We start from the raw sequence: 72,089 nt of genomic DNA, 5'->3' as shown, positions 1-72,089 counted from the left end.
TGGAATACAAATAGTCTGAAAATATGCAATAAACTGTAAGCTCGGTAGACAGAGCGTTATTGATTTTGTTAGAGAATGCTGCATAATGATGCAGCTAACGATGTTACTCATATGCTGCAAATGACTTGAAAACCCTTTAGCTCTTTGATTCTCTGTGTCCAGCAGATTCCCATAATGTATGCTATTGATACTCTCTGTCTGATCTGAAAGGGTATGTTCGACTTTACATTTATTTTAATGTTTTCTGTTAGATAACAGCCTGGGAGGGTTTTGCAAGTCAGATGTTCCGCTATGATTAAGGTCAGAATCCGTGGTAATAAAATTCTTGTTAAAGCTTGTTACCTCCAATGCAGGTGGCCTGTTTTGCAAAACATGTTTCAGTCTATGTGTTGCTCCATACAAACTATCCACCAGCTCATACGAAAGAAAATATTGTAGAAAGTATACTCTCACTTGCACTCTAAAATTACCTGAGATAAATTATAACAGCGAATCTGTCAATGTTGATGGCCTCAACGAGCTGCCATAGATACGAACATTTACAATTCAGAGAGCAGGTCATACAATTCGAATTCGGAACCTTTTACATCAGGTGTCTTTAATTAAACTGCAAGAGCACTGTAGTGTGTGTTAATTACACTGTGAATACATCTGTTGGGTAAATAAAGTATAGCTACAAAAGTTAGCACACAAGCATGCAAGTGTGTAGTTGCATTGTATAACTCTGCAAGCGTCTGTGCAATTCCTGCACTGTATAGTTACTTAATGTAAAGTGTAAACCAAATCATAAATGTATATCACATCATGCCCTACAAATACAAAAAAAAATGAATTATTACTTTACTCTACCCCAACTGATTTTCAATTTACAGCTTACTGATTTTGTATAGTTATCTAGCTTCAAAGTACTCATTTTAGCCACACAAGCTACCTAAAGGCACTGGTGCTAAACCATTTATTATTAGACTGACATTTCATTAGAAACCGCTAAAAAAGTATTCACTATCTAGAAAAAAAAAAACATGTATACATTGTTTGTAACCTGCCTGCCCTTGACTCCTGCGGTGTGAACTTCCTGCTAATGTGTACTGCATGCATTTACTTGTTTTTTTTTTAATCACAGTGCTTATGATAAGGCTATATATCTGAGGGAAAATTAAATGTATTGTTCGTTTTGTGTATCATATTTCACCATACCACTTAATCAGGACAGGAGGCAACGCCGAAGAAATTATATAAAATAGATTAACCATGGCCCGCTGTAATTTAAACCTGTAGAAATCCAGACACAACAAGTGTATTGGTGTGTAATTTCATAGCCACTAAATTAGAATTTACTGCTTGTGTCGCTTGTATGTTTGAATTCCAGCACCTGTTAACTTCCAGAGCTTACAAGAGTTATTGTCATAACAACAGAACTCTTGTTTGACAAGCAGCACAATTAGTTCAAGTTTATTTCTAATTATTACTGACTAAAAGTGGGTTGCTTAGGCAAAACATGTGTTGTTTATCTCTGACCAAAAAAACAAAAAAAAAGACATTTGTGAAGGGGTTTGGACCATGCACCAAACACTAAATATCATTGTGTTATTAATTCATAACTCAACCAGTCTTAATAATGTTGTATAATGACTAGTAAAAATCTATAAAGTGTTAATAAAGCCTTTATAAATTACACTCTTTTGGGGGTGGAGGTGAAATTGTTAGGGGCTCAGACTCTCTAGGCCTTACCTGTATGCAAATACAAATGAATGCTTTGAATCCCCAGTGAATGCTTGAGCAGGATATACAGGTGTTGGATAGAGTCAGACAAGCCCCTGGGGCCCCTGCTGTCTTTGTTTTGTTACTCTCCCTTTCAGAGCTTCACTGAACCCACAGGTTCGCACTCCTGCTTTTGTTCATCGATGTGTTCTGATCATGTACACTTCAGAGCTTATTGTATACTAAAGGGCTTTAGAGGGTACTTATTCATTTCTCTAGAGCACACATGTAAAGCTAATGATAATATTCAATAGGATCAATGTCAGTGATCTATAGAGTCGGTAATAGACTGCTTTGAGTATCATATGAAACACAGCAATTATTGATTAGCCAAGAGGTCATCATCCTTGAGATCACTTGTTAATGGAACTGCCTCTGTTTATGCTTTGCACCATTTCTCACTTTTATATTACAGCTTGTTGCAGCCAGCCTGAATTACCGGTACTGTCTCCACTGGTAAGATAATCTGGAAAGCGTGATAATAGCCATACAGTCAGCATTTGTAGTGACCTTGATTACAGGTCAGAAAAGGTATCATGCGTATACAGACAAGTGTAGATCATTTGTAGTTCCTCTAATATAGGGTAACCATATGTCTCCATGCACACTAGGACAGTTTGGGACCGTTCAGGCATTCTGTTAAGTGTAGTGCTGTGAAAGGTACGTGAGACAGGTCAAATGCATTAGAATGCATTGTGATGCGACACAGATAAAATATACCAGAATGTAATGTGAGTTGAAAAGCCTGAACTGTAGCAAATACATGAGAGTATTGTATGTCTGGCAGTATGTGGCAGGGGTGCCTTCATGGTGATGTCAGACCAGGAAATGGACACACACAGGACTGCCAGGTGAAGCGCTGATGCGCCTATTTATTGTAAAATAAGTTTATACAAAACAAAACACTCAAAACAAAAGGCACGATAAACAGACAATAACACCAAATACAGCGAACATTAAACAAACAAGTATCGTCCTGGATTTAAAGCTAGTATGAGTAGCAATTGTTTATATCCTACTGTCTCGTTCTCTCGTTCCTCCTCTGAACACTCAACCCAGATTTTCACCTCTTTTATGCAGCTGTGCGTGGGCTCCATTGCCTGTTAATCATTCAACCGGGCCCAGGCACAGTCTGCACATGAACTACTTTGGCAGGAAAGGCAATCAATCATTCCCTGCCAACCTTAAATACCCATGCACAAATACATCCATTTTAAACACTAATAACACCACACTTGTGCACCAATAAATATATACATAAATCTGAACTAATAATAACACAAATACAAAATACATAGAGAGGCAGGGTATACCCCGCCACACAGTACTATAGTATAGCGTATAACGCTTTGGAATTACCCTATCATTATCATTTATTTCTACAATTGCTACCAGATTAATATAAATAGTTTTATATAGCCTTGGAATAAAATTATATTTGTCCTGTAGAATGCTCCAAACATATAACATTTATTATCAGCCATTATTGGCCTTGCAGAGCTCAATGCTAACTTTCCATTTTAAAGACTTCATTTAGGATTTATTGTGCTTTGGAAGAAAAGAGTATAGTCCAATTATGTTCCTTTGCACAGAATCAATAGAGCGAGGAACAAACTTTATAATCAAAAGTCTCTGTCAAATAAATTCTTATATTAGGTGTCTTCTTAAGCTTATTTTTTTTTTTTTTTGTGTGTGTGTGTGTGTGTGGGAAACAAGCACGAAGGTTGACACATTTATGTCCTTCTCTTTGTCTTAACTATCAAGACACACAAACATTGTTTAGCTGGCTTGAAGATGTGATAATATGAAACAGCGTCTCAGAAAAAACAACAGCTATCCCCACGGCTTTCACACCACATGCCACATCACAAGCAGGATTACGTTATCAGGACCTGACTGTGAGGTGCCACAGAGTCTTTATGATTATATTATCATGATAGATATTGGAAGATATTTACACAGGATAGATGCAGTGCCTTGTTATCAGAGGCACCCTGTTTTCGTTTATGGGGACTGCTACACTCGGTCGCACCAGTTTAAGTGTACAAAGTTAAAAGCATAAAGTGTCTATTTAGGTTACAACTGAAAGCCTCAGGTATCATGTAAAAGTGACCATGCTGGGAAATGAGCTTACACTGTAATATAGATGGTAGCGAAAATTAAATGTCTGTTTTAGTGCTGAGGTTTTTTTCCCCCATTCTGACAAAAATGTGCTAACCATTTGGAGTAAAAAAAAAAAAAACTATTCAGAATCAAGCCCAAAATATAGAAATGCATGATGCTATAGAACTCCTGAATGTGACAGGAAGAAGTGGCAACATTGAGACTCCAGTTGGTTTATATTATATTGCAATATGAAAGTCTTTAAGTATGTTACAAGCACAGTAGACATTCAGCAGATTGAGCGTGTGGAAATTAAATGCCCTGGTTTAAATTAAATAATAATAAAAATGATGTTAGAGAAAGGAAAACTTTATGTCATTGATTAATCCTCACACTAAGAGGAATTTTGGGAAGTTTCAAAATGAATAGACTACACATGTAAAAACATGATGGCAGCACTGACAATAGCCATCTGGTGAAAGGGAAGACATTAATGTATTTCTTTCAATAGGAGTTGACAGTCTTTAAGAATATCAACCTTGATAAAAAATAAAATTATTGCAACTAGATCTATTGTGCATAAACCATGTACCTTCAACCTTAGGAATGCATTTGAACCGCGATGGTACATTTTTCAATATTATTTCTGCACCCTATCCTTTATACCCCAAGCAGAGGGCCATGATTCCTTTTCTTGCTACTCAAAGTACACATTTCTATGCACAGATGCCTTGACTGCCACTCTTTGTTCTTTGGCAAGCTCCAGTTTTCCTGCATTCCTCAACAGCCGACAGTTCTATTTTCCCTGGCACTGAAAGCCCCCTGCAATGTCCTTCAATCAGTGGAAGACACAATAGTCTCTAGGAGAGAAAGAGTTTCATTTGTTTCTTTGGAATCCAATACTGTAGGAACAGAGTCTCGTCTGGCCCTCACTTCGCTCAGCGCAGGGTGCTGAGGACGTGAAATCCTAATCAGAAACAGATGCTCTTCCCAGTGATATATAATCATCACCTCCTGCATAGACAAAGGGAAAAGAAAGCATACTAAGACTGGTGTTACTAGTTGGATCTCCACATTTCCTTTGGTCTCCGCTGTTTTTTTTTTTCATTTTTTTTTTCTCTAAACTCAAAGTCCTTGATATTTGCTCAAAGAAACAAGGCGAATAAGAACATTATTTCTTGGCAGACTTCAGTTCACACTGCATTACTCTCAGTACAGTGAAATTAAATGTATATGGCATATAAAATGGAATGGCAGATAGATTAATAGCTGAGAGTTAAAAATAAATGTATGCTTCCTGTTTACCTTTTTTGTCTTTCATCTGGAACATGTCAGATGTTGGTATACCTGCTCAAAATAAAAATAAAAACCTCACAAACCCTGTACTGAAATACATGAATACCTGAATTACTAAGCAACATTTTGAATTGGCAAAATGTGGCAGTGGGAACACTTTGCGTTCACTGAAACTAGAAACCCCGCCCAGCTGGCTGATAAGAAAACATAGGCCATAAATAATGAACCTTCAAGGCAGGCTATTCAGTGTTTGTCGCTGTCTCGCTGTTCCTTCATAAGCCAGGGCTGTTTAACTGGTTTCTTTCTCCACTTCTAACCATTTAACTTGACCCAGACCTGAAGATCTTTCTTGGATTTCTTTCCATTGTGCTGCTTTAAATAATAAAAGTTATTCTTGGACTGCACTGCTTTAAATAATTAAGTTTCAGATCAGGCATGTAAACTTTCACCTACCAGCTTTATCCATAAGAATGCTTTTTAAATTCTGCATGAACATAGAAGTTATGCAGAAGTTATACAGTACATAGTGGGTTGCATCAATGTTGAATGCATCTCAATCCAACCCCTTACACTTAGCTGTATATGAACTCCTGACTTGTTGAGACCCCTGACCTATGAATTACCAGCCAAAGGAAATGGGTCCTTCCCCTTTCAAAATACATCCCATTTGAATTTTGAATAATCTTTACATCTGTAGACTGATATGCTCTGGTTAGGGTTCCTTAAGAAGTTAAAGGAGCCAAACAACACAGCCTGTAATCATATAGCCATAATTACATGTGGCATAAATGTCAAAACCATCTCATTATGTTCTTGCTGATTGACATGGTGTCCCTTAAAACATGTCAACATGCTTTGAGGGTTGATGAAAACAAGAACCTTCCCAGGAGAGCATGAGATTTAAGCCACATGCATAGAAGGCAAACAAAACCCAATTCAGGTTGGAAATTCCAGTCAGCTAAAATGCAGAATGTTTGTGTTAGGCTCAGCAGTGTTTTGCAAAATGATTTAATTTAGGCTGCAGAGTGTCTTCATGGCATTAACATTTTTGGATTTGCTACTCCTATTCTGTGATTTAAACACGAATTTCCGACCGACCATAACAAAAAAAAAAATATGTTAGAATTCTTAATTGCTAATGTGTTCATCTAGCTGGCTTTGAATTGTTTTCCTTTTTTCTTATTGCACAGAAGTGTATTCCACGTTTTTATACACATTCCAAAACGTAATTAATTTTCTGTATTTAACAGCTTTTCTGGCTTGGATTGCTGAGACAGAGGAATATCATTTCCAACGGGGAAAACACATTAAACATTTAACTTTTATGTTAGTCCATTTTGCAGTAGCACAAGGCCAGCTAAAGACAGTGCTTCCAACATCCTAATCCTATGTGTTATGTTCCACTTAAAAAAGAATTTATGAACGGAAGGAGGTCCATTTGTGCTTACCTGATTCCTAGTAGCTGATTGATCTCAAAACTTTTGTCAAATAGAGATTAAAAGGATCCCAATGATTTAGCATCAACAACGTGATTCTCTGTGTAAAAAAGCTTCTCCTACTCTGTCCTATAAGTCTGTCTCCACTTATTGCTTTAATGAAGGATGGGAATGGATTCTGATTATAAACCCATAAAATAACATGCACTGTTTATACCGTGAATCTGCATTCACTAAGCAGATTTAAAATAATGACATCATTTTAAAGCACCACCAGCAGAGTACTTAACCTGTCATTAATTAATCCCATGCATGCTTAATCTATACATTGCAACCGATAATCTAATCAACAATGATTTAATGATTTTAAGAAGCTTTGCAGTGCTTGATCTGTTTGTTGCGTGCAAACTGGGCTGGCTGTTAAGGGAATCGCGAAACTATTACTTGCGTGTGTTAAAGGGGATTTTTGTTTATTTCAGTGAAACTGAAAATCTCTCACTTCTGCAGATAGGCCACTATGGATCTACGGTGATGCCAATGATTGTGCAAAGAAACTTGTATTGTTACTTTTAGATTAAAAATGGATCACTCTTGCCGTTTGTTGTCGATGGTGCTGTTTAGTCTCTTCTGGCTCAGAAACGGTTGAAGGTCAACATTTAATTCCACATAAATAAAATATTCAAAATAATAAATTCCACACAACAATAAAACGTTATATTTAGAGTGTTGTGAAGGTAAACACAGTTGCTCCACAGACACTAGAACACTGTACTTAAAAATAGGATTGAAATCAGTTAAGACTCACACCTCTAACGGAGCGACAACGAATAAAAACAAATAATAACCCTACGTGTTCCACTAGATGGTACTAAAGTGTCGTTTTCATGGGTCAATGTTGAGTTGCAGGGTGTTTGCAGTCCCCAGAAACAGTCTTCTTGAAATGCCGTTCACTCTGAACGTCCACCTCTTCCTCTGCAATCTAGATTGTTCAGGTGCTGAGGTAAGAACATAACTGACATTGTTTTTATTTTTATTTTTATTACATGAGAGTAGCTGTTATTTATGGGCTTGGCTTTCACCAAGATAAAAGGAGATAATACTGGTGGGATACCACTGTAATATATGAGCCTTCAGGGCTTTTCATCCTGGTAATGTGGATTTCACCCCCACCAAAACAGAGGACCCCTGGTAGAGACTTCTTCAACCAGCTGGAGCTCACCAGACAGTGAGGACAGGAATGGATGATATTTTACACCCCAGGCTCTATGCTTTTAACATGTGTTATTGGGCTGGACTGGTGTTAGTCTGATCTGATCAGTTTAACTGTCATGTGAAAACACACATTTTTCATAGACTGGGTTTAGTTTTTTTTTATTTTTATAAAGTGGTATTTTACCGGGTGTTAACAGCTTAGTCCTAGGGAAAAACTGGTGGTGGCATTTTAAAAAAAAAAAATATATATATATGTTAATTATCTATGCTGTACAGTAAATTGCTCCTATTATAGAGAAATAGGAGAATAGATTGCTCCATATTACAGAAAGAGCTTATGATGATTTGGAGTAAAGCGCTTTGAGAATCCAGCTCTAAGTGTAAATACTAATGTAGTAAATACAATAGTTTTTTTTTTTATTATTTATTATATGTATGAAAGGGCCTTAAAATTGAAATTTCTACAGCAATAAATGGGAGCTTTACAAGACTGAACCCAAATTGTTGCTGCAAAAAATAAAATCTTGAAGAAAAAAAAAAAACGTATGTAGTGTTATTTCTTACTAGTTTTTTTTAATAACATTGTTCTTTCAGAATAAACTGCCTATATTCACTGGAGACAGAGCACTTGTAAAACCATATATGCTGCTGAATGGATGCAACATCCAACAGCCCAGATGAAGATGAATGTTATTAAGAATACAAGTACGAATCACATGACTGCACAATAAAGGCAACCTTGTGCTGTTGAATTTACCCCAGATGATTCTAATTGCTATCTACAGTACACTATGGCTTTGCTTTTCAGCCTAAGGTTCTTTTCAACATTTTCATCTCTGCTGACCAGGGGCGAGTATTACTGAGCGTATATTTTCAAAGATGTAATCATTTAGTAAATGCCGTACATGAACGCTTCCTTTGTTTCTGGATAGTAGATCTGTGAGTACCATTTAAATTGTGCACAGCCAATAATGACAGCTTCTCTTTTTCTTGTTCCTCAGCAGCATGGTGTTATCAAGCCACTAACGCTCTCAATACTTGAGAAGTCTGTTGAGCAGAGTGGAAATGAAGCTTGCTCACTCAACCCCAACAAGCATTATTATCTCTGCGTGCTTTCTGTTCACACATTTTCCACCATTAAGAATTCAAACGGGATGTAAGAACATTAAAGGTTCCATCAGTACGAATGCATTTTGCATGAGGCCTGTCCAGCAATGCTGAAATAATTCGTAACCAAAATCAGATTCCAAATATAAATGTCTGACATGAATATATCTGATACGAAGCTCCCTTTCACAAAATGTATTTTAAAAATGCAGTCCAAGGCATGAAATGCAGCTAACTACACCTCATTCCACCCAATTAAAGTTACAAATATAGCCTCAGGCAACTGCATTACCTTATTTCATCTTTTTGAACCAAGCTCCAACTAAACACTTGGTTTCCAGGCTGCTGATATAATATGCACATAATCACTTCTACATTTAAATGAGATCTAATACATTTCAAATTGTGCCCAGATCGTATCTGGTCTTGATTTCATTGCATTGTGCTAAAAGTAATAGTGTGTATTTTCAATTCTGAACTGTAGCCCATTTTTACATTTTCACACACCCCCCCCCAAGCTATTTATCTGTCTGAAAATGAAAATGAAGAAGATGATGATGAGGAGGAGGCTGGGCAGATTTTGACATATTAAATGTCCACTATGTATTGTAAACCAAGCCAATTACAACCAAGGCCAATTGCAGTTAGTTTGGAATCTAAATCGCTGAAGTAGACTAGCAGTGCCTCTATACTGGAGGTCTTTAATGCACGTTTAACTTTATTTATTTATCTATTTATTAGGAATATTTACACAGGGAAAACTTGGACCCTGTGGCACTTGTAGATCATGTGGATATATAGCTGCAGTGCATAAACATGTGGAAATGTACACAGTACACCTGAACTAGGACTGACATTTAATTGTGACATTGCTATCTTAATAGTGATTGTTCAGTGACATCATTAGAATGTCATTTTAGCCATGTTCTCTTTGACAATAATCAGCACCATAAACAATAAGCACATCATACCCATGCAAATGTTTTATGAATGCTCAGTTTGCCTGGTATTTTTCATGTTTACCATGCTTTACCCATGCTTATATTCTCTGCAGCACACCCTGAAACAGCTGCCATTCTTCTTGCAAACCCTGGCACACATGCAGTCTGTAAGTGGAAAGCATGGGTATCAGTGAAGGGTATGAAAAATATGCATGCCATCCAAAATAAATACAGTAAAGTGTTTTGAATTTCTGACTGCATGCTGCTGGTACAGGACATTCCTATGAATTTCCTTCTTGGAGTGCCTTAAAAATGGCACAATATATACAGTATGTGTAGCAGAAACTTTAAAAAGATGTTAAAAAAAAAAAAAAAAAGTTTTCACCACTAGCTGCTTTGCAGAGCAATCAGAGATAATAGCCGCTTGCTGATCGATATGTTGTCAAAAGAGAAATGCTGGATTAGTGCCTAGCAATGTCTAAAAATGTCAACAAAGAGAAAGGTTAAATGCCATTAAGTCTGTGTATGATTGGCAACATTTTTGCCTCCAAGGTTAATAATAATAACCTTCATGTACACTTCCAGAATTAAAAAAGGCGCAGGAATTGTATGCAGTAGCGTTTCTGATATACTGAGTTTGCAATCCAGTGTACTGTACTATAGGTGTGGAAGGGTTCTTAGAGGCACTCATCGTGGATTGCATGAAATGTAACTGACTGTAAAACACACATCTGTGAAGATAACGAGCCACACTTAGCAGCCACAACTTGAAGGTTTTATTTGATGAAATGGATATAAATACCTTCTTGGAGGGGGTGGGAGGGGGTGAGAAGGCTGGGAACATCAGAAATCATTTCCCATTCAATCCAGGTCTTAAATTTGAGGGGCAAGTAAAGAAGAGCTCTCTAACCACCACTAGCTACGATGAAACGGACAAACTTTTTCTTTTTGTTGGCAAAAGAACAAAAGCTCCAGGCTTGTTTTTCTCTTGGAAAGCTGGGTTCAGTTTCAGTAAGAAAGCCAGCTGGGATTGTCTGTGAGCTTGACTTGCCTGGGTGTAATCAAACTTTTCACAGCTAGGTGCCACAGTGCTTATAGATGCTGCTAATCTTTCAACTTCCCACATTAAAAAATCACCTTCCTGAATTTTATGAGGTTTTTACATTTAGGATGACCGTGGGAATGTATGTCCAACAAGACATTTTTGTACTGCTTTCATTTCCATTACAATGAATTCTGGTACCTGTCTCTTTTCTTTAAGATATGCAGGACTATAAATACCAGAATGCAGTGCAATATGAGTTAAAAACTGTCCAAACTGGAGTCATCTCTGGAGTTAAATCCTAGTGTTTCTTCTGTTCTGTTTCTGCAAAATACATTGCAGAAAAGGCTGTACAGATTCACCATAAGAAAAGACAGGGGAGTTTTGTTCTTCTGTGTTCTGAAGATTAAAGAATGGACTGTAATTGCTGAAAGCTAATTTAGAAACATGCTTCCTTTGAAATGGCAATCATGGATTTAAAACGTGACCTGAATATAGCTTGTTTTGTTTTTCATTTTGAAGAATCAAGAAAGAATTAGCTGCACAGCAGTTACCAGATAATACCAGTCAGCTACAAGTTCACACAGTGTGAAGTTAAGTGTCTGGCCAGGGTATATAACTGACAAACAGCTGAATGGCAGGCTTCTGGGACATGTGTTTTTTTTTTTAACGTGATAATTTCCAACCTTTTTGCTGTGCTTGAAAAAAAATGAGAGGAACTTTCAAATGGAAGGTCAATCTGTAGGCCACAGGGTCAGGGAAGGTGAAGTTCACTTTTCACTTCACAGGGTCCTGTTACAAAGACGGAATACAGAGAGGCCCAGATTGCATGTCAAAGCTGTAGATTGAAAGGTTGTATGTCAATGATGAGCAACACAAGATCCACATTTGCAATATAAGACAAAACTAGAGCAGAAAGAAAGAATTAAAGAAAGTGCTCGTTTAATGAAAACATTGAAAACAGATGCAAGGACAACTTTCACCCATGACACAATCGAAAGTATATTGAGGACTAGTTATCACAGCTGTAGGCCCGTCCTCCATTTTTGTTGTGAATAGAAAATACTGTTAGTGCTACACAACTAGTAAGAAACATGCTTGGCTGAAATGTAACTTTGTTCATTAATTGTTCCTTTGCAATGATATACTGTACATGCCATGAGTTTATCTTCAGTTTTAAAAGATGAGGGATCTTGAAGACACTGAGATCTATATGTATAAGAATTAAGATTGGGTCACACTTTAGACTCCAACATAAGTTGAGGGTCTCCGACTCTTTGCGACACTCCTGTGACGTGTGTCTTTTTTGGAAAGTCATACAGCCTTTTCTCATGAGTCTGTGACCTGAAATCGCATAGGGTTGGATAATGTTGAAAAATGTTAACATTTTTTGCATGGTCAGAGTGAAGCTGCACAGCTTTCCTAGCTGTCTGCACTGGACGTATCTGCGACAGAAGTATGAACCAGCCCTTAGGGTTATTTCTGCAGGGTTATTTTGTTTTCAGGGATGCTTGCCAATTGTCCAATACATTTGTCGAGTAAGCTGGTCTGTTGAGGTCAGCACCAGCTTTTAACTTTGATCACTACATTATTTAAACAGGTCATTTTATCGTGCATCTACAGTATTTGGGGAAGCAGACCTGTAAATAAGCCCTCTGGGGTACACACCTGTTGGAGTTTCTGTTGCAGCTGCTGGAACTCACTTGCTGATATATTTCAGAAGATTTTGTCTTTCTTACAGCTGCTGCTAGCAAAAGAGTATTTTTTTCTGCTTTGGGCATTATGTCCACCCTGTCTATTTTGAATATCTAAACAGCGGTGGAGCTAAATACCACTGCCCTATAACTTGGATACCAGATCTACAACACATTGTTTTCCACTGTATCTTTATTGCATTGGGTGAATAATCTGTACCAGAGAAAAAATCTCACCCTTCAAGGAAATATGCAACATACTTAATAACAAAATTAATAATTTCCAAGGAGAAAAATGATATGATTACTGACTGTTTATCACCAGTATCATATTTTATTTGGGAGCCTTGTTGGTTAATATAGTCTTTTTAAAGAATGAACTTCTCTGGCTGTACAAATAGATGTGGTTCTCAGAACTGCCTTTAAGCTTGTAATGTTTAAACAGTAGGCTTTGGCAACTGGCACAGTCTTGGAGCACTTAATCCCTAATAAAGTCCTCTCAAATTCCCATGGTATCTTGGTTCTTTCCTCTGCCATATGATCTAATTTCTCAGAATCATTCACACATTTTAGAGGAAGAGACAAACTTTAATTTGCTGACAGTGTTGTTTTTTTTTTTCTACCAGTGAGAAAACCACCCAGATGGGAAAGCCCTTGGATTATTTACAGACCAAAGAAGACACGTATTGACAGATGTGGGTGCATTGAAAGGCATATTGTATATGACTCTACTATTAACTGAAAATTCAGCTGAGGTTTAGTTTTCATAGTTCTTTAAACCGGTTCCTAATGAAGTATTAAGGTTTGTTTATACAGAAACAAAAGCATAGTGTATGTATATTAAAAGAAATATATAGAGTCCGCAGAAAAAATACTGATGTGCTTATCACATCCTGCTAAATAAGTCCATAGTAGGCGTTTAGACTACATTTACCATCATTACAGGTATAGTAAATGAGTATGTTTGCGCAGTTTGCCATATGCTACTTTATTTTTGTCTGCCAAAAGAGCAAAAATAAAAGTTTAATGAAATATTGAGCAGAGACAAAATATAAATATTCATAGCACTTACAAATAAGGCTATGCCTATACTGTGCTATACTACTATACTGCTATGTATCTCTCAAACAGCCAATAATAACACACGCATATTTCTTTTACTTTCTTTTTTCTTTAAGCCATTTCAATTGAACCACTTTTTGACTGGTTTCAGCTTTTCAAAGGCAGGATTCCCCCATAGAGCAAACACAGCCCCTACTGTTTTGTGTTTTTTTTCTCCCAACACTTAATACATTTGTATGGTTTTATGCATGTCTGTATATATAGTTTTCCCTTTATATGTCAGTGTAAGCTTTTTTTTTTTTTTTTAAACCAACATTCTTACAATAATATGCTACTTTTTAAATGTGCACAGCATCTACAAGAATGTGTATCCCATCAGCAAAGCAAGGAATGACTGAATAACTACTGAGAGTGAAACACAGCAGGTCATGTGTGTTCACTTTTCCTGCTTTCATGAATTAATCTATTTTTTTTTTTTATTTTCAGGGTAAAAGCACCTGAATGATACCTGTAATGCTCTTAACAGAGACACACCACAGGGCCCAATTATGACAACTTGAGAAGAAGAAGGATACGAAAAAGAAAACGAATCTAGGTTTCGTTTTCTTCCAGGGAATGAAAAGACCGCAGTTCAAACGTTATTGCAGGTGTCACTATTGATATCAAAGGTGCATATCAAAGCATTCCAGCAATCTGACTGGCATGCGTTCTCTCCTGTGAAAACGTGACAAATGCAGCCCCCTGCTGTGTGTGTGTGACATGCCACTGGCATCCTGAAAAAAATGAACTTGTCTTACATGACCCTGCAAGTGCCATCTCTTGTCTTTGGGCTTTTCAGACATACTGTAGCTCTTGTGTAACTCTTCTGTTAGAAAAAAAAGATGCAGGAGCTCATCAAAGCCCACATCAGACTCTTGGTTCTGTATTTTATTAACAGGACCCACACTGAAACACAGTGTGATTTGCCTTGACTGATCCCGATTTCATGTATGCATTATGGATATGGATATGTGCTTTCCAAGAGCAGAATATATTTATACCTGTGGCATCGATTTACCATTCCACCAGTCTGCTGCCCTAACAAACTCTTTTCAGAAACTATTAAGCTTTGTCATACTTATCAAGCTCTCTGCTGCCACCTTGTGCACACAGTGTATTCTATCCAAATATCCCTTAAAATGCATTATCATGAGAATAGCACTTACACATCACAAGGAAGCTGGATTATATTTGCATATAATACATACATCTTAGGAGGATACCTTCGTTTTACCTCCTGTCATGCCCGCTTAAATCTGTAATGTCATCAGCTAAATAAATTAACTATAAATCAGGAGATGTAATGATTAACAACTGGGTTATATGTGCATGGCCAAGAAATCCATCCTAAACTTATCTGCAAGCCATGCAGAGTTATACCTGTATCATTAATGATTCTATTGCATGACCAGTATTAGATTCTATTGCATTTCCAGTATTAACTTTACTTTACACATTTTTGAATAGGTTTTGTTAATGAAAACATCAGTTTGTATCTGAAAACCCATGAAATGTTGTCATGATAATGGACAATGATGCCTGTAAGTGGACTGGAACTATAGAAGAAGGAGCAAGATAGTTTACTAGCCTCTCCTGTCTTTCACATATGAATCCGGCACAGGTCACAAGTGAAGGGAGTTTGGAGGGTCACAAACAAGCTCACCTGGGTATTTGAGAGAGGCCCAGGACTAAAAAACAGAACGTTGCAACTTGTTTTATTTAGAATTTGGGTGGATGGGTAATGCCTTCCAGCCCCACTTCCTGTATCAGATCTAATGTTAGAAACCAGAAGCAGATGCCACGGTTTCCCCTTTTAATAGAACCCTGTGAGTCACAGAATTTCTGAGGGGTAGCAGCAGCATTAGCATGTCAGGAGAGTGGTGTTTATTGAAACTGTCTAACGTCATGCATAATATAATCACGGGGGACTAAAAGGTGTTGCACGTGATCGATGTAAAACAGCTTTTGAAAACATGAGAAGATTTAAAGGAAATGAAAAGGAATACTTTTATTGCGTTGAAGAAGTGCGTTAAAAGCTGTATTAATACTCGCTTGAATAAAAGTGTTTTAACTGCTCTTGCAACCCAGTGCGAGTGAATTACAACAGTAGTGGTACCATCTTTTTTCAAGGTTTCACTAAACTAAAAAAAACATTTCAATAATCTTAATAGAATATAGTACACTGTGACTTACTCATTTAACAACATGCAGGATCAAAGCAGGTTGGAGAAAGGTGAAGTTCCTGAGCTGCCAGATGCATTCGTTCCAGTACATTTGAACGGCATGATCCTTAGCCTTTAGGGGGGACACATTTCTGCCACATGGCTTTAAGAGCCATTCGGCCCAGTATTCATAGAGTATAGAATAGGGTTTCAAAGGGTTTCCACAGAGGCAACTCTTTTTCTTTGATGCTCCATTTAATAGAGTGTCAATATTTGTTATTTATTGCCTAAACATTACATGCACCCAGGAGTCGTCACTCAGGGACGGGCGGGGTATTTGCTGCACGCTGAGTAGTATTTAACAGTGTAAATCTGACACTTCATTTAGGCAAATGAAATGAGTGGATCACCTGCTAACATAGCAGACTTCACAGTAGAACTCAATTGTGGTTTTCCCATTGATATAAATCCACCTTGTTTCAATTATACTGGTTTATTCAACAATATTTTCTAAACACCCTATGTATAAGCATTTATGAGACAGCTTAGTGGAAATAAGGTCTGTGTGTGTAATTTTTTGCTTACTGGTTAGAGTCTCTGTTTACAGACCAGAGGTACAGTACAGAACATGTACATTGCTTAAAATAAACTACTGCCAAATCAATATTTCCTGTAAATATAATGTTCGATAAAGGGCTTGGTGCCCCAATACTGTCCCAAAACTAGTTGGAGGAAAGTGTAAGTCTCAAAATAGAGAATACTAGATACAGTACAGTTACTGATAGTACTAAAATAATCAAATTGTCTTCTCTTTTTTTAACCAATTGCCAGTTCAAGCTGTGCAGTTTTTTTTTTTTTTTTTTTGTTTGTTTTTCTTTCTTCAGAACTGGTAAGGTTTGATTTCATATCCATTTCATTAGAAATCAGATATTTCACTTTTTTTTTTTTTTTTTTTTTTTTTTTTTTTTTTTTTTTAGACAAACAAACTGCATCCACATTCACAGTCATTTTCCGATCAGTTTCGGATTACTTTTTCAGTTTGCTGATTGTACGCACTGCTAGGGAGCAATACTGATTCCATATTTTATTCTCACATTAAAAGTAATAAACAATAGATATTGTTATATAAAAGGACATGTTTTTCTTGTAACAGAAAACAAGTCTCTGACATGTTGTAGCATGCATGGATCATCTAGCACTGATCTTTGTGGATAATACATTCATGAGACCTTTTAGTAAGTCTCTATAGTGGCTTTGGAAATTGAGCTCTGGAGTCCCATAAGACCTTGCAACCTCACATCAGGTCATAATTATATCTATTTAAATCCAATTAACAGCAAAAAATAAAAATTAATTAATTTTAAAAAACCATCTTTGTTGCCCCATAAAGAGAAAAGGTTTACAGACTGAACTGCCTGCAACCCGAATACAACTTATTGACACATGTTTTGTCATTCTGAACATTGCAATAAATTCATATATTAGGAGTTCAAAAGTCCCTTGCCAGTTTACAGATCACAATGGAGAATGTTTACATAGCTGCTCAATTCCTCATAGGAGCTCGGTGACTATAATGTGTTTCCAAATGCTTTCACTGAATTTCTAAAACTACTTTTCCAGCTGCCACCGTGATTGGCTTAAAAGCGACTTGAAATCAGACTTGGTCATTCCTATCAATTACAATTGTGGGCTGCCGGAGCATGTTCTCTACCATCTCGTTGATGGTGAAAGTTACTGAATGAGCATTTACGGTAATATGAAGGACAAGAAGCGGCTTTTAAATCTCTGAATGTAGAAAAAAATATATATAGGCTGAACTCAAAGGCTGGGAATATATTCTACTGTCAGGAAAATATTGGACGTTTTATTTACATGTTTATTTACACAAATAAAACAAACAAAAAAAAAACATTCAAACCAAAAATAACAAATTCAGAACAAAAATGATGAGGGTGATGGTAAATATTACAATCCTATATAAAGTTTATTATATTTATTTATTATTTTTAATTATTTTATTATATTGGGGGGGGGGGACTGCTGGTAAATTATGTGGACACTAAAAAACACCAATAAACTTTGCTAGGAAATACCATCTATGTATTGTCCATTAACATTCTATATATTTCTACATACTGTAGAAAAGCGTCCCTGAAATTTGAAGCAACAATGTAGAACACATTTTATTCTACATTTTCTAGAAACGTGTAGACTAGCGTCCTCTCCGCTTTACGAACTAATCTAGTATTGTTGCACCATAAACACAAACATACAGTTTTAGTGAGCTTGCATTATATTGTAATGCACAGCTACCTGGAAAAAAAAAAAAAAAAAAAAAAAAAAAAAAAAACTGCAGGCACTACTTTAATCCATAAGATGGCAGCGTAATCCTTTTCTTCCTTTTAAAAGGCCACGGTCTGTAGGTTGTGTGTTTTGGTGCTGGATCTTCATTTACTGGACAAGGAGTCACTCTTTTACTAATTGATTCTTTTGAATCAGAAAAACAAACGTGCTAAAGTCAATCAGGTTTTTCGAGATACCAATGCTTCTGAACCTATGCACGAATGTGATTTAAACCCTAGCCCAACGTAGAGGATTTTGGAATCGATTCCTTGCATAGCTTGAACCTGATCAGATTGTGCGTAAAGATGGAAGTCTGTTTTTTATACTCTTTGTTCCTTGACCAAATTGCATGTGTTCTGACTGCCGCACGATATTCGTTGACCCCTTTATTAACATCATTAAATGCAATGGTAGGAAGATGTTTGCAATACAGCAGGGTTATGAATGGTAGTAATAGTCTGCCTCTGTTATGCCAATACTTACTGAAATACATGCATGCGGTATCCTAGAAGTAAACATGCTTTTTGTCTAAATATACTATATTACTGATATGGCCAGGAACTGTCAGTGTGTGCTCATAATGCATATCTGAGTGTGTTTGCTGCTAACAGTTTTATTTGATCTGTTGGGGTTTTAACATATTATACTCAGCTGGATATGTGCACTTAGGAGCTCATTATTTTGTCGTTATGACCATGTAGGATTTCATTATATCATTATATGCACTTAGCCTGTCATTATTCAGGCTTATATAGCCATCTCACTAAGAACAAAATACACTGGCCATTTCTGCGAAGAATGTGCTTGTAAAACTAGATAATACACTTTTGTTTTAGGGATCTCTTATTAGTGGTTATATAAAATCCGTGTTATTAATTATGCTATTAAAAACTTTCGATAATGGTTAGGTATAATTCTTTAAACTCTGAAACAAACCACTTAAAATTGCTCCCTCAATTAAACTGTCCAGTATTTGTAACTAGATATGATATTTATTTTAGCTGACCATTTCCAGTTGTTTTTATTAGTGCTGTTTACTCAAGTGAAAAGTTTATTATTAATGTTTTTAATTATGATTTTAGTGAGACAGATACGCATGCAAAATGTTTCCCCTCAAAAATAATGCTCGTAGATTCTTATATAAGCTATTAACTGATAAAGGTGAGCATAGTATGTGCTCAATTTCTTATGTACAGTATTAATATTCCTACAATTAGCGAGTGAAATTGTATTTTCAGGAAGGTTATAATGCAGCCACTGGTGTTACTATAAAAATCTCTTTGTTTAAAGATCATTTACGAGCTATTATATTTTAGTACCGTATCAGTACTGTTAGGTTTTTATTGAAGCCTCCTTGACACTGTGACCCCTGACATGTGAACTCTGAATATCCCCTTGTGTAGTTTTCATCGCACAGCGTTACATGTTCTGGTCTTTCTTTTTCATCTGTGACATTATTGAACTGCTGCATTGCTCTTTCATGACCTATTTACTTAGGTGGCTGCTGGAAATGGTAATCACTTTTTGCTTCATTTCAGATGTAATTTATGTGAAAATCTCTTCACTGATGGGAAAGCACGTCTCATTCCAGTAACAATGATGTAACCCAGGCAGCCTGAGATCTGTGGCTGAGGACTGATGCTGCAGGATAGAAAGGAGTCATGACTCAGGAGTTTTCAGGGTCATGTAGCTGAGGATACTGCAGAGAAATAAAGATCATATGTGTGTGTGTGTGTGTGTGTGTGTGTGTGTGTGTGTGTGTGTGTGTGTGTGTGTGTGTGTGTGTGTGTGTGTGTGTGTGTTTGTATTCACTAAAAGAGGGGAGTCTGAATTGAAGCTGCATCCTTCATCCTTATCTGTAATACTGTTATAATGACAATGATTAGGTTTGTAAGGTAATGTTGTATTTTACTAGAATCTTTCATTTATATCCAATCATTCAGCGATTTTAGACATATCTTGCCCTGCTAGATGTAATCGGGTTTTACTCTATAGCAAATAGAAAACCTTAAGGCTATATAACAAAAGAAAATGAATTAATAGTAAATAATGTTTAATAGGAAATGCCACAGTCATGCTATAAAACTGGATTCCATTACTGATATACTGAAGCCCTAATAGCATCTGTTGTACTTTTTATAGAAGTGACCTTGCTTACTGACATACAGTACAGTACAGCAGAAACCCACCCCCTTTCCCTTGTTCACAATGAAGAACCCTATAAAAAAAAATCTGTTCACATTTCAGTGCAATACAGGTCTCACACCTTCTTTCTGTTTTATTACATCACAGCTGTCTTAGTCATAAGACATTGCTGGTATTTCATGTTTTATGGTATCGCTGATGCTTGGGTGTGAAGAATTTCAAGGTCTAACACCGATTGTACCGAAAGAAATGCTTAAACGACAAACAAGAGGGAATGTGGAGCGGATAAAATATCAGAGGTCCAGGTTTTTATACTGGAGAGGTGGAGGGCTGTCTGTTACTCCAGATGCACCTCTTAGTTCTTTCTTATGTGACTATTCTACTACGATCACCAGTGTATCTAGTAATAGGTAAACAGAAAGAAAATAAATCTGCCAAAATCATATTTACTGCATATTAAAATTCTTGATGCACTTTCCTTGAAGGATATTAATATTTGTTGGCACTGTGTTCTCATTGACCTTTAAAATGTATTAATATGCATGGGTTCTCGCTTTGCTTCAGTGTAGAAGTTATTTCAGCGTAAAGTCATCATCTCCTGCCTCAGCTTCTTCTTTATTGCTAGATAACACCCTCTATTGAATTTACTGAGGTGATTGTCATCATTCAGCAGCCCCGCGCTGGTTTTTATCACAACTTACCACTTCATTTCTCCTCTGCTTGATTGTGTGGAAGAGTTATTCCGCTCACTAAACTTCTGCCCCAGGAATCTGTTTTCTCTATTTAGGGGTCAGATAGTGTGATAAAAAAACTAAAATCATACAAGTGCATTGAGTTAGGAGGGCACCTAGTTTTACCCCTCGAGCTGCCTGCTATTAGTGAATAGTTTTGCAAATACTTCATACAGTATCATCTGGTATCAGAACATGAACGCTGCTTTTCAATTAACCAAGGAGGTTCCCACTCGTCTGATTGAATAGACTGTGTCTTGAGAGGAAAAACCTGTTCTTTGTGATGTACAACAGAGAATGAATGAAACCGAGACCTGTCCTGCTTTTAGGGAGTGTGCACAGCGCTTACATTTAGGTAGGTAGGCGTGTGTGTGCATAAGTGTGTGCGTGCGTGCGTGTGTATGTGTGTGTGTGTGGCTGAGTAAAATAATTGAATTCATACATAAACAGGTAGTTAGACAGACTACCCACAGATTTCTGAGCTGGAATGCATCATGAATAGAGACAGCCTTTTACACGGTGCTTGTAACAAGGTTATTTTAAAGCCTTCTGTGGCATTGAAATGATTCAGTTGTTCCCTGACACAGCCTCACACCTCCTTGGTATAGCAGTAGAACTCTGGCTGTTATCCAGACTTTAGGAAAGTACCTGCGATCAAGCAGCGATGAAAAGGTGCAGCATTTGGTGATAAATGCATCTGGACTGTCGTTTTGAGCAGCCCCATAGCACAAGACCATCTGGGGTCACAATATACATAACAGCATTAAAAATGAAGTGCCATTTGAGTATTATTTACATGTGTACTTGCCTGTACTCGTTAAAGTTATTTGTTATAGCCATCTGCATTTTAGGACTATGGTTTACGGTTTATTTTTCCTTACATTTGTTTTATGTTCTTTTTTTCTATGTTTCTGTAGATGCTTTCTGCAGCCATTTCCTCTGATCTGAGCTCAGAACCAGGAGTGAGGCTCACCAGTGCCTGGGTGAGAGACCTCATAGAACAGGTCAGGTGAGATGATAGCAGGCCCTCCCCACTATGGGCTAAAACTTTCCTTTTTTACCCTGGTCATCTCTCTACAGGCAAGCAACAAATAACACAAATCAGTTACTGTGCCTCAAACAGAAATAGTTAAGACAGATGGCAGGACAAAACTTATACTGTCATATGGACAGAAAATCTGTTTTTGGACATTGTTTAAACATATAGTAAATACATACTGTAACACTTTATATATATATATATATATATATATATATATATATATATATATATATATATATATATATATATATATATATATATATATTTAATAATGTACATATTTTTTAATTGTCTTATTATTGTTGTTTTTATTGAAAAATTGAAGCTGGAAATCATCTCTTTTTAAAGCGCTTGTGACGCTTGAGACAGACAGTCTGACTGCAATCAGTCAGGCGACGCACAATTATGTCAATGGGGCAGGTAAACTCATTTCAACTCAGACTGATTGACATTTGTAATGGGCTGTTATAACATTACAGCTATACATTGTCAGTTTAGGTAAAATAAATGATTTTGCAAATAGTTATTTAAAACTCGGTGGTTTTCTAGCTTAGCTCTACAGCCAAGACAATGGTGCAGTATTATCCATGCACATGTTTGTTTCCCTGCAATGATAAACATCCTTGGAATCATGTTACTGTTTACACAGAAAACATATCAATACAGGAAAAACAATACTTTCACTAAAAACAAAAACTATCATCAACTTGTTTATACCAAAATACGATATCATAAAAGCAGCACCATAAACTCCAAATCAATTTATCGCAATGTGTAGCCAGCCTGTTAAGCTTGTGCAATAGAATACAAAAAAACAGATTATAATCCATTAAACGAACAAAGAGCAGGAAACCTTAAAAGACAGCTATAGAACTGTCCACGATACATTATATTATATTATAGATAAATGTATTTGGAAATAGAGATTCAAAAGAAATTGACAGGAGTGTTACGTTTCTATGTTTACTAGAACGCGCATTGAAGAGATTGGTTAGTAGTAACAGTATTAAAATGCTCTTCTTGGCACCTAAGTGTGAAAGTATGAAATTAGCAATCTGATTAATAAACAATGATTTAAAAAAAAAAAAACTAAAGAGGTATTATCAGAACTCTGTTGTGGGTTCTGGACAATACTGTGGTAACTGTAAATCTGTTCCAAGCTGCTAACTCTGTAATTAAGCAATAAAAACCATGAAACTAGTCTCCTATGAATCTGTAATTGCTTTTCTCTAAATGAATTACTCACGCAATATTGAAATTCTCATGAACAATGCCCATAAGACTAGCTAATAGCTTATTGTGTTAGTCACTGATATAATCTGGTTTTAATGTCTATGGATTGAGACCGCTAGGTAATGTTTTGTGATCCACAGCAAACACAATTATTCTGCGCATCACTGCAAAATGGAACAGTATAACGTAATTGGATTTTTTTTTCTTATCATACCTTGATATGAATTGCACTTTATGGTTCTGTCTGCATCACCTCCTTCTCCTCATTTGCCATCCTTTTCACCTCTTCTCTTTGGTGTTTGTATTGCATTAGATTAGAGGCACTTCTATAACCTGTGGGTCTGATTCTCAGACTGACCTTTGTAAAAAAGGCTGCTTTTAGTTAAATTACTCTCAAGAGTGCTTCAAACTACAACTGTGATTAACCTGTGACCTATTGTACCATAGCAGCTACTGCAGTACAATCGCTCTTATCTTAAAGCACTCGGTTTTTAACAGGTTAACAAGTTTCCAGCAGCAAACTGAATGGTGTGTATTGACATTTTGCAAGACATAGCATCATTAGCTATGTTAAGGAGTTTGAACAGTTGCCCTGGCTTTCTTTTGGCTGTTCTCAGGGGGTGAGGGAGCAGTCCAGTCTTCGTACTAATTGATCCATGGTTTTGTGATGTGACCAAATTTGAGAAATTATTTCACTTTTGATTCGGATTCAAAACCCTGGGTGAAAGGCTACAGCAAACCCTTTCCTCCAGCTGCTTTTAAGAGGTTTCTGCAAACTATCAGTCAATCTGGCAAATTCAGAGCTATCTCTTGTACTGATAATTTGTGTTTGCACAAAAATGTGTGTTTATTCTTCCAGCTGTTTTTCACTTGTATTCCCCATAGTGTATGATATTATAGGTAATGCATTATATACTATAGCACCCCCAGGGATCGTTTTAGTTTAATGTTTTGTGCCTATAAAATTCTATAAAGCCCAGTTTAAGACTGATGTGCCTTCTGTCGTACTCTAAACTATTGCAATGTAAAGCCAGAAGGCAGATGAACATCTGGCACATTATCATACATTGTTAACAAGCCTCAGCCGTAACTTCCGGGGGGGGGGGGGGGGGGGGGGGGGGGTACTAACTGTGCTGGTGTTATCTCTGCCATGTACAGTAATTAAAAGTCTGTCTAAATGTGTTCTGTGCATACAGCCAATGGCAATAATGTTGCAGGTTCTCTTTTTTCAAAAACCCCACCAATATGCTGAAATCTTAAGATATTTGTACCATTAACATGTCATTACGAGATGACTCAATAGTTTCTGGATTCATGTCTGTATTAGTTAAGGGCAAGGCGCTTATTATTCTGTAACCCCCCCCCCATTTCATTTAGAGTTTAGCAAGCTCAGTTCACCCTAAAGATCATAAAATCCATGACAGGGACATGATACTATAACAGATCAGAAGCGATGGGGTTATTGCATGGGTCACTGAGACTGCTATGGGCTTATTGCACTAGTTCAATATCCTAAAAGCTTACTGAGAGATTCCATTTGGAATGAACAGTGTAAAACAGGCCTGTTTCACATTTCTTCTGCCTTTACTCAGAAATCATTTTCAGTCCAAGTGCTCAGTGCTGTTTGCAAAGTGTACTGCCTAGTGCTCAACTTTCCAAATATGGTTGTATTACTTTTATAAAGCATCGTGGCAATGTAAAAAGAGAGAGAGAGAGAGAGAGAGAGAGAGAGAGAGAGAGAGAGAGAGAGAGAATATACGCTTTTGTTATCCAGTGTTGACTGAGAATGCAGTATAGTGTATCGCTCAGATATTAATAAAGCTGACAAGACAGAATAACCCCAGAGTATTTGTCCTTTTTCCTGTACATTTTTATTCTAGTGTACACTGCTTTTGCAGCAGTGGTCACATCACAAGCACAGTGTCTGCATTGTAGCTGTTCCCCTTTAAGAGGTGGTCAATAGGACTCTGACTGGAGTAATTGTGTTAGTTAAATTCATCCCACTGGGGGTCTCTGTCACACTCTGATGAGGGTTCATGTCAGCAGGTAGCACAGCCTGTCATTGGGGGATTGGTGGATTACAGGAAGGGTTTTCTCATCTGGAGAGCTGAAAGTTTGAACACACACACGCACACAGACACACACACACACACACACACACACACACACACACACACACACACACACACAAATACAAACACACAAAAGAAAACATTTGAAATGTCAACTGTGAGTGAGCCTGTGGCGATTACCAGATCAGCCCGATCTTCCAAAAGAAGCAAAAGTGTGAGGAAGAACTCGAGAAGAATCTATTCACATTACCAAGACCAACAAGCCAGGTAAGAACACCTTTATATATATATATATTACTGTTGCTACCTTCCTGTAATGTTGTTTTTTGTGTCAGGATTAAATCTGCACAGAACATTTAAATTCGGTAGCTGTACCACTTCTTTTCCAAACAGGTAACATTATTTTAACATAACCTGTTTATCCTTTTTCCTCCAATTATTGGAAAATATTTTGAAAAATATGATATTAAACATTTTGCCTTTGTTATATAGCTATGCATGCATTGCCTGGTCAGGGCTCCTTTGAAATTTATACTGCAAGATAGATTTTTTGTTTTGTTTTTAGGTTAATAAATGTTGTACTGTGAAAATATATATACTGTCCGTATGGTAATCTAAAAGCATTTTGTTTTTCTAATTCATTATTGTATCTTGGTGTAATTATTTTACTCTAAGCATATTTTATTCGATGCTCATACAGCAGAGAGGCAGATCATATGAGAACGCATTATATTGAAAGATATTAATAAAAAGTAGTTCAATATAATTATAATCATAATATGATTTTACAATGACAGTTAATCTCCTCTATAGACAACAGGCTATTTGAATTGGACACAACCTAAAACACGAATACTATGCTTTTAACCATCCATTATTAGCAAAAAAAAAAATACTGGCCATTATGAATTGAAATTCACCACATTGCTATTAAAATGCAAGGAATACATTTACAAAAACAATTAGTGTTACACAATTTGCAATGCTAAAATGAAAAGTAGAACATATTGTACAAGTGTGAAATCAGATAATGATATGTCTAAAAAACTACTTTGTGGGTCTAGATTTTGCATAACATGTGTTAAAGCCACTGTTACGCTGAACACATATATACTGCTTCTGTGCATGTGTACTGAAACTTTGCTTTTGATTTTTAATCTCAGCAATTCAGATGAAGATGATAAAGGTGATGAAAGAACAGACAGCAATGACCCCGAAGAAATCTTTCAGAATATTCAGATTCAGAAGGAGATCATCGCCAACATTCGAACCCGATCGTGGCCAATGAGACAGAAACTCAAAGTGCTCAAGTAATACATTTATGAAACACTGTGGCTACTCTGAATAATTCTGCTTAGAATTGAACAACATAACACACAGCCATACTGCACCATGCATCGGCTTACACCAGTTCATAAGGAAGGTGCTTTATTGTTAGCATGTGTACTGTGGATGTTAGCATGCTCTCTATGCAAGTGGACCATTTGCCTTGATGAAATGCCATTCCACTGATCATATTAGACTGAACACCTTTGACAGCGGTATCTGATGAATTGTAACCATGTTCCGTACACATACTGTATTACTGCTTTATATTCTGCAGTATTAAAACATAGGGTTCATACCATTACATACTGTTGATATAAAAATATGAATGCATAGTTTTCAGGCAATTTTCAAAAAGGATAAACTGGAGTTGAACTCCAAGATCTGCAAATAGTCTTTGATGACCACCCCAGGAAATTTATAGTGATGTTTTTTTTAAATATATTTTTGTAAAACAAGGTGCACATCTACACAGGGGAATGCATTAGATACATGCATTTATGTAGCAAAAGAAAAAGCATTTTGGAAATGGCAAGTTTAGTGAGCTGTGGAGCAGTAAAATGTTTTTATTAACAGCCTCATCAGCACCCTTCACTGCAGTAAATTTTTACTTTGTACCAGTCAACATTTCTATATAATTTTTATTTCTTACAAGCCTGAGGTCTTCGGTCTAAAATATTTTGATGACAGATTTAATGGTTTAATTTCTTTTCAGACAAGCTAAAGAAATTGTCCTGAAGTTCGAAGGCAGGCTGACCAGGACCAGAGGGTATCAAGCTGCAGGAGCAGAAGTAGGTTATTTTTCAATACAGCAAACTGTCTCTTATATGAATACCACAGAGTACATTTCTTTAATGTGTTTGCTATAAAATGAAGGGACAAAATTGATGATTTAATGTATCCCACACAAAGTAATGTAAATCTTTAATATTAAAACACTTCAAAAGTTCATGAAATGTAAGTAGAGAACACTGGAGTGCTGGGATTTAAGATGAGAGCAGCTAAGTGAATAAGATTACTGGAGTGATAAGAAATAGCCCCTAGGAGAATAGGTATTGTAAAACTAAACTGATATCTAATAATTTCATCTGGGTTTTAATAGTCCCCATGAACTATGAATGCTTTATATTTGAATTAATTGTGACACCCTAATGAAACAGAAAAGGTGAGTCTAAATGCATTCATTGCCATAGCCTGCTCCAGTTAACAACTTTAAATGTTATTCAATAAGAATAGTTTGAAATTCCTAGTATGCTATCATTTGCATAATCCAGTATTTGTGTGTATTTTTCATTAAAAAACAATAAGAACTTTTATTTCTAATTTCGTCAGAAGGATTTTATCTTGACTAGCCAATCTCTTTCTGTACTTTTCTATTTCTCTTGTGTCTATTTATAAACGTTGCAGGTTATAGTTCCAACTTTTAAGGCTGCATACATACTGAAGTTAACAGACAGCCTGGCAGTCATTTGTAATTGCTGAGTTTAATTAAAATGCTCCAAAGGCATGCAATAAAATCTTGGTAGCGTCATTAAAATGAATTGACATTTACCGTGCAGATTGATGACGGTTTATTAATTAGAAAGGTTGCTTTTTTTGCTCCAGCCTTTAGAAGATTAGGACACCTTCTCCAGTTATTTAGTTTCAGCTCAAGCTTAAAATGCACAGTAATAATTTTCCAAAAGCAACTTCTCAATAGTTAATATCTAGGTTTATCAAGGTTACATGCTGGGTATTAGGGGATAAAAGCTGGTTTTCATTGCATATCTTACTGCTATTGGGTTTGTCTGGTTAACCAGTGAGAAATGTGATGTAGGAATTTCAAAGTATCTAAATCAAAGTGGTGTGTTCCACATAGAAAATACTGTGCTGCACCGAATTCTGTTTGCAGTAATAGTACATAATATTGCGGTCACAGTGTATTGTCGGCGCTCTAAGAACAAGGAATATGTCATGTTAATAATTGCTTCAAACTTTAATAAAATGTTTGTTTATTCTGGAATCCATATTATCACACTCCAAATACAAACAGCAAAACGCAGCACATAGCTGATATGTGGTACTGAGTGAGCAAAAAATTGGAAGATTAATATAATCAACTGTATTGCTTACAAAATCTATAGTCTGTCCATTGCTTTATTTATTTCTTCTGATTTGCCTGTTATTGCTTTCAGATGCTGAAAAAGCTGTCACGCCTGGCATATAATATAGTCGTCCTTTTTATTCCATGGGAAATGAGGATCAAGAAGATTGAGAGTGAGTGCTAACTTGTATGCAGTCTTATTTTAGGCTGGGGATACTCAGATGCAGACGTTAATTTCTTTCCAAAGCAGACACAAAAAAGTAATTAGAGACTTGCTGGCTGATGAAAATGAAAATAATTAGATATGGTGTAACATCTGAAATCCCTATTACACAGTTTTAGAAGACGACTAAGACCTGCGGTTGATTGAGCAGTAAATGAGAATAACTGCATTTAGATCCGTCACTCCTCTCAGACCACTAAAATAGAACATCTTTATAGTGTCTACAATTCTTCGCAGGTCATTTTGGTTCTGGAGTGGCTTCATATTTTATCTTCCTGAGGTGGTTGTTTGGAATCAACATTGTACTAACTGTAATGACGGGCGCTTTTGTGGTATTACCAGAAGTAAGTAAAACCTACATATCATCACCCTGGCGAGAGTAAGATTGCTTGTATGGGCTCTGTAGCTGAACTATACATAATTGTTATGTTTCTTATTCACTTTTTAATTAGCCCTTATCGCTCCCATTAACCATTGAAGTGAACACATTTTCATTCATTCTCTGCCATGCTATATCATCATTTACATTTCAGCAGTAATGATTCATGCTGAGTATTGCAAATTAAAAAAAAAAAAAGAAATAGATGTCACTGTAAAGGTTATAGATGCCTTTTTGAGGTTATTTTCTACCTATTTAAGTAAATAACAATACAATGGCATCACAGGCAACAAGCAACACTGCAGCACCTTGGCTCCAGTCAGAAGTTCTGATTTATTCAAGTTTTTCTGTCACGGAGCCCCGATGCTTTTTCCTGAGATATCAGTAAAGCCACATCAGTCACACAATCCCATCTGTGTGTTTTATTTTTTAATTTTATTTCTAATTTAGCTGCTGGCAGGAGCGTCGTTTGGAACCACGAGCAGCAAGACCATTCCAAAGGAGCACCTTGCATCAGCACAAGACCTGGACACCATCTGGTCACTGGGGGCAAGCCTATCAGCGTGTTTTATAGCTTCGGCAATACCGCACCCTGCTGAATTGCACAAGCATTTCATTAATTCAATGGCTTTCCCTCTGACGCGCAATCTGTCTCTTGCTTTCTTCACAGGGCTATCTCCAATACTCTGTCCTGTTTTATGGCTACTACGGCAAAGACAGGAAGATTGGGAACGCTGGTTACCGGCTGCCCTTGGCATACTTTATGGTCGGGATGGCTGTTTTTGCCTACAGCTTCATCATTCTGCTAAGAAAGTAATTTTTTATTTTTTTATTTCTTACTCTACCTTTTTTTTTGACCATTTTTTTCATCTGCAACGAGGGCTGAATCAATAACCTGGAGGGGTATAAGAATGAAAAGAAATGCTTGAAGCAGACAACATTGATGAACAATAGATATGCATGCCTGTGTTAGTACCACATATCAAATGTGCCTGTTTGTTTCATAAAAAAGTTTATTGAACTTAATAGTAGTGGGCTGATATGATTAAACTTAAATAAGGTACCCACACATTTTAAATGAAGGAAGCTGTTTTCAGGTCAGTGGTTTAATTCAATGTTAATGTTACTTCCACATATATCAGAACCTAGAAATCAATTCTGTTCTGGCGCTTTCATTAGGTTATTATCTCCATAGATGCCAGAGCATAATGAGATGTACCTGTCTCAAGGATAAAAGCATTACACTTTTCAAACCTGCCAGATGTAAAGGTATTTCGAAAGGGTTCTTGAAACAATCCGTGGTTACACAAGACAGTCGTGGTTAATTAAACAGAAGGCAGAATTATCTGATGAGAAAACTAATTTACCAAAGAATGAATAGGAAACCGGCCGTCTTCTTTACATGCTCCCCGGTTTGGAAAAATCTGAACAAATTATGGAATGTATCAAGCCATGTAACTTGACGGGCTTGCAGGCACTTCGTTCAGTATAAAGTCAGGGGGAAAATCCAGTCTCTGTATGTTTGCTTTAAGTTTGTAACTTTTGCAAGAAGCCTGACAACATTAATCTAAATTAATTAAATTCTGTATTCAAATTACTTTCATGCACAAGCATGTAAGGCACTGAGAGCAGCTAAAACAGTAGCAAGCCAGGTCAAAAAGTAGATACAAGAGCAATCAACCTCAGATTCACTTCCATTTACCTTGGCTATCTCCGGAATAGGCAAGGTCCTTAATAGTGGGCAGCATATTTACTACAGTAAACAAACAGTGGGTACAACAAGCATATGGGTATCTGTCGACACCATCAGTTATCCAGCCCTGGTCACTAATAGTATCATCGTTTTGTGTTATATTGGATGTTTTTGTCCGCAGTGAACATGCTTCATATAATATTTTTATATAGAAAAATGTATATTTTTAATTGTTTTTTTCCCTAACCTATTCATATTATAAAATCAAAGATTCTGCTGTTTCCAAGGGGAGCTAATTCCATGTTTTGTTAGGGAAACTGGAAATCTGGTGCAGTTTAAACCAGCTGAGTAATTCGCAGCTCCACATGGTTGTCTGCGATGACCAGCTTCTGTTATAAATGCCGGTGCCTCAATCTTGCATGATTCCTTTTCCCTTTAACACAGAATGGCCAAAAACTCCAGATTGAGTTTCGCCAGCGCCTCAGATGAAAACTACACTTTCTGCTGGAGGGTGTTTTGTGCTTGGGACTACCTGATAGGCAACCCCGAGGCTGCACAGAGCAAGGGAGCTGCTATAGTGAACAACATCCGGGTAAGCAGCTGGCTGCATTGCTAAATAGAGTCCCTCTGATCTAATTTCCAATGATCATTCTGTGTTAATTTAGTAGCAGATTACCTGATATTGTAGTTTATATGCTGTTCATTGCAGCTGATTTCCCAAGGGGAGATTGCCTATTAATTAAAACTAATCTAAAATCTTCAGCAGTTTTACGAATGAAAAGGTATCTGATTCACTGAATGCCTTTCTGTGTGAATATATATGCAATGTAACTGACAGGACACAGATACGGTTTGGGTACATCATAGTACCCAATTGGAGTTTATGTAAATAAGCAGTAGTTAATGCACATTCTTTTCATTGGGAATACGGTATTTAGACAAATGCAAATTGAATGAAATCAAGGTGTATTTTCATACTTCATTCCCCAGAACAGTGAATGTTGCCTTAAAGCAGGGGCTTGGCTTACCTTATACCTATTGATTGTAGAAAGAGTTCTTTCAACTTATCATGAAGGAAAACCTCAATAATACAAGTACCATTACGTTCCAAAACCAGTACATTATTTTGATAGCCAATGTGCAGCACTGCCATTATAAAATGCTATGTAACCAATACTAAAGAACCAAAATTGTACATATGGACATTTTCTGTGTGTGTCTCATTTGGTTGTTTTTTTCTACCAGAGACGTGACATTCCTTTAATTGCCAGCTAATTATACATTTTGTTTACATGTTTCCAAAGGAAGCTATTTTAGAAGAACAAGAAAAGAAGAAAGACACAAGCCTGTAGGTATTCAAAATCTACACATTTGCAGACAGCCATTCACATTTGTACAACCTATTGAGCTTGTTCCTGTATTTGAGTGCATCTGCGTGTCCTGTGTACCTCTCGCAGTGATCTGTGCCGAGGTCAGTCTACACTGAGATGCAGTTTTGTCACATATCACTGTTGTTGAGCTTTATTACCTTATAGTGTGGCTCAACAGAGCGGTAACTTTAGTAGTAACTGTCTTGTACAGCCAAGTACTGCAGCATCACTCTCCTCTTCTTTAACAGTTTCTGCAAGAATTCCCACAATGGCAAATGCATATGGTGCATAGATTGAATCTTCATTTGCATTATTGCCCTGCATTTATTTATCTGTGATTTACCAATCCTCCTCCTCTGACAGAGCCTCTGCAGCAATGCACTTTAATTCATTCTTCTGCTCCCCAGGATGGCTGTGAGTTAATCACTGCCCAGCTCCAGCAAATCGCTGCCTGGTCTCTGGTACAGTAGCATAATGTTCTGCAGTAAGACACTAATTCCCCAGACTTTATTTCTGGGACATCCTTGAAGAAGGCTATGTAGCCAAACTGACTCCGAACCTATATTTCCTTATATAAGGTTGCACACTGACACACTGCACACCACCTTGTCAATTTATGACCTGTTTTATAATAGGGCGACTTTTACAAAAAACTTTTAATATAACGTAAATTTATTTTATATCAAAGTGGCTCCTGTTATATTTCGGTTAGCAAATACCCCTACTAAGAAAAGACTAGAGACACCCTAAACACCATCTTTAAATGTATCATACAGTAAACAGGACAACAATGAAGATGATCTTATATATTTTTTTTTCTCTCTTGGATGATATTTGTACTCAGGACGGTGTGTTTTAATTTGGACAAATCTGTAACTGTGGTTGCTTGATTTCTTATACAAGTATATGACTTATAATTAATTCTTATAATTAGATTTTTTTTTTTTTTTTTAGGGCTGTATTGATAAGTTTAAGAATCCTTGCGAACATCCTGGTCCTTCTATCACTTGCTGGCAGTATTTACATCATCTACTTTGTCGTTGACCGTTCCCAGAAGCTCGAGCAAGAGAAGCCTGAGCTGACTCTCTGGGAAAAGAATGAGGTAAGGCCACCTTCACCTATAATCTACTATATGTGTCTGGGATGGTTTTTTGTCGGTCAACATAATTATCAGTTCTTTTCAATTCTATTTTTATTCCTGAAAACAGGATCTAATTTAATGAGAAAATCGACATCTTTTTAGGGAAAGGGTTTAGTACAAAGAAAGATGCAGCTACATCCCATATGCATTAAATAAACTTTTTGTATTAAATTATCACAGATTTTTGCACACATTTAAAATCCAAATTATAGTGCTTTTTGCAAAGTGTGTTTTTATTTTGCGTAATTGTGTCCTTTATGATTAAAGTCTTTATTATTAGTAATTGTTTTGAAATGGCTCACTGTGGCTGTGCTGTTGTTGTTTTATTAGGTCAGTGTGGTGGTCTCACTTATCACCATGATTGCACCTTCTGCATTTGAACTTGTTGCCCAACTGGAGATGTACCACCCCAGAACTATGCTGCAGTTCCAGCTTGCCAGGTAAAGCGTTCTGCACTCGGACTAGAAGAATTTTGATCCTTTCCCTCAACTCATTTTTAATAGGATCCACGTTCATTAAAGTACAAAAATAAAGGCTATTATTTCCCTAGTTTCTTTTATGAACACAATGATTTTAAAATAATAATTTGATTTATGTTTAACGCAAACAAAAAAAATAAAAAACAGAATGAAGATTTCTTAGATTTTAATCTTTAGGAGTAAATAGTACCAACTAGAACTAAAAAGAGAAATTAGGTGAAAATCCTCCCAGTCCGGAGTTGCACACTCAAGTTTGTGTAATTGTTGTGTTTGATTTTGTCAGGGTTCTTGTGTTGTATCTGGGAAACCTGTATAGCTTAATCATTGCTTTGTTGGACAAAGTGAACATCATGAGTTCAGCTGTAAGTATCCTTCTTATCTGACACTGCTGTTAGAATTTAGCATTACCAGTAACTAATATACCATAGGTAGAAATTATAAAGAGTGTTAAATACCTTTGCATGTCAAAATAATACATGCACCTTAATTCAGACTTTCACATTTATACACATTGAAGAAGTATTGGGGGGAACAGATCAATATTATCTTTTAAAGGCTTATCTCTGTTCTCTGTAAACACAAACCTCATGCATTGTACTGTAATAAAAAGTAACCATGTTTGTGCCTCGGGTGGCCATTACCTAACTATACTTCCATCACACCAAATAGTATTTGCTAATAGAAATAAGATGCATTCACATTGGTTGAAATGTATTGTATGAGTTTGGATTTAGCTTTGCTCTAATGTAAGTACGTGGTGTTTTACACAAGTCTGGGACCACAGGCTGAAAACTTTTCACAAATAATTCACAAATGTTCAGGCATGGTTTGAGTCACCAAGCCACACAGCTCAGCACCCCATCTTCCTGTAGCCTGTTATTTTTGCATGTCTTTACCATGGAAGATCAAAGCTTGATCATGTTCTTTCCTTCCAGGAAATTTACAGCATTCCAAACAACTGGTCAGATTCTACTGCGTTCCTGGCCACCATAGCACTCCCTGAAGAAGAGAACCTGTCCACTATAGTGCCCGATTTCATGGAGAGCAGGAACAGCACGTTGAGTGTAGTGTTTCAGGAAAACCAAACCAAGGCAATCATACCACTAGCGTTCAACAAGACTGCTCTGTATGAATACAACATGAAGTCCCAGCAAAACCAGTGCTGGGAAACCTATGTAGGACAGGTAAAACGTAATCATGTACACACAGTATATATTAAACATAAACCACCTGAAACCCAGTGCTCATGAATGTAATGTTTTGTTGCAGGAAATGTTGAAGCTTTCCATTATTGATATGTTATTTACTGTGGCGAGTATCCTCCTGATTGATTTTATCCGTGGGCTTTTTGTTCGCTACTTGAGTGACTGCTGGTGTTGGGATCTGGAGAGTAAGTTTGTAAGTATGTCTCGGAGTTTCTCTAGAAGGTTTAATACTGGTCTTGCTGATCTTCATTTGCAACTTTCCATGCACTTTGTGTTTTTTACAGCCTGAATATGGAGAATTTAAAATTGCTGAAAATGTTCTCCATTTGATTTACAACCAAGGGATGATATGGTATGTAAGAAATTGTACATCATTAATAAAATGCAAAACTAGATGACTATAATCAGGCATATCTCTCTGGCTGGGCGCTCTGTTTGAATGAACCAAACAAGATCCAATAAAAGCTTTACCGCTATGCTATTAAATATTTTAATGGTAAAGCACACGCTAAGCATTAAGCAATTTATACATGCTAACTTGCCTTGTCTTGGGAAACTGAGCACAGGGGATATTGATGAACACCTACTAAAACTTCTACAGTCATTGAGGTTACTGTGGAGTTTATTGTTGACTTAGCATAAGGTCCATTTTTTTTAAACTAGAAAGAAACCAGTAAATGTGAATAAATCCAAATTCCAACTATTGCTCACCACCAAACCTTCAGAGGACCCAGACTTACCCTGTGAGATCTTTACTGGGACATCAGTTTTACATAATTCCCCAAAGACTGCTCTAAAGAGCACTAATCCCATTTTGCTTATTTATTATTAAATCATGTTTAGTCAAGACAGGTCAACTCCCAGTCGTGGATTGAAGCATGAACACAAGAAAAACGACAGTGTTTAAACTATGGCACATCTTTAAAAATGGAAGGCAGCAACACAGTATATTGTATACGCTAAAGTAATACATTATTCTAATGTCAACCCCCATTTCAGGATGGGCGCCTTCTTTTCGCCATGCCTTCCAGCAGTCAATGTTCTCAAGCTGATAGGGCTCATGTACTTGAGGAGCTGGGCAGTGTTAACGTGCAATGTTCCACATCAGCAAGTCTTCAGAGCCTCAAGGTCAGTGCAGACTAATGGAGTGATGGTCCCGCTCACTTTATTAATAGAAGTCTTATATCTTCACAGCGTAAACCCCTTATAACTGCAGAATGAATGCGGTTTTAGGAAAACAATTCATTCACTTACTACAGCACTTCCACAATCACTGGGACATTACTTGTAGAAGCTTTTTGTGTGGCATTTTTTGGAATCGCCAGTATCCAATGGGTTTTAAATGCACGGCACACCCAATTAAATTTCACAAAGTGCTTGCCTGCTCTTTTCTGTATAACGATAGATCATATTTTCACACTGAAATATTGTAAGGGTCGCCAGGCGATTCTTGCAGGCCTCTCAGGTTCATTTCTGGAATACAGACCCTGACACTCATGCAGCCTCAATGCAAATATTTTTTTACCGCAAGCAACATCTGATTCCTTGAGGGAAGTGTTGTCAATTTAACCTGCAGTGCGAGATGTGTCGATGCATATAGTGCGGCCCACCTTTGCCCATATTCATAAAACATTAGCGTGTTAGTAAATGCAACACAGCCCAATGCATTTACTGCTGTGCTAAAGCTTTATGAACAAACCTCTTTGTTTTAGTTCTAGATTTTGATATTGTTGAATGCAGAACATTGATGTGCATCCATATATTTTTGCATTAACCATTTTATCATATTGCTAACTTGCACTAACATGTATGTCGCTTACTGATTTACAGCATGTAAGTCATTTTGAATCGTTGTTTAGAATATTCTGTGCATTCTAGCGGCCATCACTAGCTATGTAATATTTTAGCTGATTGTAAAAAAGCAATTAATATATTTATCTAACAAGACTCATTGCATTTTTCCCCCAGATCCAATAATTTCTACCTTACAATGCTTTTGTTTATGCTGTTCTTGTGTATGCTACCAACGATATTTGCTATCGCTAGATACAGACCATCAGCAACCTGTGGACCATTCAGGTAACCTGCTTTTTATAGAATTTCATTGCTTTACAAATGTAATGCCAAGAGACTATTATAGCCAGGATTATTCTTGTATTTAAACATAGGTGCAGCACTTGTTTAAGAAAACTGTACATAAAAGGTCAGTGTCAAGTGATTTAAAACAACTAAAAGAACAATACTTGCATAAATGTAGCTCAGTCAATGGGCTAAGTACACGTTTTTCCAGCTCACCAACCTTATGGACAGTAGCTCCATTATGAACCCAACATAAGAGTAAACTGAAGACCTGTGAACTGCACATGCCTGGCTACTCTTTAATTCACTCTTTGCTTGCATTGCAGTGGCCAGGAAAAGATTTACGATATTATTTCAGAGACTGTTGCAAACGATTTCCCTTTATGGTTCAGGACTGTGATGGATTACGTCACCAGCCCTGTTGTTGTCCTTCCAGCTCTGTTACTTCTCTTGTAAGTACTTCCCCAGTAACACAAGCTCACTGGGAACCACAGTAAATGACACCTAAATTATGTCCCACTCTGAAATAACGGGAATGTTTATTGGTGCTGTAGAATAAAGCCCATCTTAAAGGGATACACTTTGCCTTGTATAAGATTTTCATGCACTAGATATTTCTGGTACACAGGCGCTTTACAAAGCAGACAATGTATACACTGCTTCAAAGATTAAGTAGCCATCCAATGTTTATAGGTCATGTGTATCTTATGTTCCAGCATGCTGATCTATTATCTTCAGTCTATTGCACGATCATTAAAGGTCACCAACAACCAGCTAAGAATGCAGCTCCAAACAGTGAGTATCATTTGTCTGTGCAGTAAGTAGATCAAGTGATTTGTCTTTATTTGTCTGCACAAACACATAACTCGTTATCAAATGTGCCACAACAGATACCATACTGTTACATCAACTGTAATATGTTAATGTGTTAACCTGCATGACCAGCGGTGGTGTTTGGATGCAATTCTGTAAAGGGTCATCATAAATTCATAAGATCCCATATGAGCAGGACCAGAAAATGACAGACACTTTTATTTTAGGAAAGAACGGAGGACAAGAAAAAGGTTTATCAGATGGCAGTGTGTAAGTATTTCAACCTTAAAAAAATGTTTTACTGACAATTAGCTGAATCACTTTTTTCTTCTTTTACCTAAAAAGTTTTTCTGAAAATCTGTCCCAATATGACAGCAACTAATCCAGTGCTTGTTTTTGTGCTTCTATAGCGAGAATAATAACTCATGAAGGAAATGATAAAAAGCCAGACCAAGAGAGTGACATCACCAGCCAGGATTCCTCTCTCCGCTCCTCGTCTCCCAGAAGAAATGGCAGCGTGATGAACTTTGAATCACCAGTGAGCAGAGGCAATAGCATTCGCACCATCTCACAGTCTGCATCGCGCTCTGATGTGAGCAGGGCAACCACAGCATCTCAAATCCCACCGGTTCCCATTTTACAGAAACACAGGATGGAACACATTCCTAACAGGTAAGAGCTTTATCTCAACTCTTCCGTGGAATCCTAAAGCTATCCGGTGCTTGAACACAAAGTGGGGGGGGTGGGGGTGCTATATGTAAGAACGTAACTATTTTCCTTAATGTATTTAAAGTGATCAACCTGAACAGCTGCAAGAAAAAGACTTAACATTCTTCATATACTTAAAGTTTAGCTACTATAAAAACATAAGCTCTACAAATAAACCTTTTTATTGTTTTTTCAACAAGGCATCCTGGAGGTTTACAAGGTGGTGCAAGTGCAGCCTGCAGATCAAAGTCCTACCACAATGTAGTCTACAACCCTTCAAATAGGTTTACAGAGAACGTCCACTCGGACCCTCTTTTCAGAAAGAATATCCGTCCCGTGCACCCAGAAGCCATGGGAGGAGGGGCCCAGGGTTTCATCAGCCGGAGAGCACAAACCACTCGCTATGTGATAGTCAACGAGCATGAAGCCAGAAAGAAACTGCAGCGCTCATCTACCAGAATCTTGAGGCACTACAGGGTGGAGGAGCCAGGAGACATAGTGGAGTTTTATCCGAAGAATATAAAAAGGTACACTGTTCGAACACCCCAAAGGTCACACCAACCTCACGTCAGTGAAGAGGAAGAAGAGGAGGAGGAGGAGGCAGGAGGAATGCGAAGAGGCTCTTTAAGCAAATCCCATCGACCTCGCTCCCTGTCAGACCTCTATCAACCTGCGTGTTTTTACATCGGTGACAGCGTAGGCAGCCAGCTAGCCATCACCAAAGACCTGGCTAAGGTTCACTATGGAGCCTATGGAGATAACTGCGAAATGGATTGGGAAGACACAGCTTCCCAGCCTCGTTCCAGAACAAAAATCAGGAGCACGGAGCAAGTGGGGCGTCACCTGGAGCCGCATGTCAAACCCAAAAGGAAGCTGAAGGTTAAACCTTCCTTAACCGAGTCGGACTCTGCGTCCATCGCGTCGAGCAGCGATCAGCAAAACAGCAGCACTGACCAGTACATTCAGGTCATTCATAACAAAGAGAAATACTTGAAACCCAGCGGCAAGCTTACGAAAAAGAAAGCAAAGACCAGTGTAGACATAAACGGTTCAGGATCAAGCGAACTGATTTGTTCCAATGTTTAACAGTGTAATTTGTGAAACTGTACCATATTACCTTCCTTGCGCTAACTGTTTTGATTGACAAATGTTAAAGCCTTTTTTGTATTTAAATCTCCTTTGACGAATTGTATGGTATGTATGTCAACGCTAACTTATTTTTGATTTTTGACAATAAAGTCCCAGAAGAGATTGACTGCCCAGAGCTGAAGACTCTAGATGCAGCGTAAGTTGTTTTGTCAGCAAATCTGGTGTGTTGCCTGTTGTGTGTGTTGTTCATATGCCAGGCTTGTTTCTTTGTCTTTTACTGGGTCAGCATCATTTTTCTGACATTTACTGCACACCCCCCCCCCCCACACACACACACACACCCACACACACACACATTCACCCCTGTTGGATTGCAAATAAGCAATACAGAAGCAATATATGTTTCCTTCCAAAAAAAACAATTTCAAAACAAAATCATAGGCGCTGACAATGACAATGTTGTTTACAATTTTACATTTGCGCTTGAAGAAAATAAACATCTTGTGATACAGCCACATAAAACAATAGGTCACCTTACTAACAACACATGTCTATACCAGCTTTCCATCAATTATTATTATTATTATTATTATTATTATTATTATTATTATTATTATTATTATTATTATTCAAAATAATGTGTGCGAGTTGTACCTTATTTGCAAGCAGCGAGACTGCAAAATTACTCATCATTACGTCACCTTCACGCAAGATCTGTGAGTAAATAAAAAACAAAGAAATAGCATCAATTATATCATAATTTATATTACTTTGTATAAATATCAAATATTAATATAATAATTACACTACATTAATTCTAAAACAAACTTAAACGTAAAAGCCAGGTGTACTTTCCTCTAATACTATGTGGTAATCTTTATACTAACCTTTCTGCCTCGACTTCTGATTGCTACGATATCTAAGAGCTCGATGGGAGTTGTAGTCTTATACATATTTACGATGGACTACAAATACCAGAACACTCTTGTTTTGCTGTTTGAAGATGCTTGTAGGAAAAGCATTGCCATTATGTTCTAGCAGAATACAATTTTCTCTGCTACAAAACGCTTTTTCCTTTTATATTTGTGTTTTTATTATTTTTTCAAATAAGTATACCTAAAAATGGTGGGATTCTGTGGAAAAAAAATTGTAACGTAAAATACGTAATTTTATGCACATAGTCTGTTTCTGTGCGGAATTTTTTTTTTTTTTTTTTTTTTTTTTTTTTTTTTTTCGTTCACGGTATATTGTTTGTCTTTGATGAGACTGTAACTGTCTTTTTGTTAAAATGACCGCATCCTCGCTTTCGCCCGATGATTTGTAGCCTTACCGACTGGGCGGTCCAGCGTTACGCCTTCCCTTCGGCTGGCCCTGTAGAACAGGTAGGGTACCTTGTCTTTTTGAATTGCACAACACTAGTACAGTATGGATTACAGACACATTGCAAACACAGTAGCTGATAATCTATTGAGCTACAGCAAAGACGAGAGCGGATGGAAAATGTGTAAGAAAACGGTGAGTATGTGTAGCTGTATATTTGGTATGTCATGCTTTTGCTTAATAGACCTCTATATAAACGTTCAAAATTAATTTAGCAAAAACAGAAAGATGAAAGTCTCAACGGTGGTGTCGCGTTGTTGCGGAATGATGTTACTACAAATTATCTACGTGACAAACAGACAGTGTCTTTTTATATTTCTGTAGGTATATTTATTCTCGTTTTAAGGATCAAAATTTCGATTTATGAGGTCTGTTCTTGAAAACACAATTATTATTAGTTTTCAGTGTGCTGCCTGACAGCTGATTCATTGTGACGTAAACTGTGGGCTGTACAAAGCAAGGATCATGAGATTCTGGTGGGTTGGGCCGATGACGTAACCAATGGTTCTAAAGTACTGTGTATCTTTTAGTTCACCTGTTCGGGCAACATCGATTACCATGTAAGGAGTTACTTTTCAGATAAAGTCGCTCAGTTTCACTGAGCAAGTGAGCATATCTTGACAAACTGTAAAGTTCACAATTACCTGTAATTAAGGGTTTGAATTCATCATCACTTAACCTTAATACACAATTTTTATTCAATTTTTAATATATATATATATTTTTTTTTTAATTATTTTAGAATGAGGTAGCTGTCTTCTGGAGGCCATCCTCTGAATTTCCAGGAAACTTGTAAGCAAATTATTATTATTATTATTATTATTATTATTATGATGATGATGATGATGATGATGATGTCACAAAGTTATTTAACTTTTTTTTGCAGATGCTGCAAACTCAAGTTGTCACCCACCAAAAATTTGTAAAAAACAAAAAAACAAACGTAAAATGTGGCATTGGGGTGATGTCGATTTCCTGTAATATTGTAAAATTGTTTTTAAAAACCAGCATGTGCTGTAAGTGTTTAAGCTCTTTAACCGATTATCATTGAAATCTAAGAAGCGCTTTAGAATTTAAAATGCTGAGGTGTGCCTTTTGGTGGTAGAATGCTATACTAGCATGCTTCCCTTTATCCCCACACCACCCCAGATACAAAGGAGAAGGGATCATCAATGGAAGCCCGGAGAAGGTGTGGGCGTGTTTGAAACCTGTGCCAGACGGACTCCGAGTCAAGTGGGATAACAATGTCAAAAAGTTTGAGCTCATCCAGTCCATTGATGACGTAAGCTTTCTGACCAGTGGCAGCCCTTGGTCAAATTCAACTCCCACTCTCACCTGTCTCAGTTTAATAGCTGCCGATTGTGTGTGGCTTGCGTGGAAAGCTGGTTAGAATGTCCAGAGCAATAAAAGGGACCTTGAAAGTTCCACATAAATTGTATATTGATTTTTCTTCAGTGGCAGCCTGTTTTGAAGGTAGACACAGTAAGTGATTCATTATTCTCATGCCATTGTACGTTCCATTTTTTTTAAAGAAGGAAACAATATTGTAAATGTCTTTTGCCCGGTTTGTTTTTGTGCTTTAAAAGGACAGGCACAAGAACACTATGTTTTTTCCACTCCTGTGCAGGAGGTGTCTGTCTGCAGAACTGTAACTCCGTCAGCAGCAATGGGCATTATTTCTCCAAGAGACTTTGTGGACGTTGTTTTAGTTAAGCGCTATGAAGATGGGACCATCACCTCCAATGGTGGGTAATGTATGCTCATTAAACATTTTGAATTGTATTCTTCTTAAACTAAGGTATATATGTATTCATGTGCCATATGATAAGCAGAACTGCTTTCTTTAGGTAAGACTGGGAAAAGGTTGGGAATTTACAACTCTCTATTCCAAGAGTATTTATTTAAGGGTTAACTCCCTAAGCAATCAGCAATGTGCAGTACATTGCCAAGAGGTTGAAATGACAGATAATATGATGCAAAATCAATCGAGCCGTTTTATAATGGGCAAGGTCTGCACTGTTTGTTCTCTGCACACAAATGTTGCATTCTATCTCGTTTTTATTCTTCCACAATCAAGTGTTCTCTACTTAGAGCTTACTTACTTTTACAGCAGAAAGCTTTTCTGTCATAAAAGAGCAACGAAGCACCATTATTTTAAGCTCATGCATGTCAAGTATTTTGGTAGGCAGTGTTTTCAAATATTGTGTTAAAACTCAAGTGAGGACTCTTTCTTAGCTACCAATGTTAGCCATCCCGGTTGTTCACCTCAGCCAGGCTACGTTAGAGGATTTAACCATCCCTGTGGGTGTTTCTGTGTGCCCATTCCTGGGTAAGTTGACCTTGTCAATGTTTACATTGTTTATATATATATATATATATATATACACACACACACACACACATTTTATTATACATTTAATATTATATATATATATACACACACACACACACACACACAATGTTTAATATATATATAGATGCAATATATATATATATATAATATATATATAATATATATATATATATATATATATATATATATATATATATACACACACACACACACACACATTTTCATTTTGTGAATTTCAAATATGCGTTTGCTGTGATCATAAAGACCAAATGCATTCAGATATCGGCTTCAGACTCGATACACTGCTGTATTTTATGATTCTCTCAGTAAAGTGTGATTACATGTATAATCCAATAACAGTTTAACTAACGTACTCGTTTTCTTGTGCGTGTCAATAATGTATTTGAACTGAAATTCCCATTGCACTTTGCCACCAGGATCGGTTCAGAATTGAGTAATAAAGACATGTGCATCTTCACAATGTCTCCCTTTCCTTTCTAGGGAGCCAAGCAAGACGCAGCTCTTCAGTTTTTTTCAGACTGATCTTGGAGGCTATCTCCCCCGATCTGTGGTGGATTCTTTCTTTCCCTCGAGCATGACCGATTTTTACAACAACCTCACAAAAGCAGTGAAGTCTTTCAAAGAAAACTAATTCTGTCTCTGGACCTGGAAAACCTGAAAAGCAACATCTTTTATATGGCATTATATTTATTCCCTTCATTGTGGTGAGAGTGTTACCCTTTATAATGCTGTGTATGTGCATACTGCCAAAAGTATTGCTTTGCTTTTTTATCACTTGAAGAACAAGCCTTCTTTGCACCATACAGGAAAATTGTTTTTTAAGTTTCTGTAGAGATTCCAGCTGCACTGTATATTGTAGCTTTTGGAAATTTCAGATTTTACATGTTTACATAATATTTCAATACAATATGGTTATTTTTAACTATTCTTGTGTACATATAAAATACTAATGTTAAGCACAATACAGGGGTTTGTTTTGTCTAGAGTTTAATCCAACACACTAAGCAAAAGACCAGCTTTTCTTATTTCATTCCTACACATTATTTTGAAATGCATGTGCTAAAGACAAGCAGACTAAAGGGAAAAACTTTTGCTTTGTTTGGTCAAATGCTACATTATAGGTCATGGTTAGTGAACCTGGGTAAATGCAGCAGAGACTATAGAACAAACAGTTACACACTGTAATCGTAGATGTTCACTTGGAAAACTTATATGTAAAGCAAATAGCTGCATTTAAAAACAATGTTACTAGTTCATAAAAATAGACAAAGACCAAACGCATATGTAAATGGTCTACAGATTTTCAGAAAAGTATTTAAATGTGAGAAGCATGAACTGTGTCAGTGTTGACCGTCTTATCTGTCACTGTTCCAATGCTCTTACTTCAATTGCATCGTTCAGGGAGCATGGCTGTTTCCCATTGCTTTTAAAATTGTAACATGTTACACTGTACTGTACTGTATTATGTATGTGTGCCATTGACACACGGTTTTAAGTTTGTATGATTAGTCTTTGTAATGGGAGTTCACAGCTAGTTCTGTATTCTGCACTGTACCAGTCAATAACATTTTAGATTCTGATAGTTTTATTTTATTAAAATATTTTATAATACACTATGTAATCTATGACTCCATAAGGTATTGCAACTCCTTGTTCTTTAAACAAATTGCTGCTATGAAAGTGATAACCCTAAAACTGTGTTGTACTGTAATTGCAAAGCGCTAAGAGAAAAATTAATTTTAAGAATGACCTTAAACTAAATGTATTTATTTTGAATTTTCTCAGCATGGTAATTAAAGGCGTAATTCTACAGTGTTCGTGTATTTTGTGTCCCCTTTTTTTTCAGCATTGATCTGGTTAAGCTGTGTTCTTTTTTTCAGGATTGATCTGGTTAAGTTGTATTCTTTTGTCAAACCATAGGGATCTACATCATTTGCTAACTGCATTATTGCAAGGTACCAGAAGAGGTCGCTAGAAAAACTATATTGGTGTTGCTAGTGTCAGGTACAGAAGTCTATATTCACAAAGCATTTACCACCATGCTGTGTTAACTCCAGGTTTTTCCAGATGTTTATAAAAACCAAGAGAGTAATTTGGGGAACTAATAAACACTTGAGCAATGGACATAATGTAATGTTTTAATTAACCCAATCAAAGAAAAATGTAACCATATATTTTGGGCATCAGAAGAAATATTTAAATTTCTTGTAAATTTTTTTTTTTTTTAAAATAGCTCTATAAAATACTTTATTTCCTGGAAAAGAAAAAAATTTCACTGGCACAGAATATGACCAAAATTATACATTTGCATTATACTGTATCTCTTATATTATTGTTATTTTTAAAGGAAAGTATTATACATAAATGTGAATTCAAATTATAATTATACTGCTGCCAATGTTTTGTACCGTAAATGAAAATCCAGCCATTTCCTTTGTGCTTTTAAACCCAGAAGATTTAACAGATGTTGAGGACAAATCTAGAAAACAGCACCTGTTGCTTACATAATTGTGAAACTGGTAAAATTGCTACAAAGGAAAAAAAGTTTGACATAGTTTAAAAAGTTGGAATCATAGCATACAAATATTACAGTGCCATCAAGCATTTTTTTGTTCCAGATGAATAAAGTGAGCGAGCAAGCTGATATCTGTCATCTGTTTTATTCAGGGTTTCTAAAGTTCTTCAGACGTGCATTTCTTGCCTTGACACAGAAGAAGCAGGTAGCCTTTCTATAACTAGACTTTTAACACTTGCTGGAAAATGTAATAACAAAACAATAAAACTGCAACTGCAATTACAATAGTTGATGAGTTTGCATATATTCAGGACATGCCAGTCAACACTGGTCTGTAAATAGTCCTTAAGTTGGTTCTTACTTGTCTTAGAATATATATTTCTACTCTGATGCATTATGAGGATCAATGATTTACTCTGTTTTCTACTATAACAACCTTGTATAAAGATGGAAAAACATTGAGTGAAATAGTTCGCATCACTTGATTTTCAAGGTGTGGTATCCGAAGCATAACACTATGTAACACAATTTTTGTTCCTGGGTAGTAAGTGTTTACAGTATAATTGTAAATCTCAAAAAACTACTCACTTTTACATTTTTTGTAGTCATCTTTGTATTACTTTCGTATAAATACATGTTAATTTGGATTCATATGTTGTTTTTTTCTGACTTTATGTGAACGAAAAGACACACATTTGCCCATTTTCCCATTGGAAATAGTGATATTTTGAATTATCACTGTCCTGGTCACAAAAGCAAAGTTTGTGGGGAATAATAGCCATTTTCTATACTTTTGAGGCATAAGCAATTAGGAAATAACACTTACTACCCAGGAACAAAAAAAAATATTTTTTTTTGTTACACAGTGTAATCAACAAGTAGAGAGAAACATCATCTGTAATTGACAAAACCAGGACTGGAAGACCCAAAAAGCTGTATAACAAGGATGAGTAATACTTGAAGATAATATCCTTAAGGAATAAAAAGAAGACAAGTGTTGAATTGACAGCATGTCTAAGACTTTTGCACAGCAGTGTGTGTGTGTGTGTGTGTGTGTGTGTGTGTGTGTGTGTGTGTGTGTGTGTGTGTGTGTGTGTGTGTGTGTACACACACTTCCTTTCAGACAAGACCTGTGCTAATGATTTGGAATAAATAGCTAAGAGAAACCAGCCCACTGTATATTTTGGGTAGCTTTACACTCAAGTGGCAACAAGCTGTTAAGACTACCACCAGGAATGCTGTACCCTTATACTGGAAGTTTCATTGTTACTATTGTTCACTGGGGTCAACACTCTGGAAACATTTGAATTACATGAACAATGACACTCCTAATGTCCATTGTCTGGTGTCTCTACCAGATTTCGTTTCTCTGCTTTGAACAGTTTTTACATGGCTGTAGCTCAAGGTGGCCTTCATAGCTGCCCTGTGATTGGAAAACAAGCATTTTGGAGCTTTGTTTGACAACACACAGTGTCGTTTTCCTGCTGATTCCACGACAGCGACTGACTTACACACCTCTGTTTAAAATCCTGAATGTCGGCAGCTGTTTTATTGTTCTTCTGCTGTGGTCTCAGATTTGCTCACATCAGTTTTTCTTCTGATAACAGCTCTGATGGGACCCTCTGGTAGGGCTTTAATGATGTTCCAGGCTTCGAAACGGGTCAGTCCCTGCAGGGAAGCGCTCTGGATCTGCAGTAACTCATCGCCCGGCTGGATCCCCAAGCTCTGTTCAGTAGCGCCCCCTGAAAAGAGAAGCAGGAATGGAATGTTACTTTAGAATGTTGCATCACACATAGGGTTGCACACATTGTACTTCCTTGCTGTTTGCCAATGAAAAGATTTAATGTGCCAGTTTTTTTTTTCCACTTGAGGCAGTTAAGCACAGTACGATGCATATATTTTTAAAGTCTGAAATGTATAAGGAGCACTGCTATTTTGTACCCTAGTCACACTGCCTAAATAATGCACAATATCACAATATACTGAGTACGTCACTGTCATTCAGTTATTTCACAATGCCATTTTCAACACATGGTGGCTGTTGCCTCTCAGCTTTACTATTTGCTTGTATACAGAGAGGCTGAGCTTTCCCTTGTGACTTCAATATCCATTGATTTTGTGGTTTTCAGGATAATGATGCAAGTTTATCCTGCAGTTTACAAGCAGCGCTGCATTTCCTTCACACAGCTTACCTTTAAAGATTCTGTTGATGACAAGGGGCTTGTCTCCATAAATAGACCCTTTGCCTCCTTCCAAACTAAACCCCACACCCCCTGCGTTCTTCTCCAGCTCAACAGTGATTGTATCCAAACCCACATCCTCTGCAGCTGAAAGCATAAAGGATGATTCAATGGTGTACATTTATTTTTCCCCGTTTAATTCTCTTTCCTGTTATAAAACCCACACTTTGATCATTGCCTTATAGTGCCACCTGGTGGTGTCTATAGATTTACAGTCGCTGCCCGTGTTTATCTGGTTTAGATATCTCACTTCACAGATTTCGTCATTAATTTCAGTAGGTGCCCAGGTGATGTTTGTATTCTATATCATGATGGAGAGACAATGAGAGAGTCAGGAGGTCCCAGACTTGAATGCTGACAGGGAAACAGATCCATGTTTTTGGCGTGTTTGTGAATTTTGTTGCTCATGAAAAGTGATGCTGGACCTTGTGGTGGTTTGTGATGTGGACTAATGTCCCAATCTGACTTACCTGCCACACAAGCATTTTCAACAGTGGTCAAGCTGCTTTCACTGCTCTCGTCATTTCCTGTGTCACTCTCCTTTGACTTGCAAATAACGATGACGGCCTGCTTCTGCATCCTCGCCTGCCGGAGAATGGCTGTGCCCTCGCTGTGCGTCACGTCTTTAAGGGACTGCCCGTTAATGGATAACAGCTCATCCCCTTTCTGAATGGTTCCTTCCTGCGATGCTAGTCCGTTGGGAAATACCCTGTGTACCTGACATCATATGAATGAGATGTAAGATGCTAACAAGAGCACCATTTCAATACCTTTAATACAGTACTTTCAGCTGTTTCGTGCTATAGGGGTACTTATCTTTTCATTTATTGTAGATCTTTTTATTGGCTATGCACTTTTACTTAGATTTTATTGTTTGTGTGCTGACACCAAAATATGGATGATACCTGGTGATGTAAATGGTCATTTTTTATGGGATGGGGAAGGATGGAGACAAGCAGGCCTTAACAACAGACAATAATTGTGGTCTCATTGAATTATTATTACAGCTGCAGAGTACTGCACGCAAAGACACACACACACACACACACACACACACACACACACACACACACACACACACACACACACACACACACACACACAGGTTAGCTTTTTTGACTGCTTTGCTAAATTGAGGAAATAAGACAGATACTTTTCCCAGTGGTCATATAGTGTAGAAAAAACAACACAGGCTTCTCAGATACACATTCTCTTATTAAAACACAATCTACTGATGCAAACAGAACTCCTGATGATTATACTTACTGTGGTCACTTTATTTTCAAGGTCTATCCCACCAGCAATACTGAATCCCAGCCCGGTGCCTTCTTCTTTGTGCAAAATTACAACATGAATGTCTTCAAATTGCTGAATAACATGAAACACATTCAAATCATCCAGTATATTAATACTGTACATAAAAGTAGATTAATACCAAATATTACACTCATTGACATTCTTAAAATGTGGTTTACTGAGGTTCAGACTTGCAAGTTATCAGTTGTATATTTATAGTATGTGCTACTTCAATTAAAAAGCAAAGCTCTCGTCTAGGTATTTTATACACTGCATTAAAAAAAGCAAGTGGTGTCAAACTCACACTAAATGTGTTGTTCCATGGTTTCCCGGCCGCAATACTTACTCTTCTATGCAGTAGCCAATTTATTTCAATACCAGTAGACCAGAGTGCCTTAATAAACAGCAGCTGCTGCAGTTAACAATAACAGAATCACTCTATTTTGGCCATTTTTAAGGGATATTTGGTGTTTCTAAAGATTTTATTTCCAGGTGTTGTAACTAATGGAGAAGGCAACTGTAGCCGATTGACCTTTGCCCATTAGAACTGCTATCATGAGGGACATGGATGTGCTTTTAAAACAATGGAAACAGAGACGTTGAGAGCTACTGAGACACTTAAACCCAGCTGAAAGGTGAATACATTTTTAATAGGAACAGGAAAATATGTAACTGTTTCTTCATGCCGTTAGCCTTTTTGCTGCCGGAGGGAAACGCATAATGGGCACTTAGGGTTATAAGCTAATTCATCCTGATACAGTGTCAGGTGGAGGAAAAAGAACAGGCTGTTGAAAGCTGCAACACAGCAAATATTTAGTTTGTAAAGAAAGTGATCAAAGTTAGAACATATTGCAGTGCAACTCCTGACAAATGTTTATATATAGAAAAGAGCACTGCACTGAATGACTCATGAGCCTGTTTTAACTGATAAAAGGACACCATCTTTCACATTCACTTGATGTTCACGTGTCTTCAGACATTTCTTATAACGCTTAATAAACTGATGGGTCTGTTCGCTATCAATTTTTTAAAATCATTAAACTAAGTTTGGTCAAAATTGACTGTGCCAGACCTAGAACACGGTACAGAATGGAACGTTTATTTAAAGGAGCTATACAGACTCCAAAGAAGTGGAGAAGACAACAGGAAGACTTGTACCTTCAGCGTTTCTTCATCCAGAGCCTTCACCTCCTCTATCATCTTCTTGATCTCCTCTGCAGGAATGATGGAGATGAGTGATTGGGCCGAGGCTGAGGAGGAGAGGGACGAGGTGCGCTCCCTCTTCCCGTCCTCTCTCTTCTCGTCCGCCATGCTTATCGTGCATTCTCTGAACTCTGCCAGGCTATTGGGGAAGGAAAATGATTGCTTTAGCATTCTGCAAACCTTACAGGAGCAATAACCAAGACTTTCAAATACATTTTCTTACTGCTGGTCCACTTTTCATTGTGAGGATTTTTTTTTTTTTTTTTTTTTTTTTCTGTTAGCTTGCATTTTTTTTACTTGCTGCAGGATAACAGATTTTTGGAATTGCAATTCTAACAGATCCAAATATTTATAATGATGCTTCCTGGTAACGTGTCACTTGTGGTGCTGTACTGCAGGTCTTATGGCAGAAAGATTCCATTGCAGAAAGACCCTTGAAACTAACTTGACAGATTGCATATCCATAATTAAAGTAAATAAAAGAATCAAAAGATATTCAACTCAGGAAAAGGGGGCCAGTGATAATGTTTATCGAATTTAAATTTTAGTTTGTACTCCTTCTTCAGAGTAATAGTGAGAAAGCAAAACGGATAACGTTTACCTTTCTGTGGTGTCAAGTTTTGATGGATCATATAAGAAAGCATGCTCTCTTTTTGTGAATTATAGCAATAGACAGAAGCAGGAATACTAGAAAAGGATGTTGTTTTTTCACAAAGCTTTTACTCATGAGTAGTGAGATAACAAACAACTGAATTTCAACCTTTCAAATTTAAATCCATCAAAATGCACTGTAAAATATTTTTTAAATGACTTGTGAGTTAAAGCTTTGGGAATAAGACCCAATGTTTTGTTCGGAGATTAAATATTCGACACTGCAATGCTGTCTGAAAATATTTTATAGGACTATACGAGGTTGAATTTGTAAAGCCATTTTTCTCGACCAATTCTTAGTATCTGATCTGGGTCACGTCCACAGGTGAATATAAGAGTTTCAGGTGCAAAATAAATACCAAAAACAAAAGATTTAGTGATGCCAATTTACATTAACATTTTCTCCACAGCATAAAAAGAATGAATGCTGACCATTTTAAGTAATTTAAATTATACTGGAAATTTAATATTTGCATTTGAACTTAGGACTGTTCAAGCACTTGCTGTACATTTGTTAGATTTAAAATACCCAAGAACACAAGCAGAGCCTACTTCTGATAACAAGAAAAAACAAAACTCATTCCTGTTGGTAAAGTGGTCACTAGAACCGGAGAAATAGGAACATATAAAAAACTTACCTGACAGAAAATCCCTTCTCAGCATGGCTCAGGTCAACAGCAGGTGACCCAGGGGTCTTGTCTGCCCAGGACAAGTCATCATCAGGAGCTGCTTGGGGGGATCCTGGAGAAGCAGACCAAGGGTTGCTGTGCCAGATGGATGGGGACTGAGGAAGGGAACGCATTGACCTCATTAACGCATGCGATACTTGATTACTGAACGAGAGAATTTTACAGAGGCTTTCTCCATCATAGGACTTCAGGTTGCAGGTTTCGGAGGATGGGGTGGTAGCCAATGGAAAGCTTCTTGTCCGTTGGCTGGGGGACTTGAACACCATGTTTTCTTCAGGTTCCAGCGATGCTGAGGAGGGCACAGTTTTTGTGCTGCTGCTTCTCCTGGGGCCATCCAATGGAGACACTGGCGGAAGACTGGAAGGTACCTCTGGCTCTGCTGCTGGGATAGTCACCTCTACTGCTGACTTGCTTTCACCAGGGGGGCTAACTTCGGCTGCTTTATTGGCAGCATGACAAGCAGTGTTGACAGCTGAAGTTGTGTCACTTCTGCTTGGAGGTTTGTCTACCAAGGGTAAAGACAGTGACGGAGCAATCCTTTTAGTTCCTCTTTCGGTAGATTCAGGGCTAGAGAATGTTTCAAAAGAGTTAATTTTCTGTTTGAATGACAAGTTGGATTTGGTCGAAGTATTTCTTAAACTCACACCAAACGTGCTTCTTGGATCTGGTGTGCTCCCGTCCTGAGGTTTGGTTGTTGCTGGCAGTTTTCCACTCTTTAACCCTTTCAGGCTCTGGCGAACCCAAACCGACTTTGGTGCCACTGGAGGACCTTTCTTAACATTCAGGGAATATTTTACAGCTTCAGCTCCATCAGGTGCATCCTTTTCATGCACGGTGGAGGCGTTCAGGTCCGGTTGCCCATTCTCCTGACTCATGATGGCACAGCTTGGTTGTTCCTCAGCACTGTCTGAAATCCTTACCCACGGGTCCTGTGTATGATGAGCCACAAAGAGATCCACGTGAGCTTGTCTTCTTAATGCTGGCCTTTTAGTTCCCGTAGAGAGGTTTGTGGGAGAACCAACACCTAGTTTGAAGCAGCCATATATTAAAATTATGAAGCCTGACTACATATAACCTTTGCGTTGTTGGAAATGGTAAGGGTCGGGGGGGCGGGGTTGTTATAAAAGAAGCCAGGAAAAATATGATTTCCCCTTTCTTGACAAAAAGCCTCAACAGCACATAGAGTTGTTAGTGCTGAGTGAAGCAAAATACTACCAATAACATTTGCTATTAACAGAGCCAAATCAAGAAAATGCTGCTTTGCAGAAAACATCTTAAGCTTATCAGTCTTACATTTAAAAAATTGCACTGTTCAGCAAATGCATGTCCTTTTTTTCAAAGGGTATTTCTAAATGTTGATGAATTAGCAATGAGGACAATTTACTGTAGTTCTATCTGGTTTTAGCAATCAAGTAGAGGAAACATTTGAAATGTTAAAAGGTTTTTTATAAAAATCGTTATTTTAAACCCTTATTACCATTCAAGAATGCTCAACAAGGACTGAAAAAATACTGACATGACTGAACAACTGATTACTGCTTTTTTTTGTGAAAGGCTTTGCATTAAACCTCATGAAACAGTCAAGGAAGCAATTACTATATCTTACACTTTTACCATTCCAACAAAAACAGCACCTTATACTACCATATTCTACAAGATACACCCAATTCATTTTACCTAAAGAATACATTATTTTTAAACGTGTTGTACATAGTGATAAAACATGTACGCACTTTGGTTTCTTTCTTCTTCTCGTAAAGGCTTATCTCTTGCAGTTTTAGAGAAGTGTCCAGCCTCCCCTGGTGATAACGAAGTCACGCAGACAGTGTTAGTGTGGACCGTTTTAATTCCTTCTGACACCAAGCTCACTGCTTCCTGTAACACAAACAGGAAACAAGACATGCTCTTAGCCCATTTGCACAGACCGCAAAAGCTACAGAAATGCATCCGTTCATCTCTCAGTTTGACATGCATCACCAAGGCATGCATTAAATAAACTGTATAGATTAAATCAATTCTGCAGGCTGAAATATAAACAAATGCTTATTATGCAACAACTGGATATGCAAATCTGAAAAGGCAGACATTAGTATTCACCTTGATTTTATTAATATCTGATATCCCAGCACAGGCATTTTGGAAAATTCACAAAAAAATCTTTGTATACAGTAGAGGAATCACAGTTGTTCCATTTTACTAAAATAATTTAAAAAGTCCAGATTTACCACAAGGGTCAGGGAAAAAATAAATAAATACATAAATACATCAAAATGGGTGTTGGGAGCCAATAAAAGGAAGTCCTTTTAAAAGTTGACTGTGGCAGACCTTGTGAAAGCATAGCAATGTGTACTAGAGCACACTGGAAGCATGGTAAAGCATGGGATTGTACAGTCAAGTGCATGCGTAGCAAAATCATGAGAAACTGTAACATTGCCAAGCAGATTTACCATAGTTCACTTTGATAAGAGGCTTGATAGCACATTTCCAGGGTTCTGATTTTTCTTGTAATTAAGTCAAATTGCTATGAAGTGAAGCACTGAAGCTTAATTTTGAATATTATGTTTTAATTCAGCTATGCCCCACACCCAACACCCTCCCCCCCTCCATTTATGCAAACACACAAATCAGAGAAATACTCAAACGTACATTTTTAAAGAGTAAATCAGGAATCTTTCTCAAAGCCATGAATAAACTGTAGAAAAACTAAAATATGTGAAAAAAGTTATACTTCACATAAAATTAAGATGCACAGAAAATGCATGCATATCATATGTAGTATACAGCTCCATTATCCACGCTTATCATTATGAAATAAAATTCACATTCTCATCTTTGTAGCCCACACCCTTTTTAACTGGTCGCTATAGACTGGGTTATCAGATATGATAATAAATACACACACACAACATTACATGAGTTTATTCTCAATAGGAAAACCTTTCCTCTGGAATTGAATGCCAGCTACAGCATATCCCATGTTGTATGAGCTTGGGTGTAATTCTAGACAAGTCTACACATTCTCAGTTTTAAGGTATGCAGATGCCTGGTTTGAGATGCTTGTGGATACAGGAAACAATCAGTCATGCTAACCACACTGCAATTTCTTTGAGCAGCCAATATGTCTTTCTTACCGACTTCTCTGTGTAACACTGAGCAGCAGTAAATGTCAATTTTAATTATAAAGGTGAATAGAATATAAAGCTCAGGCCCTTTTCTTAAACACAACAGTTACTGTGCTCTTGCTGTTGGTCGAACTACATCTGCTCTGGCAACAGCTAGTGTAAACATCCACAGACAAACCTTGCCTGTTCTGCACTGTGGTTTGAGAGGTGTTGTAACATAATGTTACCTTGCAGCCTTTTCGTTTCAACGAGTGTGTATTGTACATTGAAGTTGTTACAAACACAAGTTGAGAACTAACAGCCACACCGTGCTTTAAAGGAAATCATCTGTGCTTACAATGTCTTAAATTATATATCGCATCAAAATAACATGCATATTCACATAGCGATAAAGCTAGTAAGTATTAAAAGATTGAGGCTTTGCTTTGATAAAGGTAATGATAGTACAGAATCATTAGAAAGTGTATTTAACTCTAGGATCTCCTCGTCTACAGGTCGTCAATTTGATAACCATGCTGACATATTTTTATGCAGAATGGTTCATTTCTTTTATAAAATCCTACCTGGCACTTTGTAGAAGGAGGTTTCCAGTCGTTGGGTGAGTCTCCGTTCACACCTGCATGGTCAGAAAAATGCTCTTCCTTTGAATGCTCTTGCTGTTTAAAGTACCTCCTCGGTGGGGGTTTTGGCTTGGAGGATCTTGCAGTTTTGATAATGAAGTCTTTAGATTGTTGGCTGCAATGTTTGCTGTTAGGTATGTTGTAATCGTCTTGGTGAGGAGGGGATGGGTTGTTCTCCATAACCGACCAGCCCGGCGATCCAGCCACAGTGCTTTGCGGAGCCGTCATGGGCACGTCAACACTGTGGACCCTGCACTTCATGCCAGCTTGCTGGTTTGAGAAGCCTGAGCCCCCGTTCGAGCAGGGTGATCTGTGGTCGGAGCTTGTATCACTGCTTGAGCGCATCATCACCTTCTGGGATCTCCTGTTGTTCAGTTGACTGAAGCTTCTCTCCAAGCATTTTTCACATTTCTGCTTTCCATGAGAGCATGGATCATTTTTCTTTAGGGCTGAAAGATAAGTGGCAATATATATATATATAATATATATATATATATATATATATATATATATATATATATATATATATATATATATATATATATATATATGTTTTATATTAATAATATTTATATCTATAATATTATAACATTAAACAAAAATACATTCTGATTCCCTATTCATAAACCTTTAGGATTGTTTTATTGCAATGTTATTTTAAGGGCTGTTTTTAAAAGACATTCATTTAAACAGTGCTTTAAAAAATAAGAATACATATTTCATGCGAACTCGATTTAATTCATTTACATGGGCTTTAATTAAACAGTCCTTAACATTCCTTAAAATGGTTCTTAATAAATTCAAATAGTTTTATATATTTTATAAGAAAGAAACATGTTTTACTTTTGATCTACCGGTATAAAGCATACTCAACCTTTACCACCATACAATTTGAATGATTTAATAATGTTATTTTGTGTACCTTCTATGCTCCACTGACTCTTGACTTTTCTCAATTTGCTGTTTTCAACAGCTTGTGCAATGGCTTCGTTTAGCTGCTGTTCTGAAACCTAGAGAACAAATGATGATATTCTAGAGATAATTACTGAACAATTGTGTTGAGTGGGCTCTACAAATGAACTCTTTGTGTCATTATGAGAAAGCAAACACTTGTGGTCCCTATTGTACGAGAAGTCAAGTGCACTCTACCTACCTTTGGATCTGGGTGACGACTGATAATAACCTGGACAGGCCCCGGGTGGCATTGGCTGAGGACTGTGTAAACCTCATTGAGAGTCATGTTGTGAACCACTGTTTCATTGATTTCAATGATTTCATCCCCACCCCTGAAATGCACAGTCAAAAATGTTTTAAAGGCATGCATATGTCAAAAACAAAGTCACAAACAGGCAACTGAAATAAACTGTTCCTGAGGGGTGTGAACTAATAGGAAATACCTCAGTCTTCCATCCATGTGGGCCACAGAGCCAGGGGAGAGGGTGTGGATGTAAATACCAGGGTAGCCTTCACTGGAGGGGACACAGCACAGCCCAATCCCCAGGCCGACACCCATTTCTGAAGACAGGAGACAAAGTGAAAAGCTGCATTAAGCAAAAGATGAAATTATCGTGTAGCTTTTTTATTGCAGAAATGAGGATCCAAAATAGCAATATCTGTAATTTGCAAACACAAAGATGCATTTCAATCATTGGATAAAAGCTAGGTTAAGTGACTGTCATTACTAGTGAGGCCAAAGTCAAATTACCAGAGGCATCCTAGACCATCTCAAAAGGAGCAGCACTGCCAGTGGAAAGCACCACTTGTGCACAAATAGTGCATTTTCCAAATTCCAAATCCAAGCAGCTATGATATCATTCAAGCAATACCACCCCACCCCCTGTTTTCAAGGGCCATTAACAATAATGCATCCAGTTGTACTTTTTTACAAACCAGTTTTAACCTAGAGGGGTCAGAGCTTGTTTCACCTTTGTGCAAAGTGATATCCATCATGATTCTGTCTTTGGGCTTGGCTGGGCTGGTTAGGAAGCTGCAGTCTGCCAGCACTGGGCTGGAGCAGCTTCCCCGGCTGTTGATGGTGGCGCTGGAGCTGAGTGAGCGCGAGCGGCACAGGTGGGAGACGCCGGAGGAGCTGGTCGAGGCTCCGATCCGCAGGCTGGTCCGCACAGCCAGCGTCAGCAAGCCCTTCTTAGTTTGCTTCAGAGGAGAGAACAAAATGCAGCGCTCAGTAAAAACACAATTTTTGATTGTATTTTCTAAATGGCTATAAAATCGTGGATTTGCATTTTAGCACCTACCTTAAATTTCTTCAGGGCCTCATCGTGGGTCAATCCATGCAGTGACTTGCCATTCAACTCCAGTATTTCATCTCCTGTGATACATAAAATGCTGTTTGTACTGTGATCACTAGAGCCATAGTAAATATACAGTAAACCTGCTTAAAAAATGACTTCTCAGGGGTCCAAATAAACTGTGTTTAGCCTGAGAATGCTGCCGCCATGTTGGTTGTAAGTTTTCTTACATCTATTGTAACATAATGTAATGCAAACTTCACATCAAAACGTGCATGCAGAATGACATGTATGACTTTCTGCTACCGTACCTTCTTGTAATCTTCCATCAGCTGCCGCTGCTCCACCTGGGAAAATAGTCTTGACATAGATTCCTATTGGTCCATACATGCTGTCCTTTCCACCGACTATACTGAACCCTAAACCCTGACAAGCAATAAAGACCATTGAGGTAAATGCATCAGAATAAACGTTCATTCTTCAAATAAATGGGAGGAATATATTCAGCCCTCAGATATTACATTTACATACAAGTAGAGGAATATGTGACTGCCATTTGCACCCCAAATATGCATCTACAAGTAACACAGTAGAAAATAATAATGTCATTTGTTACAATAAAAACAAGTTACCTTGCCTTGACCCTTCATCAGAACGATATTAGAAATAACAAAGGCTTGCACGCTGCTGCTTGAGTTCACTAAGTGTGCCGAGCTTAAAGACCGAGTGGGTCTTGCAATAACCTTTTAAGAAAAAAAAAACAAAAAACAAAAGACATGTAATACGTAATGAACAAACAATGAAATCATGTACCGATCCTAGTGGCATGCCCTTATTGCAGTCCCCACTGTGCCTTTTGGCGCCAGCACAGATGGGTCTTTTAACCTTTAAATAGTCATACTGCTCACACAACCTTACCCAGCAAGACATAGAACTATTACAACTGTATACACATGTGATTTTTTTTTTGTTGACTGCTTCTTACCTGGGCAGATGCATTAGAAAACTCCAGCTGCTGGGAGAGTGCCTTCCTGTTGCCGTAGAAACCTGGATTTCCCTGTGTGTTGTTACTATTATACATCTCTGGTGTTTTAATGATAAGGGCATCTAAATCTCCAATCCAATAGGGATTGACACCTGTAACACACACAAGCGGAACACTTCACATTGAGTGACCCCAATTACACTGTAATTACACTGTCATTGCATATGTGGTTACAAAGTACGTATCTACAACCACATGTGCAAAAACAGTGTTATTACAAAAGACGCTAGCAACTGCCAACATTTCACACAACCATATTGTGTTACTACAGTGCAATGTAGTTATTGATTTTAAAAACACAAGTAACAAATCTGGTATACAGAATGTAATATTCTTCTACAAGCCTATAAAGAAACATCTAATTAACACTAGACTCCATTGATATTTAACTACCCTACACACACACACACACACACACACACACACACACACACACACACACACACACACACACTTCCTGGGGAAATGAGAGTTCACAATGAGTGATAATTGCTCAGGGTATTAACATGCCATTTTCTGGTGTTCATTTTGGTGTTCATTTACATGATTAAACTGGTTTACGTATAGTTTAGAATGTAGTATGGCGAGTTTAGCATGATTTTATGAAAATAGGAAGGGGTTAATATGTTCATATTTATTCAAATGCACACTTACTAGTAGAATTACTCCGAGTCCTTTTACAAGACAACTTGGTCTGGGGATAATTATCTGATTTTTCAGTATTACACTCATTGGATCCCTCCCCAGTCATGTCTGTGCTGTTTCTCTGCAAAACAGTTACAAAGATAATCAACCTTAAAACGCACATTGCATCTTGACATCTGTACTCTGTTAAACAAAGCACACGTCATTATAACTTGATGCCTGCATTCCTGTGCCTAGTCAACAATAGATGGTAAGTCTGTTTATGTACCACACAGTTGGCAAAGGCAAGCAAAAAGAAGTATGTTGGGAAAAAACCCCAGTAAATTCTTAAGACTCTATGGAAAAAAAAAAAAACACGTCAGACTGCAAACTTATCATGACAGATATTTCTAAGGATTAACAAGTTTAAGAAACTTGAAATTGCCTTTTCTCCGATGTCATGTGCACACCATTGTTTAGTTAATGTATGGCATTGTATGGATACAGTACATATTTTTGTGTGCAGTTAGCATTTAAGTTGTTCATTACAGATTTGGAAAGAAAATAAATGAATCAATTATGCTGATAGTGTTTTATTTTGAGAGAAGCAGAGTTGGTCAAAGAGAATGAGCCTGATTAAGAGTAAGGCAGAGGCAGCCACCTTTGGAGGAATGTCATTCCCAGCCTTTTCTTTATCAGTGATGATTGCCTGAGGCTGCTGGTTTTCCTTGTCGGTAGTTGGTGATGCAGAAACCGAGGTAGATCTGTTACATAAAAGCGACCCTTTATTTTCATCCACAGGACAAGTCTGTAAAAGAAAAATATAGAGAGAAATAACCCATGAACACATGTCATTATGCAAGTTATTCTTTTCATTTGGTCTTTGATGACTTAGCTACTGTACAGAGTTTCACGAAAATGTTCTTCCATGCATGTTTTATCCCTCAGAACAGACTCAAGAAGGCATTCTTTAATTAACTCAAGATCTTTATGAATAGGACCCAGTGTATCATAAGAAACAACACTTGGAAGCTGTGCAATGTTGCAGAGTTTAGTGTTATTGTCATTTTTTTTAAAATCCCACCTGTAACTCTTATCTGTCTGTGCACAAAAAAATAGTGAACATCAAATTAATTCTGAGATGCTCAGTCCTTTACAGTACAAATGCATGTTTATTAATCTGAAGACAAATATAATATTACTTGTTAATATTGTCACTAAAAGACTAGTAAAATTCAGTGATTGCAGTTAAAGGTTTCAAGTACAAAACAAAAAAAGCGTACCATTAACTTGTTGGAAACAACCAAATCCACTAGCCCTGTTGCTGCCTGGAGCACAGACTCAGCCTCATGTCTTGAGAGGCCAGTCAGGGATTGTCCGTTCACTGTCAACACCTCATCTCCAGGATGAAGGCGACCATCTCTGAATAGAGAGCAAATGATGTAGCAGACAATATAATGGTAATAATGCACTTGTAAATATAATCCAGAAAGCATGTACAAGGCTACAGAGAAGTTCAGGACAGCAGACCACCACCACTGAACTCAATGGTATAGACTGAGGTTTACCTATGTGCTGCCCCTCCGTTCATCACATGGCTAACAGTAATTCCTCTGTTTGGTACTGCAGAGGTGTCATTTGCAGAGATTTGAATCCCCAGACCTTCATCGCCAGTAGCCACACACAATTTCCAGATGCAGCTTTCCTGTTTAATAACAAGACACCAGTGGTATAAATATAAAGGCGCTTTTCTTTCAGGGTTAACCTAGGGTGCTTTTGTTTATATTTGGATAGAGTAAGTGGCCCTTCTCATGTTCCCATTCACACAAGTTTTCAATTCATTTAATAGCCATCAGTGTGTATGCATTAGAAAATGACCTCCCGCCCCATTTCCCGTAACGTTTGATTTCAATTAGATTCTGTCATATTGTAATTTTCCCTTAACAAGAATGTTGCATTTAAATGTTCAGCACATAGATTCTGAATGAATTGTCTGCTAAGTTTAAAGAGTTTTTCGATCAAGTTTTCTGCAAGGTGCTGTGAGAGCATTTAGGTATGTGTATTTGTGTATAACTGTGTATTTAAATATAGCAATAAGAGCAATGAGATGAGAACTTATTCTGTATTACGAATTCACTTTTAGTCATTTTAATATGTCTTCAACTCATAGCATTTGTTTTCCCAGCTGAAAAAAAATTATAAAGTTAATCCATTTTAAAGACTGTTGAAATCAGTGCAGCCTCATGTTTGACCATTGACTGTTGTTGTTTAGAAAAAAGCCTGTTTCCATGACATCACTGGAATTTCTTCTGCGATCTGCATCAAGATTTTATGCATAACTTTTCTCCCTCGGAGTTCCTTTGTGTAAACCCAGTAGATATTGCACCGTACGTGGCTATGAGCAGCGGACAATTACAATATATTGGGCATGTGGTCAGCAGTATCTGATTTGCATGAGAAATTGCAAGATAACAAACAAGAAAAAAAGATTAACTGGAAGCAACTTACAGTTCTTAAATACATTTCAAAATGTAGCAATCAGGAGTCTTTCAAGCTGCTTTCTCATTTAAAAAAAAAAAATCCAGCTATTTTTTGAGGGTACAGAGCATGGCCTTTGAAAGTCATAATTGTGAAATTATTATTATTTTTTTTTTTTTTTTTTTTTTTTTTATCCCAATTCAAAGGCCACAAGCAACCGTCCAACCACAAACATCAAACAACATCAATTACGAGTCTTATAATGGAAAAACAAAACCAAAATGACAAATATTCATTGTGCCTTGATCAATGTAATGTTTACAGAGCTGTTCTTTTCCAGTGTGTAAATACATCTTAACATACCGGTAAAATGCGAATGGTTCAAAAATTAATCCCACACTACAATTTATAACTTGTTAAAAGGATGCATATATTTACAACATAGAAGAAAAAAACACGAAACCACAAAATCCTAATTTATTTAAGCTGAATAGCTCATCAATGACTTATCAACCATCTACACAGATAACAACATCACTAACCAATAACAGGGCATATAGAGAAAGCACATTCCTGTAGAACCATTTATATGGCAAATGTGATAATGTTCTAATAACTTTCACATAGCAATTTGAATTATTTAACACTAGTTCATAATTCTGATTGAATACAGGACGTGTCTGATAGTGTATTGTTATTGTACTTGAGATATGTAACTTTAAGTTTGTAACCCATGCTAAATAAATGCCTAATGGATCTTTAAACTAGAATCTAACTCGAAGCATTATGCCCAATTAGATTGTTTTTAATGGCATAGTAAAACGAGACAACAATACAGACTATATTTTTATTTGACTTATTCTATTCTTCAAGAAACATACAAAATAAATATTGTATATAGAAAATGCATGTTTTAATTGTACTAATATAAATTATCTTCCTCTTGCCGACATTAGATAATTGAACCCAATTTATGAAGTGCACTGGATATGAATTTACTATCAGTTATCAGCAGTTAAACCATCATCATAGTGAATCCTAAGGAAAGGGTTCAACTTTCTGCTTTTGTAGAAAAATATAGAGATGTATTTTCACAATTCATTCATAATTAATATTAATAAAATGCTGATCTCAATTCTGCAAACTGGTTGTCTTTTAGAGAGAGAGAGAGAGAGAGAGAGAGAGAGAGAGAGAGAGAGAGAGAGAGAGAGAGAGAGAGAGAGAGAGAATGATGGATGGATAGTCCATTTTAAACATCCTGTACCTCAATGGAAAATGTTCTCCTCATATTCTTCTTGGCATATTCCTCATGTTCTCCTGTGGTCCTTTGTGGGTCACAAGCTTTGTGTTCAGCAGAGTGTGTTGTGGACACCACCTGTACCCTGGGGTTTCTTTCCGATCTTTCTCTCCCACCGTCTTTCTCGTTTTCAGCTGAATCGGGGTATTTTTCCTCAGGGCTCGATCCTTCGTCGCTGTTTTTGGAATTGCATAGTATTAATGACCTGGAAATGAGCCCAAGCTTCCGCGACCTCCTGTTGGTTTTGCCTGTAGCGCTTCTCCTCTCCGTCTTCATCGCAGGCCCATTAGCCTTCTTCTTGTGGTTGGTATAGCTGTGCGGCATGTCTGCTGATGGATTTCCTCTGCCCTGGCCAGCTAATGGAAAGAGACGTTCTGTAAAGCAATTAGAAAATTCAGTTAGGAATCCTGTTTCATAAGTGTTCTGAGAGACTGTTGAGACAGACTAGATAAAAGCTCTTTTCTTCCTTGCCTAGAAAGCACATGTTGTCTCATGACTTCCTATTAATTCCCATCTTGGAGTTTTGTACTTAGCGCAGGACTCTTTGCCTCCATTGACTCTTAGAGAGTGGATAATATGGGTAGGATTTAGTAATGCTGAGGGTCATGTGAGGTTTCTTGCAGACCTCCACCAATGCATTTCAATGGAATGGCTACCCCTTCTATTTACTCTTATTTGCCCAAATACTATACTACACCAGATTTGTAACCAGACCTAAACCAACACCTGATTTGTAGTTTGATGAAAATTGGATTGCTTTCCCACTGTAGGCTATAGTATTTGTAAAACATATGTTACCCATACCCTTATCAATAGCATTGAGCATCACTGATGTATAACAACAAAGCACAAAGGGGTTGAAAAATTAGCTCTTATTTTATACATGCGCTGGTTGACTGCAAGTAAGAAGCCAAATTAAGCATCATGTGTTTTGGGTTGGATGCTAGAAGAATGTACTTCTGGATATCTAGTTGAACCTGATTCATTTACAGTGTTTGTTTTATTTATTTTTTGTTAAACTAAAGGTTTTTAGTAAGCCATGATGCAGCTCAGCGAGAATGGCCACATCAGTACAATGTCAGCCAAACAGAGTCAGCAAGTAAGTCCGAAGGCGATGAGTTTTCTTAGCACTGAGGAATAGGGTATTCATTTATAAAGAAGAGGAGTGTGATCATTGAGATTTCCATACGGTTTAGTGTTTGTTCAATATGTTTTTGAGTATTTTTTGTTATGGGAAGATGAGGGGGTAAAATATCAAACCTAAATAGTAATTTTGGTTCAGGTATGAAATATCAGTGTTATGTTAACTAATGTATTCTTCAGCGTTTTCTTGTTGTTATATTCACATTGTATATCACACAACAACAACAACAACAATACCTTAGATAATCCTTCAATGTCATACCCATACCAAGAAGCTTTGTAAGCTGTCAAAGCTGTTACCGTCTTTACCTGATTCACTGGCTCCCCTGTGTTAGCAAGACCATTTCATTCTATCAGTTTCATATTGCGTTGTCTTGAGACAAGGCCTAGTATAACTGTAATATGTCATGCTGATGCCCAGTTTATTTAGAAGCACAAATCTAACCTTAATCTACTTTCTTTACAGCAGAGAACTTGCAATACATTAAATGGGGAGCTGAAATATTTTATCCTGCACAATCCACTCTTGTTTTAAACAGCTGGACATAAAAAAACAAAAAAAGAAAGTGTTTTTATAACGTTTATTGCAAAATGTGTGTTTTCCATCCAGCTCACTATACACACGCACACAGTGTTCTTTGATTCTTTTCCAAGTCCTAGTTATTTTGGCTTGTGCTCCACTACAGAGAAGTTGACAGCACTAAGTCGGTTTCCATTACAGACAACAGTCTCTGTCACAGCCTGAAAATGTCCTTTGCTCTCCATCAGAGTTCTAATAGAGTGCGGCAAACAAAAAGCTATAGTTATGCAAACTCTGAACCTTGCCACATTTAACAAACAGCACTGCACTTTCTCATCACACTGTCTTACTGGAAGTTTGTTTTTTTCTGTTTGGACTGGCTGACCATGCTGGCTAACCTCAAAAGTACCCAGACCAATGAATAATAAGAAGTGTTGCGTGATATAAACTATCAGTCTCAAAAGACGCTGACCTGTGAACTCATTAGCTGTTTATAAGCAAAAGCAACAGACTGATGAATAATTTGCCATTTAAAGAAACACATGTTGATTTTCCCATGGATTAGATGAGATACAAACCTTTTTTTCTTTAAGGAGGATGAATTTATGATGTGCAGGGGTGTGGCTGTTATTTCAGCTGAAAGGCATTATAACTGTAGCAGCAGCAGCAGCTCTGGTCCTGACATAATTTGGTCCGTCCAGCAAGGGGTGTAAGGATGGCAGTGTATTTGTGCTTACTTTTGAATCTGTGTTTTGTTTCCATGGCAATCTAATGCCTGTAGACCCTGAGACAACTTCTTAAAACGTGGCAGGTTTTAGAAGGACACTGAGCTCCAGTTTGGATTATATGGTTTAAATTCCCAGCAGTTACACACTGGCACGCTGGCACACTGGCACACTGACAAGCTGGCAGACTGGCACGCTGGCACACTGACATTCTGGCACACTGGCAGACTGGTATGCTGGCACACTGGCAGACTGGCATACTGACCCACTGGCATGCTGGCACACTGGCAAGCTGGCATGCTGGCATGCTGGCATGCTGAAATGCTGGCAAGGTGACAAACTGGCACGCTGGAATGCTGGCATGCTGGCACACTGGCAGCCTGTGGGATCATGAAATCCTTGAACAGATGCACAGATGCATCGTTTAAAATCCTAATGTATAAAAAGAGGGACCCTGGCAGAATATATCAGTATATATTTTAAAAATCTAGTCTTATGCATCTCTGCTTCATTGTGCCCCTTTTATACATGCATATATAATACACAGTACAGACACAGTCCTTGTCTCACCAGCCAAGATTAAAGAATAGCTCCAATGGCCCTGGTTGGTGGCTGGATTATCACAGTTGCATAAACAGCATAAACAGGATGAGAGTTAGTATTTAAAATAAGTTGTCATACTCCCTTAGCTTTAGATGCATTCCTTTAACTCACCTGGCATTGCTTCTCCTTTCAACTGACTCCTTAAACTCCATGCAGATACAATCCAAGCAAGCATATGCTCTGAGTAGACCTTTATGCAGAAGCACCCCAGAGAACACAATGTCATTAAACAATGCCTTACGTTTTCTCAGTTTTGCAGCAGGTGTCCATTTGCAGTGCAGCTTCTAGAGAAAGCGTCCTGTATTTGCCACTGCCTTCCACAATTTTAGCTGGCATCAAGCTGCTCACACCCCTTTCCCACTAAGCCAAAGAAACTGCAGCAACGTAATGTGTGACTCTACTTTTCCTCAATCATACTCCAAATGGAGTTTGGCCCATTGGTTCTTAAAATAAAATTTAAAAAATGACAAAAAACTAAAAAATAGACACATTCTTCCCCTATTTAGCACTGCTGTCTGAGACTGAGTTTCCTTTAAAACTCTGCGACTCTAACATTGACGCAACACAACAGTAATATTGTTTTGTTTCAAAACCTTAGCCAAGGCTTGGAAAATGGAACACACATGAGCCGGTGAGCTAGCAAGCAGGACAAAACCTCATTCATAGAAAGAAATGAAGCTAAACATCACATACAATACATTCACTTGAAAGCTTGTCAGGAGAAAAGCTGAATTTGGAAGAAACACAGTGGTTTATATTCCATTGACATGCAGTTCATTTTCTGAATGTTACCACACAGAGTGCAACTGGTACTGCTAAAGCCAGTTGTGTGTTGGCCATGCCCTTCACTTTCTGTTCCAGAACCTGTTCTAAATTCTGAGTTCATTCCAAAATAAATATGAAGACATGATTCTGTTATGCAATAAAGTATACATGTATAATAAACTTAACACTTTCTGTACATTTTGGGGGCTCTTGATTAACAAGAAGCTATTGTCATTATTCTTACTTTATATATGTTTGTATATATGTCTGTATGTGGGGGGATCTGTGAACAATGTATAGAAAATTATAGTGATGAAGGCATTATCCAAACAATTTGAAACGCTGTAGTTTAGTGTAAGATTGAGTGTTGAATATGTGGGAACCTGTCTAAAGGTTTCTGTGGTGAACCATGGTCGACTATACTGCTGCTTAGATCAGTCTCATGAATCGTTTGGAAGAGGACTAGTCATCCACCTAACCATGACCACAGTCTCCTGAGAAGACTGGGGAGGCTCAAGGGAAAATGGTTTTGTCATGTGAGAAGTTGTCCCAAATGTGGATCTTAAAAAGCAAAAGATTTAATACTTAATTTATTTATACTTTTCATTTATTTATATATAGTGGTTATTATAGTTAATAATATATGTGCTACAAAGAAAGAAATCCACTTATTTTAGTCCAACAAAAATGTATTCTGTTTGCCACTCCACAGGTATGCACAGCCTGGTCTAGTGCAAATGACTGCATAGTGTAGATGCACTGTCTAATTACCCTCCCTGTCCCAGCCACCAGACATCGTTTGGGCAGCCCACACCCAGTATGTTTTAAACAGAGCTCTGTTGAAAATGAATGCACTGACATGGTCTACAGTAGCTGTACTAAACCAGATACTGCTCTTAACTCCCTGTTGTGATGAAACAAAGACTAACAGAAGTAGATTGGAGTAAAATAGAGAAAACAACCACAGAAGAAGGATAGTTGTTCTTCAAAAATGTAGTACTAGAGGCGCAAAACAATTACATCCCTAAAGTAGACAAATCTAAATGTAAAACTAAATTGCCAAAATGGTTTAATAGATCAATTAAAAAAATATTCAGCGAAAAAAGGCACTTTATAGAGCATTAAAAAAGGACCAAAAAGAAAGTACGCGGAAAGAGTACACGGAACTGCAAACGCAAGTCAAAAAGGAAGTTAGAAAGTCCAAGAGAGAAATAGAAATGAACATTGCTAAGGGAGCTAAAACAAATTCCAAAATGTTTTTCCAATATTACAACAGCAAGAGAACATTCAAAGAGGAGATTAAATGTTTAAGAGATACAAATGGCAAAATCGTAGATAAAGAATAGCAAATATATTAAATGATTACTTTTCACAAGTTTTTACAAAGGAAGATACTGACAACATGCCCCACATGTCATCCAGTTCCTATCCAGTTTTAAATAACTTTAGCATAACTGAGGCAGAAGTGTTAAAGGGACTAGGAGCTCTTAAAATAAACAAATCCCCTGGGCCGGATGAGATCCTCCCAGTAGTACTCAAAGAAATGAAAGAAGTAATTTACAAACCGCTAACCAAGATCATGCAGCAGTCTCTTGACACAGGGGTGGTACCGACAGACTGGAAAATTGCAAATGTAATACCGATCCACAAAAAGGGAAACAAAACTGAACCAGGTAACTACAGACCAGTAAGCCTGACTTCTATTATATGCAAACTTATGGAAACTATAATAAGATCCAAAATGGAAAATTACCTATATGGTAACAGGGTCCTGGGAGACAGTCAACATGGTTTTAGGAAAGGGAGATCGTGTCTAACTAACTTGCTTGATTTTTTTGAGGATGCAACATCGATAATGGATAATTGCAAAGCATATGATATGGTTTATTTAGATTTCCAGAAAGCTTTTGACAAAGTCCCGCACAAAAGATTAATTCTCAAACTGAACGCAGTTGGGATTCAAGGAAACACATGTACATGGATTAGGGAGTGGTTAACATGTAGAAAACAGAAAGTACTGATTAGAGGAAAAACCTCAGAATGGAGTGTGGTAACCAGTGGTGTACCACAGGGATCAGTATTAGGCCCTCTGCTATTCCTAATCTACATTAATGATTTAGATTCTGGTATAGTAAGCAAACTTGTTAAATTTGCAGATGACACAAAAGTAGGAGGAGTGGCAAACACTGTTGCAGCAGCAAAGGTCATTCAAAATGATCTAGACAAGATTCAGAACTGGGCAGACACATGGCAAATGACATTTAATAGAGAAAAGTGTAAGGTACTGCACGCAGGAAATAAAAATGTACATTATAAATATCATATGGGAGATACTGAAATTGGAGAAGGAATCTATGAAAAAGACCTAGGAGTTTTTGTTGACTCAGAAATGTCTTCATCTAGACAATGTGGGGAAGCTATAAAAAAAGGCTAACAAGATACTCGGAAACATTGTGAAAAGTGTTGAATTTAAATCAAGGGAAGTAATGTTAAAACTGTACAATGCACTAGTAAGACCTCATCTTGAATATTGTGTGCAGTTCTGGTCACCTCGCTATAAAAAAGATATTGCTGCTCTAGAAAGAGTGCAAAGAAGAGCGACCAGAATTATTCCGGGCTTAAAAGGCATGTCATATGCAGACAGGCTAAAAGAATTGAATCTGTTCAGTCTTGAACAAAGAAGACTACGTGGAGACCTAATTCAAGCATTCAAAATTCTAAAAGGTATTGACAGTGTCGACCCAAGGGACTTTTTCAGCCTGAAAAAAGAAACAAGGACCAGGGGTCACAAATGGAGATTAGACAAAGGGGCATTCAGAACAGAAAATAGGAGGCACTTTTTTACACAGAGAATTGTGAGGGTCTGGAATCAACTCCCCAGTAATGTTGTTGAAGCTGGCACCCTGGGATCCTTCAAGAAGCTGCTTGATGAGATTCTGGGATCAATAAGCTACTAACAACCAAACGAGCAAGATTGGCCGAATGGCCTCCTCTCGTTTGTAAACTTTCTTATGTTCTTATGCTCTTAAGTGAAATCCCAGTAACTACACCTTTGGGAAGATTTTGTATTTTCTTATTTTCTTCTGTGTGTGTTGAGCTATTTTAATGGGCCCTACAAGCTGGTATTGAAAGAGGCTAATCCATTCAGTCTGCCCTAGTGTATATGCTATTTATCATCTGTTGAACTTAATAACATTACAGCAAATAGTAAATCATTACAGTTATCACAATGATATTTCATTCTGCATTTTTTTTACATGATTCCTTATTACTGACATGCCCTTCAAACACTAAAAACCTGCGACCCACAGGTCTTAAAGAGTTGTATGCTGACCTTTTTAAATGTATAGCTTACTATGATTCTGTGTGCTTTACCACACTTTCACTACACTTGTCTGTGCTTTTACCAGAGTTTACTACAGTAAACTTTTTATTAGGGGTTCAGTATATTGCATTTACTCTGATTTATTTTGGCAAAATCTTATCCCTATGGAAACAAATGTATGACATTTTTCTACAATTAAAAAAAACTTTAATAGGCTCTAAACATATAAATTACAAAACAAGTTGCTAATAAAAAAATAATCTATGCCTCGTTCAGCTATCCAGCTGTATGTTGGCTATGCCATTCACATTCTGTTCCCAAGCCTGTTTTAAATTCTAACAGCTGATGTCAAAACAGCAGGGCTTGAATTAGGAAATCCCAAGGAGTCCCAGAAAAGCAGGGTTTACCTGATCTGTTGACTTCACTTCCATCTTCTAAAGTAGAAAACTACTGTAGAACTTTGGAATCCAGCACGACATGCAGCATTGTATTATATCAGACATTCTGTTTCAACGACTAAAAAACAGACAAAACACATTACTTACCAGAGTTGATTATCTCCTTTACAAATGACACCCCTGATGCCTGTTGATGGAATACAGAGGAGGGGATGCATTGATTCCATTGTTTTTACCGCATGCCCAGTGAAATAAAAATATCTAGATGCATTTGTGTTTCAGGCTATGGAGCGTTATGAATTACAGTTTAACAATCTAGCTTTTCTACTCAGAAGAGATTTTTTTTTTTTCTTAACCCACTGCCAGAAAGTTTCAATGATTTAGATTGGGTACTTGCAACTACCGCCCTCCCTATTAGCAGCTGTGTATAAAGATGTTATTTCACTGCATTAACCACTGAGTTGTAGCCTTTTCCTGTCTCATAATTATTACATTGCTTTAAAAGCATAAACTCATGTTGGCCTTAAGAAAGTGTACCTCACAGTAAAGTACTGTGCCCAAGTTTATACATCACCCTACCTGATGTGTGTATAGATAGTATGTAGGCTAGGCTTGCAGTACTGTGTACCATCCATTCCAATATCCTTGGGAGACTCTTAAGTTGAGAATTATGTTTCAGCAAATGTTTGAATGCGCTTTTTGATTTATTTATGTTTGCATGAAGAGTGACAGGAACACAGGAGCATGGGGTCCTCTTATTGACATGAAAACACTAAAAACTGTGTGCATAGCTTTAATTTATATGTATACTTTTGTGT

At 37.3% G+C, this 72,089-nt stretch overlaps 3 protein-coding genes across 7 annotated transcripts; 2 read left to right on the top strand and 1 right to left on the bottom strand.

Annotated features, from left to right (window-relative positions):
- The first annotated feature begins 25,397 nt into the window (after window positions 1-25,397).
- On the top strand, window positions 25,398-40,324 carry LOC121298916 (transmembrane channel-like protein 3). Its single transcript, XM_041226229.1, has 22 exons — window positions 25,398-25,688; window positions 26,585-26,731; window positions 27,463-27,538; window positions 28,922-29,003; window positions 29,291-29,397; window positions 29,883-29,981; window positions 30,103-30,245; window positions 31,570-31,717; window positions 32,430-32,473; window positions 33,450-33,597; window positions 33,967-34,076; window positions 34,399-34,477; window positions 35,051-35,299; window positions 35,385-35,513; window positions 35,605-35,672; window positions 36,320-36,448; window positions 37,289-37,399; window positions 37,726-37,851; window positions 38,116-38,194; window positions 38,440-38,482; window positions 38,623-38,884; window positions 39,121-40,324. Exons 1-22 carry the CDS (start codon window positions 25,570-25,572, stop codon window positions 40,004-40,006), a joined length of 3,384 nt encoding a protein of 1,127 aa, XP_041082163.1. The 5' UTR covers window positions 25,398-25,569; the 3' UTR covers window positions 40,007-40,324.
- Window positions 40,325-40,991: 667 nt separating this feature from the next.
- On the top strand, window positions 40,992-46,407 carry LOC121299251 (stAR-related lipid transfer protein 5-like). Of its 2 annotated transcripts, none has more exons than XM_041226915.1 (6): window positions 40,992-41,391; window positions 42,132-42,181; window positions 42,539-42,671; window positions 43,017-43,134; window positions 43,625-43,718; window positions 44,244-46,407. In XM_041226915.1, exons 1-6 carry the CDS (start codon window positions 41,323-41,325, stop codon window positions 44,392-44,394), a joined length of 615 nt encoding a protein of 204 aa, XP_041082849.1. In that variant the 5' UTR covers window positions 40,992-41,322; the 3' UTR covers window positions 44,395-46,407. The 2 variants fall into 2 exon arrangements, with proteins under 2 accessions (XP_041082849.1, XP_041082848.1); XM_041226914.1 differs by lacking the exon at window positions 40,992-41,391 and adding an exon at window positions 41,398-41,524.
- Window positions 46,408-47,322: 915 nt separating this feature from the next.
- On the bottom strand, window positions 47,323-71,600 carry LOC121299117 (pro-interleukin-16-like). 4 transcript variants are annotated; one of them, XM_041226667.1, is made up of 22 exons: window positions 71,419-71,600; window positions 63,760-64,166; window positions 61,586-61,722; window positions 61,301-61,439; window positions 60,679-60,825; window positions 60,048-60,159; window positions 59,334-59,485; window positions 58,981-59,091; window positions 58,660-58,774; window positions 58,355-58,428; window positions 58,025-58,253; window positions 57,497-57,614; window positions 57,253-57,385; window positions 57,022-57,109; window positions 56,043-56,548; window positions 54,091-54,232; window positions 52,307-53,381; window positions 50,973-51,156; window positions 49,785-49,886; window positions 48,989-49,235; window positions 48,471-48,605; window positions 47,323-48,020 (listed from the first exon to the last, which is right to left on the bottom strand). In XM_041226667.1, the coding sequence occupies exons 2-22, from the start codon at window positions 64,114-64,116 to the stop codon at window positions 47,827-47,829; spliced, it is 4,497 nt and encodes a 1,498-aa protein (XP_041082601.1). In that variant the 5' UTR covers window positions 64,117-64,166; window positions 71,419-71,600; the 3' UTR covers window positions 47,323-47,826. The 4 variants fall into 4 exon arrangements, with proteins under 4 accessions (XP_041082601.1, XP_041082602.1, XP_041082600.1 ...); XM_041226668.1 differs by lacking the exon at window positions 71,419-71,600 and adding an exon at window positions 67,025-67,501; XM_041226666.1 differs by lacking the exon at window positions 71,419-71,600 and adding an exon at window positions 66,895-67,018.
- Window positions 71,601-72,089: the final 489 nt, after the last annotated feature.

The sequence above is a fragment of the Polyodon spathula genome, chromosome 24 (genome assembly GCF_017654505.1).
Source record: "Polyodon spathula isolate WHYD16114869_AA chromosome 24, ASM1765450v1, whole genome shotgun sequence".
NCBI lineage: Eukaryota > Metazoa > Chordata > Actinopteri > Acipenseriformes > Polyodontidae > Polyodon > Polyodon spathula.
This window is presented reverse-complemented; position numbering and strand designations above follow the sequence as displayed.

Bases quoted from the DNA above. Each gene is read 5' to 3' on its own strand.
- LOC121299251 (XM_041226914.1), top strand. From the start codon at position 41,435: ATGGATTACAGACACATTGCAAACACAGTAGCTGATAATCTATTGAGC. The intron at 41,525-42,131 runs GTGAGTATGTGT...TAATTATTTTAG, and splicing joins GGAAAATGTGTAAGAAAACG to AATGAGGTAGCTGTCTTCTG. The intron at 43,719-44,243 runs GTAAGTTGACCT...TTTCCTTTCTAG, and splicing joins TTCTGTGTGCCCATTCCTGG to GGAGCCAAGCAAGACGCAGC.
- LOC121298916 (XM_041226229.1), top strand. From the start codon at position 25,570: ATGTCAACTGTGAGTGAGCCTGTGGCGATTACCAGATCAGCCCGATCT. The intron at 29,004-29,290 runs GTGAGTGCTAAC...AATTCTTCGCAG, and splicing joins GAGGATCAAGAAGATTGAGA to GTCATTTTGGTTCTGGAGTG. The intron at 35,514-35,604 runs GTAAGTATGTCT...TGTTTTTTACAG, and splicing joins GGGATCTGGAGAGTAAGTTT to CCTGAATATGGAGAATTTAA.
- LOC121299117 (XM_041226666.1), bottom strand. From the start codon at position 67,009: ATGACATTGTGTTCTCTGGGGTGCTTCTGCATAAAGGTCTACTCAGAG. The intron at 57,110-57,252 runs GTAGGTAGAGTG...TTTGTTCTCTAG, and splicing joins GTCGTCACCCAGATCCAAAG to GTTTCAGAACAGCAGCTAAA. The intron at 48,021-48,470 runs GTAAGCTGTGTG...TTCTCTTTTCAG, and splicing joins CATCAACAGAATCTTTAAAG to GGGGCGCTACTGAACAGAGC.